Below are 72,089 nucleotides of genomic sequence, written 5' to 3'. Positions count from 1 at the left end.
ACAATCATTTTTGGTGGAAAAAGTTAAAGAAGGTCAAAAGGAAGATACATATCTTCAAATGATAGTTAAGGAAATAGCTTAAGGATTTAGACCTGAATTCCTCCAAGCCGAAGATGGTTCTATTACATTCCACAATCGACTTTGTGTTCCCGAAAGCCATCCAGTAAAGATGCAATTATTAGAGGAAGCACATAGATCAAAATTTAATATCCATCCCGGGACTACTAAGATGTATCGAGATTTACGCCAAAACTATTGGTGGCGTGGTATGAAGAGAGATATAGCAGAGTTTGTCTCTAAATGTCTGATATGTCAATAGATGAAGATAGAACATCGAGTACCTGCGAGAAAGTTGCAAAGGTTTTCAATTCCTGAATGGAAGTGGGAGCAAGTCACTATGGATTTTGTGACAGGATTATCCAAGACTGTGAAAGGATACGACGGAATTTGGGTAATAGTAGACAAACTTACTAAATCTGCTCACTTCCTTCCTATTAATAAGAAGTATTCATTGGATAAACTAGCAAGCTTATATATTAAGGAAATTATTTGATATCATGGGGTGCCAGTTAGCATTATCTCAGATAGAGATCCAAGATTCACCTCCAAATTTTGGAAAAGTCTACAAAACTCTTTGGGCACGCAGTTAAAGTTTAGTACAGCCTTTCACCCCCAAACTGATGGTCAATCTGAAAGGACAATACAAACTCTTGAAGATCTCTTCAGAGCATATGCTTTGGACTTTGGTGGGAGTTGGGATATGCACTTACATCTAATTGAGTTTTCTTATAATAATAGTTACCACTCTAGCATACAGATGGCTCCATTTGAAGCTCTTTATGGAAGAAAGTGCAGATCACCTATATATTGGGATGAGGTAGGAGAACGGAAGCTTTTGGGGCCTCAATTAATTCAAAAAGATGCTAATAATATTCGAATTATATGCCAAAGATTATTAACAGCTCAAAGTCGTCAGAAAAGTTATGCAGATCGAAGGCGAAGAGATCTAGAGTTCGAAGTTGGTGAGCACGTCTTCTTAAAGGTGTCACCAACTAAAGGAGTTATGAGGTTTGGTCGAAGGGGAAAGTTAGCCCCAAGATTTTGTTAGGATCGAGAGCACTAAGAGGGGGGGGGTGAATTAGTGCAGCGGAAATTTTACAGCGATTAAAACCGAAAGCTGAGTTCGTTCGATAGAAACTATTATGATGCAAAAGCTGATTCACAGTTTGTATCTAAGTGCAGTTTGCGTCTAAGCGCAGATTGCGTCTAAGCGCAGTTTGCATCTAACCACAGTTTGCGTCTAAACACAGTTTGCGTCTAAACACAGTTTGCGTCTAAGCGCAGTTTGCGTCTAAACACAGTTTGCGTCTAACCGCAGTTTACGTCTAAACGCAGTTTGCGTCTAAACGCAGTTTGCGTCTAAACGCAGTTTGCGTCTAAGCGCAGTTTACGTCTAAACGCAGTTTGCGTCTAAACGCAGTTTGCGTCTAAACGCATATGACAGTTTGCAGTTCTAAATGAAATCAAGACGTAAATGTAAACTGCACAGAACCTTGTTCGTAAAAGCGTAGAAGACAGTTTGCAGTTGTAAATGAAATCAAGACGTAAACGTAAACTGCACAGAACCTTGTCCGTAAAAAAAAAGCGCAGAAGACAGTTTGCAATTGTAAGTGAAATCAAGACGTAAACGTAAACTGCACAGAACTCATTCGTAAAAGCGCAGAGAGACAGTTTGCAGTTTGTAGATGGAATCAAGACGTAAACGTAAACTGCACAGAATTCGTTCGTAAAAGCGCAGAGAGCAGTTTGCAGTTTGTAAATGGAATGAAGACGTGAACATAAACTGCATAGAACTCGTTCGTAAAAGCGCAGAGAGCAGTAGCTATGTAGTAGGTTTGCAGTAATGATAAAGTGCTCAAAATAAACGCAAACCAGAGATTTAGAGTGGTTCGGTCAGTCTTGACCTACTCCACTTTTGGCTTCCTCCACCGATGAGGTTACCGACGTCAACTAGAGGCCTTCCTTCAATAGGCGAAGGCCAACTACCCTCTTACAGATTCACTCCTTTTGACGGGCTTAGGAGACAACCCTTACAGATGTTTTCTCTCCTCTCTTTACAACTCAAACTTGAAGAACAGAAGGAGGAAAACTAGCAGTTTTGAGCTCTAAGAACCACTGAAAAGATCAAGATTTCGGGTAAGTTCTTGCTGTCTCAGTGCTGAATGGGTGGGGTATTTATAGGCCCCAACCCAGTTCAAATTTGGAGCTCAAAACGATCAAATCCCGGAATTCCGGGATCAGGCGGTTGCACCTCTTGACTGGAGAGGTTGCACCGCCTGGCAGAGCTCGAAGACCGAGCTCAGGCGGTGCCACCTCTCTGTCAGGGAGGTTGCACCGCCCAGTCTTGCTCGAAGACTGAGCCCCAGGCGGTGCCACCTCCTGGCTGGGGCGGTTGCACCTCCCAGTCTCGCTGGGAGACATAGCCTGGGCGGTGCTACCTCCTGGCTGGAGCGGTGCCACCTCTTTCACTATTTCAGCTCACTTGGTTTGGCTCCAAACTTGGCCCAAACCAGTCCGAACTTGGGCCTAATTGGCCCCTACTTGGGTTATAGGATTAACACCTAATCCTAACCCTAATTAATATGCTAACTATGATTTTAAAGACATTTTCTAAGCTATTACAAAGTCCGCAAGTCAAGACTTCTTCTGGCGAGCTTTCGGCAAACTTCCGGCGGTCTTCCGATGAACTCTCGGAAACCATTCTGCGGACTCCCGGCAAGCTCCTAGACTTCACGATTTGTTCTTAGCGAGTTCCAACAAGCTTCTTCGGCAAGCTCTGATCTTTCTCGGCGAGCTCCGCGAACTCCCAACGAACCTTCCGGCGAGCTTCCGAAAAACCCTTCGGCAAGCTCCCAACTCATTCTCGGCTAGTTCCGGTAGCATTCCCGATGAACCTTCGGACTTCCGTCGAACTCTCGAACTCGCAACAAATCCTTCGCGCTTGACTCCGACACTTTGTTTCGCTTTATGTCTTCATCGTTATCATAGTTAATCCTGCACAATTAAAACAAAACTTCGATCGAGACAATTAATCCTAAGCAATTAACCAAGTTGTCCGACATGTCATTGGTCCCTCGACGCTTCGTCTGATTCTTCGGCGCATCGTCCTCTCCTGCGGCCTATTGCCCAATCGGCCAGTTGACTCTGCAACTCCGATATCCTTGGCACAATAACCGCTCTTCTTGGCCCGATGCCCGAGTCCACGGCCCGAAGCCTTCTGTCGATACGTCGACCGATCCACCGGCCCGACGTCCAATCTTCTGACATGTTCCTCCGGTACAACATGATGTTCCTGCTTTAATTGTCTCATCCTGATCAAAGCATCCTACGTCACTCAAAACGCATATTAAATCATAAACATATATCAAGTAGTTTCATCATCAAAATACGAGGTTCAACAATCTCCCCCTTTTTGATGATGACAACCACTTGATGACGGAGTTAAACTTAACTCCCGGAGTTTAAACAAACTCCCCCTATCAATATGCCATATTGATAGAACCTTGAATTCAAACTGAATTCAAGTCATTGCAATATTCATCATGAATACTTGCAACACGTCAACATGAACATATGCATAAACTTATGCATAACATATCATGTCATCAACATACTTTCATCAACATACTTCTCCCCCTTTGTCATCAACAAAAAGGAGAAGTATCACAATCAAGTGTTTGTGATATTGGTTTAACTTATTGCATGAAAAACATATTATCAAGTTTTATCATCATGCAGTTTTGAAGCCAAAAAAATTTAGCAAATGTTACATCATGCTTAGAACATTCAGGCTATCAAGTTTCAGATATGCAAGTTCTATAGTATACAAGATAGCACTTTTAGAACATGCAAGCTAGCAATTTAGAGATGTTCAAGAAAGCAACTCTTGCTTCTTGAGATATGCAAATTTGTCAAGTTTTGCTAGATGTGCAAGTTAGCATTTTTGCCTCTTGAGATAGGCAAGATAGCACATTTGCTTCTTTTGAGATAGCAACTTTTCGCTTCTCTTTAGACTACAAGCTAGCAATTTTTTACGATATACAAGTTAGCAAAAACTTCGAAAGCAAATGCAAGATAACTTTCTTGTGTAGGCTCATGATTATTGCTTCCTATTGTAATGTGCAGGTTGCAAGTCTTGCTTCTTGAGATATTCAAGATGGTGATGTTCAAGAAGACAACTTTTGCTTCTTGAAATAAGCAAGTTAGCAATCTTTGCTACTTAAGATAGGCAAGCTAGCAATCAAGTTTTTGCATCTTCTTGACTTGTGCAAGCTAGCTATCTCCCCCTTTGTCATTGTCAAAAAGAAAGGAAGAATACAGTTTTGTAGTTCTTTTTCCTTTTACAACGATTTCAAAATCATGACAAAGGATGAATAATCAAGTTATGAATGTCAAGACAATTTTTCATCATGAATATTTTATCATTGCATTATCATAAGTTGAAGTATTACATGCATAATATCATATCATCATTCATAATTACATTAATGTTTCAATATAGCAATTTCTTCTCAAAATGTGTAACTTAGCACTCATCATGATTTACATCATATGCAATACATCACATCATAATTAGAAAGCACAAGTATTGCATGCATAATTGCAAATCATAAATGTTTCATATCATGATGGTATCAATTTTGTCAAATTATATCCTACCATGCATGATCAAAACTTCTCCCCATTTTATCATTGAAAACAAGAAGAAAGTAGGGGGTAGAGCATAAAAGTGTTAAATATTTCAATCATTTCAAGGCATCATAGATCAAGTTATGATTCGTGATTCATCATAAAGCAAGTTAGTTTTCAATCATCACATAAGGCATTTAAGGAATTTTTAAAATATAGGAGAATGATTAATTTAAGCATACAATATTTCAATCCAATTCAAGTCATGAATATCAATGCTTTCATATTGTGAGTATCAATTCATGAATACCACAAGATATTATTTGTGACTTCAATTTTGCAAGATCAAGATTATGATTTAGATAAAACTTATTCAAATCAAATCATTAACTTGAAATTCATAATCAAGTCATTAAAATTAATTTCGAGATTCATAAAATATCATGAAATCATTAATCTCGATCAGATGGGAAAAGCATTTTTTAAGAGATTCTTTTTCATCTAATCATGCCTTAGTCTTTATATGCCAAATTAAGATAAGCATGAAAGTTCAAGACAAAAGGCAAAGAAATCTTGTTATTTCTATATTATGAAATATATGATATAAAGGCTCATAATTCATTTGAAAAGATATAGTACAAAGAGCAACTTGAAACATTATTATCAAGATCACATTTTAAAATATTCCAAGTTTTAAGATATTAATATGACACTTTATTGAATTCTAAGAAATCAAAAGACAAGTTGCATTTCATTTGAAGAACTCCTTTTTGATAAGCATAATGAACGATCTTGATTTATAACGAGCTTCATGTTATAATTATCAAGATCATGATTTTAATAATTATTCTCTTTAGCAATGAATCACAAAAGCACTTTATTTTTGCATAAGAAATCTCATTGTATTATGATTTATAAATTCTTTTTCTGCACATGAATCATAGGAGATATGTATGTGAAACAAATCTTTGCAAGCAAAAAAACTATCATTCATATTTCAAGATGGAATTTATAAGCAGGAATCATTTCATCAAATCTATTTTAGAAAATTATTTTTCATAAGTGTATGAGTAAATCCGATTGTTAGGATACCACTTGTTAAGTGAATCCGAAAATGAAATTAACACTTTCATATATTCAGACATGATTTTTGCTATAGATTTTGAATTTAAATCATGAAGATCAAACAAGCTCAAGATCATGAATAACTTAAAAATCTCATGCATAAAATTGTTAATCATTGTATCATAACCATTTAATATTATTATGCATTACTTTAAATCAAACGTGATTTCATTCAACAATGTTAATCAAACATGATACACATTATTACTTCTTAACCATGATTTCATATTTTCAATCAAATTTTGTTTGTTTATCATAAAATATGCAATATTATCATTTTCGAAATTACTAGCATGATCATAATTTTGTAATAATTTTTTTTTTTTACATGTAATTTTCAAGAAAATTAATTCTAAACTAAAAAAGAAAACTACATCATGAAAGCATCAAGTAATTTCAAAATAAACCAAAGGCATTACCTCAACATTGTAGGCTGTTAAGGCGTAGTTTGCCGCCTCGCTTTTGTTGATTTTTTCTTCGTCTTCGGAGGAGCTCGATTCATCCCAATTATTGTTCTTCTTCTTGCGTTTAAAGCAAGTAGTTCCATTCTTTTTGCTTTTTAATTTTCGTTTCATTTGTAGTTTAAGTTCACCATCACTTGAGCTTATGCTCGAGTGGTCTTCAAATGTTCTATGTCCCAAATCCTTCCTGTTCTTTGGAAGGTTGTTTTGTTCATCATTGTCCTCATCACTTGAGTCATCGCTCAAGTGGCATTCATTTGTCCAGAGTTCCAAATCCTTCCTATTCTTTGGAAGGTGATTGTATTTAACATGTTCATCATGTGCATTGTGCACCATTTCATATGTTATTAACGAACCAATTAGTTCTTCAAGTGGTAAGTTGTTTAGGTTTTTAGCTTCTTATATTGCAGTTACTTTTGAATCCCACTTCTTAGAAAGAGAACGCAAAATTTTGTTCACAAGTTCAGAATTAAAAAAACATTTGCCAAGAGCTCTTAAACCATTGACGACATCCGTAAAACGGGTGTACATGTCAACAATGGTTTCGCTTGGCTTCATTTGAAAAAGCTCGAAATCATGCAGTAAAATATTAACTTTCGAGTCTTTGACTCTACTAGTTCCTTCGTGCGTGATTTCAAGAGTGCGCCAAATATCGAAAGCTGTTTCGCACAAAGAAACCCGATTGAACTCATTTTTTTCCAAAGCGCAAAATAAGGCATTCATAGCCTTTGCGTTTAAAGAAAAATACTTCTTCTCCAAATCCGACCATTCGTTCATCGGTTTGGAGGGAAGTTGAAAACCGTTTTCAACAATATTCCATAAATCCAGATTCAGAGAAATCAAGAAAACTCTCATTCGAGTTTTCCAATAAGTGTAGTCCAATCCGTTAAAGAACGGTGGACGAACAACCGATAAGCCCTCTTGAAGAGCCATTTCTCTCGGGTGTAAATCCGAAATGAGAAATACCCCGCTCTGATACCAATTGTTAGGATCGAGAGCACTAAGAGGGGGGGGGGGTGAATTAGTGCAGCGGAAATTTTACAGCGATTAAAACCGAAAGCTGCGTTCGTTCGATAGAAACTATTATGATGCAAAAGCTGATTCACAGTTTGTATCTAAGTGCAGTTTGCGTCTAAGCGCAGATTGCGTCTAAGCGCAGTTTGCATCTAAACACAGTTTGCGTCTAAGCGCAGTTTGCGTCTAAACACAGTTTGCGTCTAACCGCAGTTTACGTCTAAACGCAGTTTGCGTCTAAACGCAGTTTGCGTCTAAACGCAGTTTGCGTCTAAGCGCAGTTTACGTCTAAACGCAGTTTGCGTCTAAACGCAGTTTGCATCTAAACGCAGATGACAGTTTGCTGTTCTAAATGAAATCAAGACGTAAACGTAAACTGCACAGAACCTTGTTCGTAAAAGCGCAGAAGACAGTTTGCAGTTGTAAATGAAATCAAGACGTAAACGTAAACTGCACAGAACCTTGTCCGTAAAAAAAAAGCGCAGAAGACAGTTTGCAGTTGTAAGTGAAATCAAGACGTAAACGTAAACTGCACATAACTCATTCGTAAAAGCGCAGAGAGACAGTTTGCAGTTTGTAGATGGAATCAAGACGTAAACGTAAACTGCACAGAATTCGTTCGTAAAAGCGCAGAGAGCAGTTTGCAGTTTGTAAATGGAATTAAGACGTGAACGTAAACTGCACAGAACTCGTTCGTAAAAGCGCAGAGAGCAGTAGCTATGTAGTAGGTTTGCAGTAATGATAAAGTGCTCAAAATAAACGCAAACCAGAGATTTAGAGTGGTTCGGTCAGTCTTGACCTACTCCACTTTTGGCTTCCTCCACCGATGAGGTTACCGACGTCAACTAGAGGCCTTCCTTCAATAGGCGAAGGCCAACTACCCTCTTACAGATTCACTCCTTTTGACGGGCTTAGGAGACAACCCTTACAGATGTTTTCTCTCCTCTCTTTACAACTCAAACTTGAAGAACAGAAGGAGGAAAACTAGCAGTTTTGAGCTCTAAGAACCACTGAAAAGATCAAGATTTCGGGTAAGTTCTTGCTGTCTCAGTGCTGAATGGGTGGGGTATTTATAGGCCCCAACCCAGTTCAAATTTGGAGCTCAAAACGATCAAATCCCGGAATTTCGGGATCAGGCGGTTGCACCTCTTGACTGGAGAGGTTGCACCGCCTGGCAGAGCTCGAAGATCGAGCTCAGGCGGTGCCACCTCTCTGTCAGGGAGGTTGCACCGCCCAGTCTTGCTCGAAGACTGAGCCCCAGGCGGTGCCACCTCCTGGCTGGGGCGGTTGCACCTCCCAGTCTCGCTGGGAGACATAGCCTGGGCGGTGCTACCTCCTGGCTGGGGCGGTGCCACCTCTTTCACTATTTCAGCTCACTTGGTTTGGCTCCAAACTTGGCCCAAACCAATCCGAACTTGGGCCTAATTGGCCCCTACTTGGGTTATAGGATTAACACCTAATCCTAACCCTAATTAATGTGCTAACTATGATTTTAAAGACATTTTCTAAGCTATTACAAAGTCCGCAAGTCAAGACTTCTTCTGGCGAGCTTCCGGCAAACTTCCGGCGGTCTTCCGATGAACTCTCGGAAACCATTCTGCGGACTCCCGGCAAGCTCCTAGACTTCACGATTTGTTCTTAGCGAGTTCCAACAAGCTTCTTCGGCAAGCTCCGATCTTTCTCAGCGAGCTCCGCGAACTCCCAACGAACCTTCCGGCGAGCTTCCGAAAACCCTTCGGCAAGCTCCCAACTCATTCTCGGCTAGTTCCGGTAGCATTCCCGATGAACCTTCGGACTTCCGTCGAACTCTCGAACTCGCAACAAATCCTTCGCGCTTGACTCCGACACTTTGTTTCGCTTTATGTCTTCATCGTTATCATAGTTAATCCTGCACAATTAAAACAAAACTTCGATCGAGACAATTAATCCTAAGCAATTAACCAAGTTGTCCGACATGTCATTGGTCCCTCGACGCTTCGTCTGATTCTTCGGCGCATCGTCCTCTCCTGCGGCCTATTGCCCAATCGGCCAGTTGACTCTGCAACTCCGATATCCTTGGCACAATAACCGCTCTTCTTGGCCCGATGCCCGAGTCCACGGCCCGAAGCCTTCTGTCGATACGTCGACCGATCCACCGGCCCGACGTCCAATCTTCTGACATGTTCCTCCGGTACAACATGATGTTCCTGCTTTAATTGTCTCATCCTGATCAAAGCATCCTACGTCACTCAAAACGCATATTAAATCATAAACATATATCAAGTAGTTTCATCATCAAAATACGAGGTTCAACAATCTCCCCCTTTTTGATGATGACAACCACTTGATGACGGAGTTAAACTTAACTCCCGGAGTTTAAACAAACTCCCCCTATCAATATGCCATATTGATAGAACCTTGAATTCAAACTGAATTCAAGTCATTGCAATATTCATCATGAATACTTGCAACACGTCAACATGAACATATGCATAAACTTATGCATAACATATCATGTCATCAACATACTTTCATCAACATACTTCTCCCCCTTTGTCATCAACAAAAAGGAGAAGTATCACAATCAAGTGTTTGTGATATTGGTTTAACTTATTGCATGAAAAACATATTATCAAGTTTTATCATCATGCAGTTTTGAAGCCAAAAAAATTTAGCAAATGTTACATCATGCTTAGAACATTCAGGCTATCAAGTTTCAGATATGCAAGTTCTATAGTATACAAGATAGCACTTTTAGAACATGCAAGCTAGCAATTTAGAGATGTTCAAGAAAGCAACTCTTGCTTCTTGAGATATGCAAATTTGTCAAGTTTTGCTAGATGTGCAAGTTAGCATTTTTGCCTTTTGAGATAGGCAAGATAGCACATTTGCTTCTTTTGAGATAGCAACTTTTCGCTTCTCTTTAGACTACAAGCTAGCAATTTTTTACGATATACAAGTTAGCAAAAACTTCGAAAGCAAATGCAAGATAACTTTCTTGTGTAGGCTCATGATTATTGCTTCCTATTGTAATGTGCAGGTTGCAAGTCTTGCTTCTTGAGATATTCAAGATGGTGATGTTCAAGAAGACAACTTTTGCTTCTTGAAATAAGCAAGTTAGCAATCTTTGCTACTTAAGATAGGCAAGCTAGCAATCAAGTTTTTGCATCTTCTTGACTTGTGCAAGCTAGCTATCTCCCCCTTTGTCATTGTCAAAAAGAAAGGAAGAATACAGTTTTGTAGTTCTTTTTCCTTTTACAACGATTTCAAAATCATGACAAAGGATGAATAATCAAGTTATGAATGTCAAGACAATTTTTCATCATGAATATTTTATCATTGCATTATCATAAGTTGAAGTATTACATGCATAATATCATATCATCATTCATAATTACATTAATGTTTCAATATAGCAATTTCTTCTCAAAATGTGTAACTTAGCACTCATCATGATTTACATCATATGCAATACATCACATCATAATTAGAAAGCACAAGTATTGCATGCATAATTGCAAATCATAAATGTTTCATATCATGATGGTATCAATTTTGTCAAATTATATCCTACCATGCATGATCAAAACTTCTCCCCATTTTATCATTGAAAACAAGAAGAAAGTAGGGGGTAGAGCATAAAAGTGTTAAATATTTCAATCATTTCAAGGCATCATAGATCAAGTTATGATTCGTGATTCATCATAAAGCAAGTTAGTTTTCAATCATCACATAAGGCATTTAAGGAATTTTTAAAATATAGGAGAATGATTAATTTAAGCATACAATATTTCAATCCAATTCAAGTCATGAATATCAATGCTTTCATATTGTGAGTATCAATTCATGAATACCACAGGATATTATTTATGACTTCAATTTTGCAAGATCAAGATTATGATTTAGATAAAACTTATTCAAATCAAATCATTAACTTGAAATTCATAATCAAGTCATTAAAATTAATTTCGAGATTCACAAAATATCATGAAATCATTAATCTCGATCAGATGGGAAAAGCATTTTTTAAGAGATTCTTTTTCATCTAATCATGCCTTAGTCTTTATATGCCAAATTAAGATAAGCATGAAAGTTCAAGACAAAAGGCAAAGAAATCTTGTTATTTCTATATTATGAAATATATGATATCAAGGCTCATAATTCATTTGAAAAGATATAGTACAAAGAGCAACTTGAAACATTATTATCAAGATCACATTTTAAAATATTCCAAGTTTTAAGATATTAATATGACACTTTATTGAATTCTAAGAAATCAAAAGACAAGTTGCATTTCATTTGAAGAACTCCTTTTTGATAAGCATAATGAACGATCTTGATTTATAACGAGCTTCATGTTATAATTATCAAGATCATGATTTTAATAATTATTCTCTTTAGCAATGAATCACAAAAGCACTTTATTTTTGCATAAGAAATCTCATTGTATTATGATTTATAAATTCTTTTTCAGCACATGAATCATAGGAGATATGTATGTGAAACAAATCTTTGCAAGCAAAAATACTATCATTCATATTTCAAGATGAAATTTATAAGTAGGAATCATTTCATCAAATCTATTTTAGAAAATTATTTTTCATAAGTGTATGAGTAAATCCGATTGTTAGGATACCACTTGTTAAGTGAATCCGAAAATGAAATTAACACTTTCATATATTCAGACATGATTTTTGCTATAGTGTTTGAATTTAAATCATGAAGATCAAACAAGCTCATGATCATGAATAACTTAAAAATCTCATGCATAAAATTGTTAATCATTGTATCATAACCATTTAATATTATTATGCATTACTTTAAATCAAACGTGATTTCATTCAACAATGTTAATCAAACATGATACACATTATTACTTCTTAACCATGATTTCATATTTTCAATCAAATTTTGTTTGTTTATCATAAAATATGCAATATTATCATTTTCGAAATTACTAGCATGATCATAATTTTGTAATAATTTTTTTTTTTCACATGTAATTTTCAAGAAAATTAATTCTAAACTAAAAAAGAAAACTACGTCATGAAAGCATCAAGTAATTTCAAAATAAACCAAAGGCATTACCTCAACATTGTAGGCTGTTAAGGCGTAGTTTGCCGCCTCGCTTTTGTTGATTTTTTCTTCGTCTTCGGAGGAGCTCGATTCATCCCAATTTTTGTTCTTCTTCTTGCGTTTAAAGCAAGTAGTTCCATTCTTTTTGCTTTTTAATTTTCGTTTCATTTGTAGTTTAAGTTCACCATCACTTGAGCTTATGCTCGAGTGGTCTTCAAATGTTCTATGTCCCAAATCCTTCCTGTTCTTTGGAAGGTTGTTTTGTTCATCATTGTCCTCATCACTTGAGTCATCGCTCAAGTGGCATTCATTTGTCCAGAGTTCCAAATCCTTCCTATTCTTTGGAAGGTGATTGTATTCAACATGTTCATCATGTGCATTGTGCACCATTTCATATGTTATTAACGAACCAATTAGTTCTTCAAGTGGTAAGTTGTTTAGGTTTTTAGCTTCTTGTATTGCAGTTACTTTTGAATCCCACTTCTTAGAAAGAGAATGCAAAATCTTGTTCACAAGTTCAGAATTAAAAAAATATTTGCCAAGAGCTCTTAAACCATTGACGACATCCGTAAAACGGGTGTACATGTCAACAATGGTTTCGCTTGGCTTCATTTGAAAAAGCTCGAAATCATGCAGTAAAATATTAACTTTCGAGTCTTTGACTCTACTAGTTCCTTCGTGCGTGATTTCAAGAGTGCGCCAAATATCGAAAGCTGTTTCGCACAAAGAAACCCGATTGAACTCATTTTTGTCCAAAGCGCAAAATAAGGCATTCATAGCCTTTGCGTTTAAAGAAAAATACTTCTTCTCCAAATCCGACCATTCGTTCATCGGTTTGGAGGGAAGTTGAAAACCGTTTTCAACAATATTCCATAAATCCAGATTCAGAGAAATCAAGAAAACTCTCATTCGAGTTTTCCAATAAGTGTAGTCCAATCCGTTAAAGAACGGTGGATGAACAACCGATAAGCCCTCTTGAAGAGCCATTTCTCTCGGGTGTAAATCCGAAATGAGAAATACCCCGCTCTGATACCAATTGTTAGGATCGAGAGCACTAAGAGGGGGGGGGGGGGGTGAATTAGTGCAGCGGAAATTTTACAGCGATTAAAACCGAAAGCTGCGTTCGTTCGATAGAAACTATTATGATGCAAAAGCTGATTCACAGTTTGTATCTAAGTGCAGTTTGCGTCTAAGCGCAGAATGCGTCTAAGCGCAGTTTGCATCTAAACACAGTTTGCGTCTAAGCGCAGTTTGCGTCTAAACACAGTTTGCGTCTAACCGCAGTTTACGTCTAAACGCAGTTTGCGTCTAAACGCAGTTTGCGTCTAAACGCAGTTTGCGTCTAAGCGCAGTTTACGTCTAAACGCAGTTTGCGTCTAAACGCAGTTTGCGTCTAAACGCAGATGACAGTTTGCAGTTCTAAATGAAATCAAGACGTAAACGTAAACTGCACAGAACCTTGTTCGTAAAAGCGCAGAAGACAGTTTGCAGTTGTAAATGAAATCAAGACGTAAACGTAAACTGCACAGAACCTTGTCCGTAAAAAAAAAGCGCAGAAGACAGTTTGCAGTTGTAAGTGAAATCAAGACGTAAACGTAAACTGCACATAACTCATTCGTAAAAGCGCAGAGAGACAGTTTGCAGTTTGTAGATGGAATCAAGACGTAAACGTAAACTGCACAGAATTCGTTCGTAAAAGCGCAGAGAGCAGTTTGCAGTTTGTAAATGGAATTAAGACGTGAACGTAAACTGCACAGAACTCGTTCGTAAAAGCGCAGAGAGCAGTAGCTATGTAGTAGGTTTGCAGTAATGATAAAGTGCTCAAAATAAACGCAAACCAGAGATTTAGAGTGGTTCGGTCAGTCTTGACCTACTCCACTTTTGGCTTCCTCCACCGATGAGGTTACCGACGTCAACTAGAGGCCTTCCTTCAATAGGCGAAGGCCAACTACCCTCTCACAGATTCACTCCTTTTGACGGGCTTAGGAGACAACCCTTACAGATGTTTTCTCTCCTCTCTTTACAACTCAAACTTGAAGAACAGAAGGAGGAAAACTAGCAGTTTTGAGCTCTAAGAACCACTAAAAAGATCAAGATTTCGGGTAAGTTCTTGTTGTCTCAGTGCTGAATGGGTGGGGTATTTATAGGCCCCAACCCAGTTCAAATTTGGAGCTCAAAACGATCAAATCCCGGAATTTCGGGATCAGGCGGTTGCACCTCTTGACTGGAGAGGTTGCACCGCCTGGCAGAGCTCGAAGACCGAGCTCAGGCGGTGCCACCTCTCTGTCAGGGAGGTTGCACCGCCCAGTCTTGCTCGAAGACTGAGCCCCAGGCGGTGCCACCTCCTGGCTGGGGCGGTTGCACCTCCCAGTCTCGCTGGGAGACATAGCCTGGGCGGTGCTACCTCCTGGCTGGGGCGGTGCCACCTCTTTCACTATTTCAGCTCACTTGGTTTGGCTCCAAACTTGGCCCAAACCAATCCGAACTTGGGCCTAATTGGCCCCTACTTGGGTTATAGGATTAACACCTAATCCTAACCCTAATTAATGTGCTAACTATGATTTTAAAGACATTTTCTAAGCTATTTCAAAGTCCGCAAGTCAAGACTTCTTCTGGCGAGCTTCCGGCAAACTTCCGGCGGTCTTCCGATGAACTCTCGGAAACCATTCTGCGGACTCCCGGCAAGCTCCTAGACTTCACGATTTGTTCTTAGCGAGTTCCAACAAGCTTCTTCGGCAAGCTCCGATCTTTCTCAGCGAGCTCCGCGAACTCCCAACGAACCTTCCGGCGAGCTTCCGAAAAACCCTTCGGCAAGCTCCCAACTCATTCTCGGCTAGTTCCGGTAGCATTCCCGATGATTTTGTGACAGGATTATCCAAGACTGTGAAAGGATACGACGGAATTTGGGTAATAGTAGACAAACTTACTAAATCTGCTCACTTCCTTCCTGGAAGTGGGAGCAAGTCACTATGGATTTTGTGACAGGATTATCCAAGACTGTGAAAGGATACGACGGAATTTGGGTAATAGTAGACAAACTTACTAAATCTGCTCACTTCCTTCCTATTAACAAGAAGTATTCATTGGATAAACTAGCAAGCTTATATATTAAGGAAATTATTTGATATCATGGGGTGCCAGTTAGCATTATCTCAGATAGAGATCCAAGATTCACCTCCAAATTTTGGAAAAGTCTACAAAACTCTTTGGGCACGCAGTTAAAGTTTAGTACAGCCTTTCACCCCCAAACTGATGGTCAATCTGAAAGGACAATACAAACTCTTGAAGATCTCTTCAGAGCATATGCTTTGGACTTTGGTGGGAGTTGGGATATGCACTTACATCTAATTGAGTTTTCTTATAATAATAGTTACCACTCTAGCATACAGATGGCTCCATTTGAAGCTCTTTATGGAAGAAAGTGCAGATCACCTATATATTGGGATGAGGTAGGAGAACGGAAGCTTTTGGGGCCTCAATTAATTCAAAAAGATGCTAATAATATTCGAATTATATGCCAAAGATTATTAACAGCTCAAAGTCGTCAGAAAAGTTATGCAGATCGAAGGCGAAGAGATCTAGAGTTCGAAGTTGGTGAGCACGTCTTCTTAAAGGTGTCACCAACTAAAGGAGTTATGAGGTTTGGTCGAAGGGGAAAGTTAGCCCCAAGATTTTGTTAGGATCGAGAGCACTAAGAGGGGGGGGGTGAATTAGTGCAGCGGAAATTTTACAGCGATTAAAACCGAAAGCTGAGTTCGTTCGATAGAAACTATTATGATGCAAAAGCTGATTCACAGTTTGTATCTAAGTGCAGTTTGCGTCTAAGCGCAGATTGCGTCTAAGCGCAGTTTGCATCTAACCACAGTTTGCGTCTAAACACAGTTTGCGTCTAAACACAGTTTGCGTCTAAGCGCAGTTTGCGTCTAAACACAGTTTGCGTCTAACCGCAGTTTACGTCTAAACGCAGTTTGCGTCTAAACGCAGTTTGCGTCTAAACGCAGTTTGCGTCTAAGCGCAGTTTACGTCTAAACGCAGTTTGCGTCTAAACGCAGTTTGCGTCTAAACGCATATGACAGTTTGCAGTTCTAAATGAAATCAAGACGTAAATGTAAACTGCACAGAACCTTGTTCGTAAAAGCGTAGAAGACAGTTTGCAGTTGTAAATGAAATCAAGACGTAAACGTAAACTGCACAGAACCTTGTCCGTAAAAAAAAAGCGCAGAAGACAGTTTGCAATTGTAAGTGAAATCAAGACGTAAACGTAAACTGCACAGAACTCATTCGTAAAAGCGCAGAGAGACAGTTTGCAGTTTGTAGATGGAATCAAGACGTAAACGTAAACTGCACAGAATTCGTTCGTAAAAGCGCAGAGAGCAGTTTGCAGTTTGTAAATGGAATGAAGACGTGAACATAAACTGCATAGAACTCGTTCGTAAAAGCGTAGAGAGCAGTAGCTATGTAGTAGGTTTGCAGTAATGATAAAGTGCTCAAAATAAACGCAAACCAGAGATTTAGAGTGGTTCGGTCAGTCTTGACCTACTCCACTTTTGGCTTCCTCCACCGATGAGGTTACCGACGTCAACTAGAGGCCTTCCTTCAATAGGCGAAGGCCAACTACCCTCTTACAGATTCACTCCTTTTGACGGGCTTAGGAGACAACCCTTACAGATGTTTTCTCTCCTCTCTTTACAACTCAAACTTGAAGAACAGAAGGAGGAAAACTAGCAGTTTTGAGCTCTAAGAACCACTGAAAAGATCAAGATTTCGGGTAAGTTCTTGCTGTCTCAGTGCTGAATGGGTGGGGTATTTATAGGCCCCAACCCAGTTCAAATTTGGAGCTCAAAACGATCAAATCCCGGAATTCCGGGATCAGGCGGTTGCACCTCTTGACTGGAGAGGTTGCACCGCCTGGCAGAGCTCGAAGACCGAGCTCAGGCGGTGCCACCTCTCTGTCAGGGAGGTTGCACCGCCCAGTCTTGCTCGAAGACTGAGCCCCAGGCGGTGCCACCTCCTGGCTGGGGCGGTTGCACCTCCCAGTCTCGCTGGGAGACATAGCCTGGGCGGTGCTACCTCCTGGCTGGGGCGGTGCCACCTCTTTCACTATTTCAGCTCACTTGGTTTGGCTCCAAACTTGGCCCAAACCAGTCCGAACTTGGGCCTAATTGGCCCCTACTTGGGTTATAGGATTAACACCTAATCCTAACCCTAATTAATGTGCTAACTATGATTTTAAAGACATTTTCTAAGCTATTACAAAGTCCGCAAGTCAAGACTTCTTCTGGCGAGCTTCCGGCAAACTTCCGGCGGTCTTCCGATGAACTCTCGGAAACCATTCTGCGGACTCCCGGCAAGCTCCTAGACTTCACGATTTGTTCTTAGCGAGTTCCAACAAGCTTCTTCGGCAAGCTCTGATCTTTCTCGGCGAGCTCCGCGAACTCCCAACGAACCTTCCGGCGAGCTTCCGAAAAACCCTTCGGCAAGCTCCCAACTCATTCTCGGCTAGTTCCGGTAGCATTCCCGATGAACCTTCGGACTTCCGTCGAACTCTCGAACTCGCAACAAATCCTTCGCGCTTGACTCCGACACTTTGTTTCGCTTTATGTCTTCATCGTTATCATAGTTAATCCTGCACAATTAAAACAAAACTTCGATCGAGACAATTAATCCTAAGCAATTAACCAAGTTGTCCGACATGTCATTGGTCCCTCGACGCTTCGTCTGATTCTTCGGCGCATCGTCCTCTCCTGCGGCCTATTGCCCAATCGGCCAGTTGACTCTGCAACTCCGATATCCTTGGCACAATAACCGCTCTTCTTGGCCCGATGCCCGAGTCCACGGCCCGAAGCCTTCTGTCGATACGTCGACCGATCCACCGGCCCGACGTCCAATCTTCTGACATGTTCCTCTGGTACAACATGATGTTCCTGCTTTAATTGTCTCATCCTGATCAAAGCATCCTACGTCACTCAAAACGCATATTAAATCATAAACATATATCAAGTAGTTTCATCATCAAAATACGAGGTTCAACAATCTCCCCCTTTTTGATGATGACAACCACTTGATGACGGAGTTAAACTTAACTCCCGGAGTTTAAACAAACTCCCCCTATCAATATGCCATATTGATAGAACCTTGAATTCAAACTGAATTCAAGTCATTGCAATATTCATCATGAATACTTGCAACACGTCAACATGAACATATGCATAAACTTATGCATAACATATCATGTCATCAACATACTTTCATCAACATACTTCTCCCCCTTTGTCATCAACAAAAAGGAGAAGTATCACAATCAAGTGTTTGTGATATTGGTTTAACTTATTGCATGAAAAACATATTATCAAGTTTTATCATCATGCAGTTTTGAAGCCAAAAAAATTTAGCAAATGTTACATCATGCTTAGAACATTCAGGCTATCAAGTTTCAGATATGCAAGTTCTATAGTATACAAGATAGCACTTTTAGAACATGCAAGCTAGCAATTTAGAGATGTTCAAGAAAGCAACTCTTGCTTCTTGAGATATGCAAATTTGTCAAGTTTTGCTAGATGTGCAAGTTAGCATTTTTGCCTCTTGAGATAGGCAAGATAGCACATTTGCTTCTTTTGAGATAGCAACTTTTCGCTTCTCTTTAGACTACAAGCTAGCAATTTTTTACGATATACAAGTTAGCAAAAACTTCGAAAGCAAATGCAAGATAACTTTCTTGTGTAGGCTCATGATTATTGCTTCCTATTGTAATGTGCAGGTTGCAAGTCTTGCTTCTTGAGATATTCAAGATGGTGATGTTCAAGAAGACAACTTTTGCTTCTTGAAATAAGCAAGTTAGCAATCTTTGCTACTTAAGATAGGCAAGCTAGCAATCAAGTTTTTGCATCTTCTTGACTTGTGCAAGCTAGCTATCTCCCCCTTTGTCATTGTCAAAAAGAAAGGAAGAATACAGTTTTGTAGTTCTTTTTCCTTTTACAACGATTTCAAAATCATGACAAAGGATGAATAATCAAGTTATGAATGTCAAGACAATTTTTCATCATGAATATTTTATCATTGCATTATCATAAGTTGAAGTATTACATGCATAATATCATATCATCATTCATAATTACATTAATGTTTCAATATAGCAATTTCTTCTCAAAATGTGTAACTTAGCACTCATCATGATTTACATCATATGCAATACATCACATCATAATTAGAAAGCACAAGTATTGCATGCATAATTGCAAATCATAAATGTTTCATATCATGATGGTATCAATTTTGTCAAATTATATCCTACCATGCATGATCAAAACTTCTCCCCATTTTATCATTGAAAACAAGAAGAAAGTAGGGGGTAGAGCATAAAAGTGTTAAATATTTCAATCATTTCAAGGCATCATAGATCAAGTTATGATTCGTGATTCATCATAAAGCAAGTTAGTTTTCAGTCATCACATAAGGCATTTAAGGAATTTTTGAAACATAGGAGAATGATTAATTTAAGCATACAATGTTTCAATCCAATTCAAGTCATGAATATCAATGCTTTCATATTGTGAGTATCAATTCATGAATACCACAGGATATTATTTGTGACTTCAATTTTGCAAGATCAAGATTATGATTTAGATAAAACTTATTCAAATCAAATCATTAACTTGAAATTCATAATCAAGTCATTAAAATTAATTTCGAGATTCACAAAATATCATGAAATCATTAATCTCGATCAGATGGGAAAAGCATTTTTTAAGAGATTCTTTTTCATCTAATCATGCCTTAGTCTTTATATGCCAAATTAAGATAAGCATGAAAGTTCAAGACAAAAGGCAAAGAAATCTTGTTATTTCTATATTATGAAATATATGATATCAAGGCTCATAATTCATTTGAAAAGATATAGTACAAAGAGCAACTTGAAACATTATTATCAAGATCACATTTTAAAATATTCCAAGTTTTAAGATATTAATATGACACTTTATTGAATTCTAAGAAATCAAAAGACAAGTTGCATTTCATTTGAAGAACTCCTTTTTGATAAGCATAATGAACGATCTTGATTTATAACGAGCTTCATGTTATAATTATCAAGATCATGATTTTAATAATTATTCTCTTTAGCAATGAATCACAAAAGCACTTTATTTTTGCATAAGAAATCTCATTGTATTATGATTTATAAATTCTTTTTCTGCACATGAATCATAGGAGATATGTATGTGAAACAAATCTTTGCAAGCAAAAATACTATCATAGGAGATATGAAAATTATTTTTCATAAGTGTATGAGTAAATCCGATTGTTAGGATACCACTTGTTAAGTGAATCCGAAAATGAAATTAACACTTTCATATATTCAGACATGATTTTTGCTATAGATTTTGAATTTAAATCATGAAGATCAAACAAGCTCATGATCATGAATAACTTAAAAATCTCATGCATAAAATTGTTAATCATTGTATCATAACCATTTAATATTATTATGCATTACTTTAAATCAAACGTGATTTCATTCAACAATGTTAATCAAACATGATACACATTATTACTTCTTAACCATGATTTCATATTTTCAATCAAATTTTGTTTGTTTATCATAAAATATGCAATATTATCATTTTCGAAATTACTAGCATGATCATAATTTTGTAATAATTTTTTTTTTTTACATGTAATTTTCAAGAAAATTAATTCTAAACTAAAAAAGAAAACTACATCATGAAAGCATCAAGTAATTTCAAAATAAACCAAAGGCATTACCTCAACATTGTAGGCTGTTAAGGCGTAGTTTGCCGCCTCGCTTTTGTTGATTTTTTCTTCGTCTTCGGAGGAGCTCGATTCATCCCAATTTTTGTTCTTCTTCTTGCGTTTAAAGCAAGTAGTTCCATTCTTTTTGCTTTTTAATTTTCGTTTCATTTGTAGTTTAAGTTCACCATCACTTGAGCTTATGCTCGAGTGGTCTTCAAATGTTCTATGTCCCAAATCTTTCCTGTTCTTTGGAAGGTTGTTTTGTTCATCATTGTCCTCATCACTTGAGTCATCGCTCAAGTGGCATTCATTTGTCCAGAGTTCCAAATCCTTCCTATTCTTTGGAAGGTGATTGTATTCAACATGTTCATCATGTGCATTGTGCACCATTTCATATGTTATTAACGAACCAATTAGTTCTTCAAGTGGTAAGTTGTTTAGGTTTTTAGCTTCTTGTATTGCAGTTACTTTTGAATCCCACTTCTTAGAAAGAGAATGCAAAATCTTGTTCACAAGTTCAGAATTAAAAAAACATTTGCCAAGAGCTCTTAAACCATTGACGACATCCGTAAAACGGGTGTACATGTCAACAATGGTTTCGCTTGGCTTCATTTGAAAAAGCTCGAAATCATGCAGTAAAATATTAACTTTCGAGTCTTTGACTCTACTAGTTCCTTCGTGCGTGATTTCAAGAGTGCGCCAAATATCGAAAGCTGTTTCGCACAAAGAAACCCGATTGAACTCATTTTTGTCCAAAGCGCAAAATAAGGCATTCATAGCCTTTGCGTTTAAAGAAAAATACTTCTTCTCCAAATCCGACCATTCGTTCATCGGTTTGGAGGGAAGTTGAAAACCGTTTTCAACAATATTCCATAAATCCAGATTCAGAGAAATCAAGAAAACTCTCATTCGAGTTTTCCAATAAGTGTAGTCCAATCCGTTAAAGAACGGTGGATGAACAACCGATAAGCCCTCTTGAAGAGCCATTTCTCTCGGGTGTAAATCCGAAATGAGAAATACCCCGCTCTGATACCAATTGTTAGGATCGAGAGCACTAAGAGGGGGGGGGGGGGTGAATTAGTGCAGCGAAAATTTTACAGCGATTAAAACCGAAAGCTGCGTTCGTTCGATAGAAACTATTATGATGCAAAAGCTGATTCACAGTTTGTATCTAAGTGCAGTTTGCGTCTAAGCGCAGATTGCGTCTAAGCGCAGTTTGCATCTAAACACAGTTTGCGTCTAAGCGCAGTTTGCGTCTAAACACAGTTTGCGTCTAACCGCAGTTTACGTCTAAACGCAGTTTGCGTCTAAACGCAGTTTGCGTCGAAACGCAGTTTCCGTCTAAGCGCAGTTTACGTCTAAACGCAGTTTGCGTCTAAACGCAGTTTGCGTCTAAACGCAGATGACAGTTTGCAGTTCTAAATGAAATCAAGACGTAAACGTAAACTGCACAGAACCTTGTTCGTAAAAGCGCAGAAGACAGTTTGCAGTTGTAAATGAAATCAAGACGTAAACGTAAACTGCACAGAACCTTGTCCGTAAAAAAAAAGCGCAGAAGACAGTTTGCAGTTGTAAGTGAAATCAAGACGTAAACGTAAACTGCACATAACTCATTCGTAAAAGCGCAGAGAGACAGTTTGCAGTTTATAGATGGAATCAAGACGTAAACGTAAACTGCACAGAATTCGTTCGTAAAAGCGCAGAGAGCAGTTTGCAGTTTGTAAATGGAATTAAGACGTGAACGTAAACTGCACAGAACTCGTTCGTAAAAGCGCAGAGAGCAGTAGCTATGTAGTAGGTTTGCAGTAATGATAAAGTGCTCAAAATAAACGCAAACCAGAGATTTAGAGTGGTTCGGTCAGTCTTGACCTACTCCACTTTTGGCTTCCTCCACCGATGAGGTTACCGACGTCAACTAGAGGCCTTCCTTCAATAGGCGAAGGCCAACTACCCTCTTACAGATTCACTCCTTTTGACGGGCTTAGGAGACAACCCTTACAGATGTTTTCTCTCCTCTCTTTACAACTCAAACTTGAAGAACAGAAGGAGGAAAACTAGCAGTTTTGAGCTCTAAGAACCACTGAAAAGATCAAGATTTCGGGTAAGTTCTTGCTGTCTCAATGCTGAATGGGTGGGGTATTTATAGGCCCCAACCCAGTTCAAATTTGGAGCTCAAAACGATCAAATCCCGGAATTCCGGGATCAGGCGGTTGCACCTCTTGACTGGAGAGGTTGCACCGCCTGGCAGAGCTCAAAGACCGAGCTCAGGCGGTGCCACCTCTCTGTCAGGGAGGTTGCATCGCCCAGTCTTGCTCGAAGACTGAGCCCCAGGCGGTGCCACCTCCTGGCTGGGGCGGTTGCACCTCCCAGTCTCGCTGGGAGACATAGCCTGGGCGGTGCTACCTCCTGGCTGGGGCGGTGCCACCTCTTTCACTATTTCAGCTCACTTGGTTTGGCTCCAAACTTGGCCCAAACCAATCCGAACTTGGGCCTAATTGGCCCCTACTTGGGTTATAGGATTAACACCTAATCCTAACCCTAATTAATGTGCTAACTATGATTTTAAAGACATTTTCTAAGCTATTACAAAGTCCGCAAGTCAAGACTTCTTCTGGCGAGCTTCCGGCAAACTTCCGGCGGTCTTCCGATGAACTCTCGGAAACCATTCTGCGGACTCCCGGCAAGCTCCTAGACTTCACGATTTGTTCTTAGCGAGTTCCAACAAGCTTCTTCGGCAAGCTCCGATCTTTCTCAGCGAGCTCCGCGAACTCCCAACGAACCTTCCGGCGAGCTTCCGAAAAACCCTTCGGCAAGCTCCCAACTCATTCTCGGCTAGTTCCGATAGCATTCCCGATGAACCTTCGGACTTCTGTCGAACTCTCGAACTCGCAACAAATCCTTCGCGCTGGACTCCGACACTTTGTTTCGCTTTATGTCTTCATCGTTATCATAGTTAATCCTGCACAATTAAAACAAAACTTCGATCGAGACAATTAATCCTAAGCAATTAACCAAGTTGTCCGACATGTCATTGGTCCCTCGACGCTTCGTCTGATTCTTCGGCGCATCGTCCTCTCCTGCGGCCTATTGCCCAATCGGCCAGTTGACTCCGCAACTCCGATATCCTTGGCACAATAACCGCTCTTCTTGGCCCGATGCCCGAGTCCACGGCCCGAAGCCTTCTATCGATACGTCGACCGATCCACCGGCCCGACGTCCAATCTTCTGACATGTTCCTCCGGTACAACATGATGTTCCTGCTTTAATTGTCTCATCCTGATCAAAGCATCCTGCGTCACTCAAAACGCATATTAAATCATAAACATATATCAAGTAGTTTCATCATCAAAATACGAGGTTCAACAGATTTATTGGCCCATTTGAGATCTTACAAAAGGTTGGGCCTGTAGCATACAAATTGGCATTGCCCCCGGCTTTGGCTAGCATCCATGATGTATTCCACGTGTCAATGCTTCGAAGATATATCAGGGATCCATCATATGTCATATCTTACCAACCTCTACAACTATGAGATGATGCCACTTTTAGAGAACAACCAACCCAGATCTTGGAAAGGAAAGAACATGTTCTAAGGAACAAAATTATACCTTTGGTAAAGATTTGTTGGCAACACCATTCAGACTAAGAGGCAACGTGGGAAAGAGAAGAAGATATGCGAGAGCAGTATCCTCATCTATTCTATTAAGGTAAGCTAAATTTGGGGACCAAATTTTTTATAGGAGGGGAGAAATGTAATCAAATCAAATATTTAAGTTAGGAATTGATTTTATTTCCTTACTTGTTATTATAATTTAAGGAAATCTTAATCTACTTCCTTGTTTGTTGATATGAATTAAGGAAACAACTATTAAAATAATTTATATTAAATAAATATGAAAATTAAAATGAATTTCCCTTAATAGAGGCTCACCTCCTCCTATTTAAAGGGGAGGGATTTCTCTCCTTCGTTCCTCACCTAGTCGAGCCTAGCAGCGGGAGGAACGAGGAGTTACACCCTGTTGACAAAGAACGAGGAGTTACACCCTGTTGACAAGAGGTAGGTTTCCCTACCTTTCTTAAATTTAAAAGTTTTAGCTTTTATTTTGATTCTTTAAATGTTGAAAGTTTTATAGTTTAAAAAATGTGTATCAATTCTTTAAATGTCAATTTTTTGTATTAAAGTAATTGGTTAAAGTTGTGATAATATTCTTTGACCCATGATTAAGGTTTTTATTATAGAATTAAATATGTTTAAAATGTATATGTTTTATATGATATATTTTCTATATTACAGTTTATCTTTAATCTTATCTGGATTAAAATCTAGACTAGAATATGTTATCTAAAATCTTTTTTTGATATTCTTTGATCTGAAATTTAAAATATATTATTCTGAATGATTTAAAATATGACTAGAATATGTTGAAATTTTATGTGTTGAAAACATGATTTTTATTTGAATTTAGAAGCCTATTTCCTTATATTAAAACATATCTCCTAGTCCCTCTTTTAATGTCTTATGATTTCTAGTCAAATTGAGAATGTTATTTCCTTGTATTAAAGCTTTTCTCCTCATCAATCTTTTAATGCATTATTATGTTTTTATTTATGTTGTTAATGGGTATATGCTATGATATGAAATTGAATATTAATTGGAATGAAATTGCTTACAGGCTAGGCCCAACCCACGAGTCAGGCCTTGGCTCGTAGGCTACCCTAACCCAACCATTATGGGTGGTCACATGTGACGCACATGACTAGTCCATGGGCTAGGGCTGGGCCAGTTTTATGTAATGCATGTTCAATCTTGTATAATGCACATGACCAGTAGATGGACTGACTCAATCTAGCCTAATATTATTGTTGAACTTGAGCCCAAATATTGATTGAACTAAACTAGACTTGATTAGTCTAGATCAATTTAGGGTGATTCCGAATTGATTGACTCATTCAAGTTAGTTTAACCTAAATTGAACTTAATCTAGTCTAAATTATACTAGTCTAGGGTGGTTCCAGACCAGTTAAATAAGGATTAGAGATCAGTTCAGTTAGGCTCTAGTAAATCGAGTTTAATTGAATCGATTAAACTAGAGTTGAAGTCAATTGAGGGCTAATTTATATTATTTGATATTGATGATATTTGAAAGAGATGTTTTAAATATGTTATTTCATCCCGAAATGGACATGACCAGTGTGATATTATATTATTTTCTTGCCGAGAGCAAGTAGGGTGATTCCCTTCGGGGATTAGCGGGCCGTCAGACGTGGCGACTGGACGGTTCCTCCATTCGCTGTTGGGAGGAACGTGTCCCCACTTTGGCGGGTGTGGGACACCACTCCATCCGCTGTTGGGAGTGCGATATGAGTTTGCCTCCATCCGCTGTTGGGAGAACACAAACTCATCCCGTAGGATAAAGCCTCTCCATCTGCTGCTGGGGGAGTGCTCTTTCGGGTATTTGATATACGTCAATAGGATGATTGATTGAAATTTGATCATGTATACATTTTGAGTTGACTTTTGGGGTTCCTACTCAACGTTGCTGAATTTTCTTTATTTTTGATTTTCAGAGCAACCTCCCTCTAATACTAAATCGGATTCCAGTGGAGAGCGGAGCTTCCTCTACCGCTAGGTAGAGCCACTTGGATGATTCTTGAAGTTAACATCACTATGCTTATCTTTCTATTTATGATTCGATGAATAAATGGATTCTAATAAATGAATTGTAATAAACGTTTATGAATGATGAATAAAGTGATATTTATCTATTTGGCCTAAATATGTGGGCAGATATAAAAAAAAAAAATCCGGGATGTGACATCTTTTTATGGTATCAGAGAACTCATCACGGCGTGGAGCCACCACTGAGTTAATCCTCACATGCACTATGCTAGGGTTCGATCTGGGATATGTTGGACCTTGACGAGGACGTCAAGCTAATTGAGTTGGGGATATTGTAACATCTCATTAGTCCCACATCGGAAGTGGGCAATGTGTATGATTAGCTTATAAGGGCCTGATGAGTGTACTATGTTAACTTCCGCTTAAGTATTTTGGTCCGTGGTTGAAGGACCAAAATGAAGTTATTGGCCAGTTGGCTCATCAGACTCGGGTCGTAACAGAGCCGACATAGCATTTGGGCAAGCATGGAGTTAATCCTCACATGCACTATGCTAAGCCCCTATATCTTACCTCCGCGAGAAGAGCAAACAATGTGCAGCACTTCCGTGAGAGACAGCCGCCGAGATCACATAACACTTCGCTCGTAGTAATTTTGCTTATTTCTCGATTCAGTTTCTAGAATCACAATTGAATGTTGATGCTGTAAAAGAGGAAATAAGTCAAAAAATGACGATCTAGAGGGAAATCAGTTGATGAAAAATAGCAAATTAATTCTCATTCATAATTCTGAAGGTGTATGCGATTATCGATCCGTACCCTAAAATCGAAAATATTTTATTTTCTAGAAAGTATAAAAAACTAATCATAAATCTTACTCTAATAATCGACAATAAATCAAAAGGAAAACACAAGAAAATATAGATCACAGAAATAAAGAATCTGAAATGAAGCTCCTAGTGTTAGCATCGAACTAAAAACTCCCTAAAAACTGACTGATCCGGATAGAACTGATGCAGAAGAGAACGAGACCAATCATAAGAATAACAGAAAAGAGAGAGCGAGAAAGAATCATCGATCAAAAATTAAGCGTCGCAAGTTGCGATTACACCGGACGAAGGGACTCGAGAGCGAGAGAGGAAGAAATCAACGAAGCCGACTTCTAATTATTCTTTTTAAATTTCGAAAAGGAAGTGGAAATAGGACGGAAGCCGCCAGAAAGCACGCATCCACTGCCATTCATCCGAGGCGGCTTTCCTGTCCGCCAATCTATACCGTTCAATGATAAACGAAGGGCGTATGACGCGGCATGGGTCCCAGCGAACCGCGGTCAAGTTTCCCTCAAACCTCGAAATAACATGACGTTTTAACGGCATTCGATAACGGCGTCAAATTCTAACGCCTAACGCCACTCGCACTGCATAGAACGGGTGGCCAACAGCGAAACGGAACATCATATGGCGAGGACCTCCTCGTTGAACGGAGGACGTGACCAAGAGAGCTGCTCTGGCCGCCATTCATCGCAGAATCAAGGAACGGGAGCGGCTCGCAGTGAATGCGATGATCCCGTTTTGGTGAACGGGAAACGGAGGCCGAAAGAGTGTACAAAGGCCATTGATGAAAGTGGAGCTACAGGGAGAGAGGCATTTCGTTGATCAAGACTCGCAGGTCGATCGCACTCTCTTTGTTCTTCTCGAATAGTAGAAGACGACGATCCGAGAAGGAAAGATTCTGGATACAGAGAATTCTGTTGCTATTCTTCCAAGTATAGAGTTTTCTTCTTTTTCTTTTGGTTGCAGTGAATTCTCCTGTTAAATCTCATTGCATCCCGTTACGATTAGAGTTTGATCCAAGGATTTAAAAGGCTTTTGAGCGATTGGGTGGTTTGCATTTCGTCAATGATTGGATTTGTTTGAAACTGCCGGATGAATTCTTCTGATTCATTATTTGTTGTTGACTTCAAGATTTGCGGGGGACAATTGAGGAGCTTTCAGGACTTGATCTGTCGGACTGTTTGATATTGGAGTTCAGCAACGAAGTTGTTCTAGCCCTTCTTGAAGGTGAGTTCCGTTGTGCTGATTCAGACTTTTCTCTTTATTACTATTTTGTTCGTTGTAATCTACCAAGGAAAAATTTGATCTCTTCAACGTTTTAAACAGATGCATTTTCCTCCTAGTATCGATCCGTGAATTCCTTTGTTGAATCGTACACGAAGAAGCGGCGATCTCTGGATTACTTACGCGAAATCTGGTGAAATCCCCACGAAAACAGGCGAAATCAGGACATTACTCAAGGGTCATCATTTTAAACCTTTTGATGCTCTTGCAACAGGCTTGCAAGAAGAATTCTAGGTCTTTCCTTGGCCTTACACTATGTTGTCAATATGTTGTTCATCTCCACAGACCTAAAACTCGAAGAATCCTCAACGAAGGCAACCAAGATCTTGGGTGTCGGAGCTACTCAAATCAGGGACCTCCAGTTCACTACCGCTGTGATCTCCTTTCTATTCCTCTTTGGAAATTGATTTCCTGCCCTTGGAAGACAAAGAAACTACACCTTCTCCGCAGGCAAGGTACAAGATCACAAAAAGGTAGAATTTTCTTTTTCGTACTACTACTGGTCAATCATTCGAGGCTATTGAAATCTCCATGCCTTTTTGTTAGATGTTTTCTTCTCCTCACTGTCCTCTCTGATCACAGTGATTCATTAGTCTCTTTGTAGTTCTCCAGCCGCCCTTTCGCTTCTGTAATTTTCTGTATCAAAACAGGGAGCGAGGAGCGATTTTCGCCTATTCATTGCATGTCGAACGAAAGCTCTCGAATTCTTCTCACTTGAGACCTGGGGAAGCATTACGCCAACTCCGGGGCTTCGTGCCCAAATTCTTCTTCTCCGCTTTCTTTTCGTCACGGATCCATCGGTATCTCTCTCGTTTGTCTAATTCTGGCTCTTCTTTCATTATACTTTTCCTTACAAGTTTCCTCCTTTCTCCTCTTCCATCTTTCCCACTGCAGTCGCTCATTCTTTCAAATCCCATTTAGTTATCCAATTCAAAACTCTTGCCTTCTTCATTGCCCCTCTTCTCTTTCTTCTGGTCTCTTCCAGTTCCGTCTTCATGGCAATGAGAACAAAATTGCCTCTCCTGTCGATGATTCATCGCGTACTTGGTTGACACTGCAGGAGATGGAAAGGGAGGCGTCGAGGTATCGCTGTCGCGTGCGACGTAAGGGAGGAGGAGGTGGTGGTGGAGCAGTCGAACCGTCGCCTACGAACGATACCGACAGGAAGGGGGCATTGTCGCCGGAGTTGCTGTTGCAGTGGGGGAACCGGAAGCGACTACGGTGCGTCAAGTTCCAGCGCAGGGACGATGACGCCGCAACCGGCCTCCACTCCACCACCGCTGACATTGCCACTGCCCCCGCCGCCGCTGCGGCCGCTCGCGTCGACCGCGCCCTCCGGGGAGCCACCTCCGCCGCATACAAGCGGGTCCTCAGGTACGGCTCTTCCCAGCCCCTTTTTTAGCATGTGTTGTGTTCTCCCCATGGGTAGCTAATTACCATCTGCCACTGTGTCCGGGTATAGGGAACCGGTGAGGTCACTGGGGCACGTCTTCCATTTCTGTTTTTTTTTTTTTTAATCCCAAAATCCAACCGCGAATGCGGGAGACGAGGGAGAGGTCGATCACCTGCCGTCGGTGTCAGAGCAGGTGAGTGGAGAGAGAAGCATACTCGTTTCATCTCAGTCCACGTCATCCTTTTCGCACATTCCCAAGATTGGTTACTTGGGGAGGGGGACGAGCACGTGAGTGGGAAGACCGGGTCTTACGTGTTTTTTCTGGGTCCATTTTCTCCGTAATTTGGTTTTTTTTTTTCAGCTTTTTAAATACTTTATTTAATTATGCAAGCCTAAATAATAAATGATTGCTTAAAATTATCTCCTTTTAGTATACCATTGTATATAAATTTGTAGGTCTTGCGTTAACATTACTTTTTTAATTTGTTTCGTTGAGATAAAAGATGCCACGATCCGCTAAGCATGTTTCTTTGTTTGTTTATTCTTGCAGGAACAATTCAGAAGCGACGGGAGTTGCTACAAGAGCTAAACGTGAGGTGAGGGACAGGGTCGGCGGGGGGTCGGCTTACACTGAGGGGACGCATGAGAATAAAAGCGGTGGCGGCGGCGGAGGTGGAAGAAGAGGAGGATCGCCGTCGTCTGGGAGCGACGGGGCTGCAACAATATGGTCCAAGTTTTCTCTGGCATTGACGAACAAGGAGAAAGAAGAGGACTTCTTGGCATTTAAGGGGTCCAAACTTCCCCCGCGCCCCAAGAAGCGAGCTAAGCTCCTCCAGCGGACAATCAACGTGAGCTCGCTAGCTCCTCTTCTTCGTCTTCTGTCCATTATACTTATTATTTTGAGCGTTCAATGATTCGGTGATTGTTTTTTTTGGATAAATCATTTATAACTTTGTTAAGAGCATTGCTTCTCTTGGAGAAAGGAAATGGGGCCACTTTGTGACCCATGTGTGTTTCACTGCTTGTTCTAAATAGTAGCACTAAGACAGGATGGTATTTGCGTTTTTGTTTTTGTTCTTTTGTGGTGTTTGTTGACCGTGAAACAGTGGGTGATCGGGTGGAAATTCGGTGGTGGTGGTGGTTTGTCTTCATTTCGTCGGACCAGAATTTTCCATGAATCTATTTATACTTTGTTTTAACGATTGGGTACATGAGGTCATCTCTTTGTTTTGTGTGGTTGTCGTCGATATGATTAGAAGAAAGCGGTTGTATTGTATTCCGCAGAAAAGATGTGGTGGGTGGATGGTTCTTTGTTTTGTAAGAAAGCACGAAGCGCTAGACTTGGTGCTTTACACAATTGAAATATGGACTGTGTGTTCTATGAAGGTTGTGATGCTTGGGTCAGACGATTTTGCCAAATAGCCGCTTCCATCCTCTAGATTAACAGGGACCAACTGTTTAGGCTTTGCGTCAAAGATAAGATTTTGCTACTGCGGTAGAAGACCTGTGTGCTGCCTGGAATGATTAGGATTTATGAACATGTTAGAGTCACAAGCCCTGGGCTCACAAAAGGCAGCTGCCCATTTAATAGTCGATTTGTAATTTGTCTACTTCTTGTTTATTTCCTGGTTAGATTGCAAGTACACTTAGTTTGCCTCTCTGCAAAGAAAGATCTTCTTTTCCAACAGCATGTAAGATTGTCTTTCTTTTTGTCTTAGTAAATAAGGTGGCATATCTTGATTATATCCAGACCTCATATTGTTGAGGGCAATATTTGGCGTTTAGGAATACCAGACCCGTACTAGTCCCTGTAGGATTTGTACATGGTGTATCAACGTACGGTATGTTGGTATGTATCGTGGAACTTTTTATAATATCAAAGTATACATGGTAATGGAAGGCATGTGCTGCAGTCCATGCCGCTGACCCAAGAGATCACATATTTGGGTGGGTAACATGTAGAACCATGGTTGAGAAACTTTTAAACTGTACCATCATTTTTTAGGTGTGTAACTTAGTTTCGTGCAATATTCCTAGCTGTTCATGGTCTCATATTTCAGTTTTCTGAAGATATATACATGTATGTTATATACAAATCTACATGACGTGTTGTGTCCTACATCAATGGAAAGCATCACATATTTGCTAAAGGATATCTGAATTCTTTTACAAGTTATAGTTTTGGTCGATGGCCTTTTTCTCTTTTGGCCTTGACTTGCATAGAAGATTAGGTCATTTAGATTTTGTTAATTGTGATAAGTAATTTATCTGTCTATGCATTTACCTTGCCCTTGGAAAAGTTGCAATTTTCAAGATAACAATACTCATTATATATCTTGCTGAATGAATATCCAAAATGAAGTAAATCATGGACTAGCATTCTCTACGCTATGCATAGAATATTGCACATATGGTTGTCAGTCATAAATCTTGTTCTCACATTTTTCTCCTTTATTTCAAAATTTAATAAGATACCATTTAACAAAATTTTTCATTCTTTGCTTGTAATTTTTATCAGAGCCATTTTTGTTTAAGCATTCATCGTGAGGTTTTTAGAGTGTTCTAACTGTACTAGTAACATTATCTTAACTGAAATTGGTAATGAACATTCTGTTATCTTAAAGATTTGTGGATTTCTCCATATTACACAAATACTACATGTGGAAAACACAAAAATGTTGGCCTAGATGTAACTTATAGGAATTTAAGAATGTCATTACAAGCTTTGGACATACATCCAATTCTTTAAGCAGAAGATGAGACAACTTTATGTATGAAATGGGCAAGGAATGCTTCATTCTCCCTAAACAGAAAGGAATTAGAAAAGAATGGAAAGTGACTTCAGAAATTTTATTCTTTTTTATGATGGTGTGGAAATTCTACAAAATCTACTTTTCATCATCATAGATTCATGTAATTTACAGCTGTCAAGTGTCTAAAGTGGTTGATGTGGAATGTGCATTATATGTTGCAACATGTCACAATGGAGCATCTTGTAAAATGTTGTACCTTGATAAATGTTAGTTTGTGCTTGCTTGTGCCAATCCATTAGGTATTTTGTAGCAGAATAATGGCTGCATTAGTGCATGACTACACAGTGATGGAAAAGTCTTCTTCCAGAGCATGAACCTGCATAGCATGGTACAATAGCGAACCATGCTATGCCATATGGTGCCTACCCATCACCAGATTCTTGAATGTTTGTCTTTAGCATAGTCTAATTTTGTGTATGTTTATTTGGAACTGGATATTTTGATCCTCTAACATTGCTCATAAGTTATTGCATACAAGAAAATAACAAGAAAAATAATTTTGGAGTTTCTCTTTGAAGACTTCCCAAGTGACTTCACTGACAATTTCTGTAGCCAAGCTATTTATTCTGCCATAACAGCATCAGGCACTTATCGCTAAGCATCATTGCAACTCATGAAAACTCAGCTATATATGGAAGAAGATGGGCTTAATATTGTTGAAACTTATATTAATTAACACCGCATATATCTTATATTGGCTTGTTCTTTTTATCATTGACATGTCTATATGTATCTGGGTTCCACTGCTGTGCCAGAATACAGTGGGCCTCGAATGACTCATGGCCTGTATCTTGGCGTAAGATTGTCTCACTCTAGTACAACACTAGTCATTATTTTGTGATAAGATGAGGACCACCAACCTAGCTCTTTTGTCCAAATCTATTATAGTCCTCGTAAAGTTCTCAGTCAATTGAAATCTTTTTCCTCAGTTTGTGGATTTTCTGTATACCATATATGGCCAGTACCAAACAGGGAAGGACAAGCATGAAAAACAACTTTCGTTGATAGTGTTGAGATTTATTGTTCAGAACTTAGAGCTCTTCTTTTAAGGAAATATCAGAGCCTTTTATGAGTTAAACAATGATGTGTTGCTCTATAATTATGAATCTACTTATTTGTATCCGTTGAGAATCAAAATCTTGTACTTTGATTTAATTTACCATGGTATACTCTGAACGCTTCTTATGATTAATCGCATTTAAAGTAAAGCTTCTACCTGCAGTGGCTACCAAACTGATGTAGTCCAAATATACATCATAAGTTGCAGGATGCATGGCTTTATGTTATTTAATTTTTTCTTATTGTTTTCATGATTGTTTAACTTTATTTTGCCCTTTTTTGAAAAGTTGGTGAGCCCAGGTGCATGGCTTTGTGATCTGACATTAGATCGGTATGAAGTCCAGGAGAAGAAGATATCAAAGAAGGTTTGTAGTTTCTTTCCGCATACAATTAGAATTAAAAACTTCAGAATTTGTCAGAACAGAAATGATTAAATTGACAACCGCAACACCTTTGGTTTTTTGTTCTTATCTGTTCTTTTACAGAGACCAAGGGGGTTAAAGGCAATGGGAAACATGGAAAGTGACTCAGAATAGCATAAAAGGAGAATAAAAAAAAAATTGAAAGAGCAGTCAAAAGATTGAAGTCGTGTGCTAAAGTGGTTATATGCATGGGATGTTCAGAACTTAGGGTACCTTTGTTTTGTTCAGTTTAAAGATAAGATGAGGATGGGAAAGAAAGTAGGAGCAACTAGTGAAATTGTCAGAATTTTACCATTATGCAAATAGAAGTACCAGAAGCAATCTCATGTAGTAACACTAGAAGATGCAGATATCGAGCTTGTAATTATTTCTATTTGTCTTCCCTTGTGGTCTCTTTATGGTTAATGAAACTATTCAGGATGAAGGAATGCCATCTGTCTTGTTGTTGAGTAAGTCTGATGTATTTGGTTACAGTCAAGCTAGCTTTAGCTGTGCTGTTCGTTTTTCCTTTTTCCCAGCTTATCATCTACTAATCTGCATCTTTTGGTCAGCTTCTGTTAGCGTGAGATTGAGCAGGGTAAAGTCAGCATAGGATTGGGAGAAAATCAAATACAGGGATTACAACATTTTGGCCCCATCCCAGGTTTAGGCTACTGTTGATGGTGTAGAATTAGATTGTCTGGGATTCAACTGCTAGGTGAACCATTACAAGGTCTGTCTTGGTTGCCAAGTCAAACATGCTCAGGTTCATGATGTCCATTTGCAAAGGCATAAAGCCACCATTGTACTTTCAATTATATGTGTACCTCTTGTTGTGTTTTGAGGCTGCAGGCCACAGAAGCTTTCGTAGCTGGATTCTGGATCACAGGATGCCAGCTGAGACAGTAAGTTGGCCGGGTTGATGAATTCTTAGACACGAACTGCGTACATTCTCCATTTATGCACCTCTGATATTTTGCAGATCACATCTTCATGAGGTGCAGGTTGTGGCACTGCATGGGTACTTCAAAAAAAAAGTAGCGTTTCCAGGTACTTCATTAATTGAGGCCATCTAGTTAAGATGTCTCCCTTCTAAATGATGGAACTTTGATGAGATGCCATTTGGATCGCCTGTAGCTTCCGGCACTTCGATTGTGAATTTGAGTAACATAGTTTCTCCTTGAAACGATAATATTTATGTCGCATTTATTTAGAAATAGTTGCCACTTGAGACAATAATATGCTTGCATAATTTTTTTTGTCGTTCTGCATGTAATTAATTGCCCATTATTTTGATCCACAAAATTCACAAGTTGGACTCCGTATTATTTCATTTCATCCGAGTTGGTCATCATTGAAGGAGCTGTAAACATCTAACTACTAATTATTTACTCAAACATTATTATCACCCATATTGATTACTTTGTTCTTATGTTCTTGCTTCTCATCCAAAATTTATTTTTTCTAATTTTTTTTTTTTCTGTCATGTTCAGTGTCATCACATCCCCCTCTATCGCTCGTTATCATCGAGGTCTTGTATCTCAGCTTCTGTCGTGATATTGATTTTAATTACTATATTTTAATTGTCCTTGTCTCTCTTAATAAATGAGTCTGGTATACCAACTCTTAATAAATGAATGAACACGGGATATTGTTTTTAATTACTATATTTTAATTCTCCTTGTCCTCTCACAATAATTATATTCTTCTTTTAACAATAAACAAGTAGTGGTTATAAAATGGCAATTGAGTAATAGGGTGTCAAATAAGGACAAGTCATCCATCCGGATTTTGTCTTGTGTATTGCTAGAATTTGATGTCTAATAACTTTTTTTATTAAAAAAAAAATTGGATAAACTTTTGAATTTTTCAATTTGTTTTTTTTATAAATGAGTTTGATATATTTTAAGTGAGTCTAAGCCACCACCACCACTAACACCCTTTTGTTCCTATTTTGATTGTTGAAGTAGACGATTGAACACTCACCTTTATTAAAATAAAATCTGAGGTTCCATTTGATTTGGATCAAAGTAGTCAATTTAAGTTATTTTAATCTTGTTACTTTCGTTTCTATTTGACTGCTAAAGATTGAATCGATGGATTTGGGTCAATAAAATTAATAGAAAAATATCAATTGGACTAGCAGAAAGAATTAAAAAATTATTTTCATCCAACGAACAAATGTTTTCTGGACGGGTTTATATTATTTTTTAATGTAAATAATTGTTTTTTACAGGATAAATCAATAAATTTTTTATATTATTTTTTTAATGTAAATAATTGTTTAGAATATTTGACAGGATAAATCAATAAATAAATACTAACCTCACGCATCGATCAATGTGCCATCACATTTGTTGTTATCTGATACACGACGGTGGCTTGGCGTGTCTTCCTGCTCATTTATGGCCCACGTGCAAAAATTGTTCGAGAAGAATAAAAAAGGGAAGAAAATTTTGTCGGCACAAAATAAATGATTGATATTTTATCCATATTTTATAAAAAAAATGACATGATAAATAAATAAATTTGATTTATTTAGTATAATGTTTGTACTCATTTATTTGATGTAATGAAATTTTTTTTATAAAAAAAAAATATGATAAATAAATAAAACCCATTCATCGCTGCTATCGTAGCACTGCTCCTTGTGAACATTCATCCGTCCCCTCAATTCTTATTTAGATAGGGATACGTGTCCTGTTCTTGGAGGAGCAAGTTGGACCCGTTTTGGAGATTTCCTCCATTCACAAAATAGGTACGGAATTGGGTAACCCAATCGGCAATCCAAATCCCGCGTCTACAAATTCCATTAAATTATGCCCACAACTCCTGCGTCTCATCTCCCTCGAGGGGGAAACGATTAGGAGAGCCTTTGGTCGAGAAGCGAAAAGGGCAAAGAGAATTAAGAGAGACTCGTGATGGGTTTCTCCAAATCGATCGCTTTTATTGTGCTTTTTGATCTGTTGTGCTCGGCACGCATCGCCAGATCGGATCTCGATGGTGTCGTGGGGTTCCTGGAGAGGGCCAAGGAGCCGGAGTTCTTTGATTGGATGGTGGGCGTGCGGAGGAGGATCCACGAGAACCCCGAACTCGGCTACGAGGAATTCTCGACCAGCGAGCTTATCAGGAAGGAGCTTGACGCCTTGGGAATCCCTTACCTGCATCCCGTCGCCGTCACCGGGGTTGTGGGCTACGTCGGAACCGGGAAGCCTCCGTTTGTCGCCCTCAGAGCCGACATGGATGCCCTTGCGATGCAGGTCTTTCTTTAAAATAGTTTTTTTTTTTTTTTTTTTTTTGTGGTATAGGGATTGGGCAGGAATTTGATCGAAGAGATCCGTTTGACTTGTCTTGGAGTCAGTCTTTACGTGCTCAAGTATAAAAAGGGGAATTTGCTGTTTTATTAATTTTCAAGTTTTTTTGTCTTTCATTGACATAGATGGAATATATACAATTTTTTCGGAGATCAAGTGATTAGGATCTCTATTTCGGTAGTGCCGCCGGTTTTTAGTGTATGGTGTCTTTGCTTGAATGGGTTGAATCTGTCTGTTGTCACGCTAAAGTTTACATCTTTGGCAGTCTCTCCTTTATTTCATGTCGTTGATGTTGCTATGAGCAGGAGGAAGTGGAGTGGGAGCACAAGAGCAAGGTGCCTGGCAAGATGCATGCATGTGGCCATGACGCACATGTTGCTATTCTGCTTGGTTCTGCTAAGATCCTTCAAGAGCATCGTGATGATCTACAGGTTTGTCATTCCTTATTAAATCAATGTGTTTCTGTGATGTAATCTTAACAAATGTTGGGCTGTTTCTTTTGGGAACAAAAGTCTACAGAACACAAAATGTGTGGTCTTAGTTTTATTCATTTAATCAACACAATATTTTTTTTGAATTTGTGGTACATGGCTTGCCAACTTCCATTTTCTCAACTATATTATTGAGGCAATTCTTTGCAACTGAGATAAGAATAAGTTCCCTAACCAATTCAGTCTTAATTACTTTTTATTCCTTGATGTTGCCTATAATGTAGCCTTTAGAATAGATAGTATCAAACAGTTGACATGTGCAGGAGAGTTTACGTTTGTCTATATCACAGTCCAGAATACAGGAAACAACTTCTGTATATTTAGAGGTAAAACTGCTCCAGACGCCGCATTGGTGGGGAGCCTTGTGCATTGGGTACACACATTTTTAGAGTCTAATGTGATTCTTTTGGCCTCTACAATGATTTGCTCAGTGTGTTTGCTGAAACCTTGAAATTTGATTTGTTTACTAAGAAGATGCTTCTTGTTTTCCTTTAGTTAACACATTTTCTGATGATGTAAAGTCTAGACTGATTTTCCGATTCTATATATTTTAACTGGTAAGAACAAATCTTTTATGATGTGAAATTCTTCTGATTCTGTTTATATGTTTTAACAGTTGACTGATAATAAAATCCTTTTTGTACCTACTCATTCTCCCTGGAGGCTTCATCAAGTCAATTTTATTCTCTATAGGTTGCAAATAAATATTTTTATCCATATTGTATTTTCCATGTTAAAAAATTGCCTAACTTACCAAATATTTTGCCCAATCTCATTTTTGACATGATTATGATCATCAAGGAGGACTCTTCAACAAGACTTGATCAATTATGTAGTCATTTTTGCTTGAACTTCTCATTAGTACTGTTTCCATTTTCAAAGGCAAACCCATTGTGTATGTGAAGTACTTCTGTTTTACTAAAAGCTCAGTTGTCTTGAAATCTTTTTCCAGTCATACTTGAGAATATAGAGGATTTTTTTTTTCATAACCATCTAATGTCTTGATGTTAAGTTTTTAAAACAATTAATTTTAAGTTCATTAACAACGCATGAGGCATGAAGTACTCTAGATCATCTGGGCATGCTTAGTACAATGGCTCTAGGGGATACTATGCCAGGCAGTAATATGCTAGAAATTGCAAACTGTCATTATTGCATTGGGACTTAAGTAATGCTTAGAGGTTTTTTACTGGAGTGATACATTAAAAGAAATTATTTGTTTCTTGATAGATATTGTTAAGCTGTGCTGTTGTTTTATTACTTGGAAATATCTGGACATGTCAGTTGATCTTCTCCCAGCTGTAAATTCTATAATATTCCATACAATAACATCAACCTTTCTCTGATATAGTTCACTATTTAAACCAAGGTCTGTAATTTCGTACCGTACCGGAGTTTCGACGTTCGCTCGGTACGGTACGAAACTGTATACCGAGCGGTATACCATTCGATATACCGCTTGATATATATATATATGTATGTATATATATATATATATGTATGTATATATATATATGTATGTATATATATATATATATATGTATGTATATATATATATATATATTATAATATATATATATATGTATATATATATATATATATATATATATATATAATATAACTCGGCGACGCGACGTCGCCTCGTTTATATATATATATATTTTAATTTAAAAGGCGACGTCGCCTTTTCCTTCCCCACGCGGGGCGACGTCGCCTCATATATATATATATATATATATATATATATATATATATATATATATATATAATTTTATTATTATTTTTCGTTCCGCTCGGTAGTCGACGGTCCGCGTACCGGTATGCTATCGGACCGGTATGTACTGCCCGTACCGGACGGTATCATTCGGTATTGCCTACCTTGATTTAAACTTTATAGTATGAATTTTGCTTATAAAATACGAATGGTGTACAAAATTGGACAAGGTTTCCCTTTAAAGGCCTGTTTGTCACTCAGTTAGATTTTGCCTTTCTACCTTACTAATTTATGTATACCATCCTATACTGCACATGCTCAGCATCCTTCTATATTCTTTTGGAACACGTCCCTAGATGTCTCAGACAGCAAGTTATATTTATCTGATAACAATACAGAACTCCTTCCTCCATAAAAGTTTACCCGCATTATTATGAGTTTTGATTGACAGTAACATTGATCCATTTAATTTTCTGCTATTGCAATTAACTGAAGTTCTTTCTCCCAATGAAATTTCCTTACTCCTTGTCCTTTTGGATGACTAGCTGTCTGACACCTTTAATCACTAGTGTAGAGCTAACCTCTGAAATTATGGTGATATCACAACTTCATAATCATGGCCTCTCAAAGACTGCATTAGGGTACCTTCTATTTCTTCTATGAGTCCACACTACACCCTTTGCTATAATTCCAGTCTGAAAGTTCTGTAGTTACAGTCCATCAAATCTAATCTTGATTATTTTTTATCTACTTTTTTTTATTGTTCTAACCATGGTCGTTCTTTCAATAGGGAACTGTTGTCCTCATTTTCCAACCTGCTGAGGAAGGAGGTGGTGGGGCCAAGAAAATGATAGAAGCTGGAATTGTTGAAAATGTTGATGCTATTTTTGGATTTCATGTGGCAGTTGATATACCTGTTGGCACTGTCGCGTCCAGGCCTGGCCCTATAATGGCTGGGAGTGGTTTTTTTGAGGCAGTTATAAGTGGCAAGGGAGGTCATGCTGCCATTCCTCAGCACACAATAGATCCAATTTTGGCTGCATCAAACATCATTGTGAGCTTGCAGCATCTTGTTTCTCGTGAAGCCGACCCTTTGGATTCACAGGTATTTTTCCCCCATATACCATGTAAACTGCTCAAAAGAATCTTGCTCCATGTGTATTATTTGGTTCAGCATAGCATAGCTGGTATTTCTCCTTTTGGCCTTTTTGGTCCCTGTGGGTGCACAACCCACACTGGTTTAGTACAGAATCAATCTCATCATGAAGCAAAGCAATTTTTATGGAGCTACTAGGCTCATACTAGTGATCCATCTGGCAAGTGACTAGTTGACTGGTTGAGAACGAGAATGATGACTACTTGTACTGAATAACTTATCTATTGAGCACTTGCGAGCAATACTGTTGTTTTTTCCTTATTTCGTATTGGATGCTGGCCACAACAACAACAACAAAACCGTATATCCCAACTATTTGGGTTGGCTATATGAATCTTTTGCTGTCATTGAGAGTTGTCTATGCTAAAATCAGTTATGATCCATGTTCATTGATATCTAAAGTTAGTTGTTAGTGACCTAACACAACCCTCCACCTTTATCATCTGGGCTTGGGACTGTCATTGGTGGTGCTGTACTGAATGCTAACTACAATAGTAAATTCCCACAAACCATTCTCTCTCTCTCTCTCTCTCACTCTCCAAAGAAGGCTGAAGAGAGTCTCAAAAACAAACAGAGCTTTAAGAGATGCCAAGGTAGTTTTACCCTTGGCCTGGCTGACCTTAGCCTCTCATTAGGAAGGGCCGGCTGATTCCTTTTCTAGTCAGGAGAGTGTTAACTTGCCTTGGGAGGAGGGTGGCAGCCCCTCTCCTTCTCGTAGTTGCTATAGGAGAGATGGTGGCAGCCTACTTTTCTTCTTCCATAAGTGAACTATATCTGTCCAGATGAGTTTTCTCTCTCTCCTTTTCTGTCTTTCTCTTCTTCCTGTTCCATTTTTCTTCTTCTTGTTAGGTCAGCATTGGGTCATGATGAGGCTTAGATGTCTGGAAAATTGACAAAAAAAAGGGCTGTCCCAACATGAGTCTTTCATTAATGTAGGGTTTGGGAGAGTCGATGTCATACTTTTCTCTTGTTCTAAAGAGGAAAAAAAATCAAATTTGTTTGGTGACAAGAAATAAGCCAGATGATTCTCTTTTTTTATTTATTTAACCCTCTAAAGTTAAACATATAAATTAAATATGATTTACTTTGTAGGTGTGGTTGGTAGCATACTCTTTGAGACGTCAAACTCTTGTAAATGGATTGATAAAGAATATCAGTTATTTCATTTGAGAAGTGAGTGCTTGTGCACTATTCTGAATCTTTAATTTTTAAATATTGTGAGTGTTCAAGATACATGCTACTGAGTATATAACAAAATGCCAAGCCAAGCCCTCTTCATGTCCCTGGCTCTGCCCCTGGCATTAGTCTCAATTTGTTTTACAGTACACACGATTTTAATTGCAGGTAGTAACGGTGGCAAAGTTTCAAGGAGGTGGTGCATTCAATGTAATTCCAGACTCGGTGACCATCGGTGGCACCTTCCGAGCTTTTACCAAAGAAAGCTTCTATCAACTCAAGCAGCGAATTGAAGAGGTCTGACATCTTCTTTTTTAATTTAAAAAGCAAGCTTCTTGTAATCTTTGAGGCACTTGGTTTAAACTGTATATTAATTTGCTTGATTCCTTTCTTCTCTTGGTTTCTCAAACAGGTCATCGTTGCACAAGCATCGGTGCAGAGGTGCAGTGCGAGTGTTGACTTTCTCAACAAAGATCGTCCCTTCTTCCCTGTTACAGTCAATAGCAAGGATCTTCATGGGCATTTCCAGAAGGTGGCGGCGAAGATGCTTGGGGTCAGCAACGTAGTAGATAGGAAGCCTGTAATGGGAGCTGAAGACTTTGCATTATTCGGTGAGGTCATCCCTGCTGCTTATTATTACTTTGTTGGGATGGTGAATGAGACGCAAGGGCCGATGTACCCCGCACACTCACCATACTTCACCATCAATGAGGCTGCACTCCCTTATGGTGCAGCCCTTCATGCCTCTCTGGCAATGAGCTATCTGTCTGAAAAGCACACTCCTTTGTCATCCACGGAGAAAGTTCATGATGAACTCTGAATTAACTTTTCACGGCTCTTCATGAGCTATGTTTAGGTGGATTATGTTGTATATCTAGTTCGACCGGATACGTTCTGATGTGTTTACTGCATATTATTATTATCTTTAAGTTAGACGAGTCATTTTTATCTCAGCTGCAGTCACCTTGTTAGAACGAACAGATAAATCATTGCTGGATCGTTTGTTGCTCAATTTTTGATGATTAATGGGATATGATTTGGGATCAATCTTCAACTGCCTGATGGAACAGTATCACGAGTCACTTTATTGTGACATCCCAAACAAGATGATTTCAAAGAGTGAAAATCTGATGTAAATCTTATTTCAGATACGGTCGGACCATCTTGTTCAGGCACTGAAACCCTTGGGGAGAAGGCTCCAGGTGTTGGAGGGAACGTTGGGACAAGCTTCGGCAGCCACCTTGGTCATGGCTTCCACCCTCACACCCGCATTGCAGATGTTGGCTAGCGATCGCAGGTGTTTCATCCCATATCGAGATAGAGAGCCGCAATATGTTTCAAAAGCTCGTACCTGCAGGCAGCAGAGAGGTCAGAAGTGAGGTGAGGTGCTAAGATGAGCCAGGATCTAATGTTACAGAATGACTATTCGATCATCAAAATGGTTTTGGCATCTGAATATTCGACGTGGTCCATCATCAAAAACGAATTGGGGATTTGTGGTTTTAGCGAAAGCATAAGACGCGGACCAAAGGAATGAATGGGCGAAAAGATCCACCATCGATTTTAGGCATGACCAATCATCCACCAAGGGCTGTCCTGCTGCTCCAACACTCTCCAGTACTCGTGGCCCATTCTCAGAACCGAAAAGAAGATTCCCAATAAGTCGTACGCTCTTATCTACGTGCGATCGATGCTCCAATACTTGGAGCAATTGCTTTTGAGCATCCAACTTCTGAGGGGAACCTTCGGATGCCTTGTGCAACTTGGAAGAGAAACAAAGCCTATTTATTAGTTGCCAGCGATGTTTGGAATCCCATAACATCAAAGAATTTGGTACGAAGAAACCCAACCTTGAGCCAGAAATGAATTAGTTCCGCATCACGTTGGTTTACCACCACCGTCTGTGTTGACGATGGCAAAGGATTAGCAACAGGAGTGACACCATCACCGGAAGGATCGAAACCCACGTATAAAGAAAGTTTCTGTGTGTTTAGACGCAGATCCGCATATTGCATGACATGTGAGCCAAAGTAGTATATGTTATGAACTGCGGTTCTATTTTTGACCTGCAAACACCAAAAGCACAAGTATATTAGATCCACAGGTGATAGAGGAGGAGGAAACTCCAGCACTAAGCGCTTACTAGCTGATACTGTTGCGCTAGGGTTTCGGTCCGCCAATCATGTACGTAGCTGATCATGCAAGAAAATGACCCTGTGAGATAACTATAGAACTAGAACCGGAAAACAATATCCGTGACATTGAAGATTGGGAATTTCTCAAGAGGTATGTATGTATGTATGTATGTGTGCAAAGAAATACTTCATTTCAGGAAAGCACATACGTCAGGTGGAGGTAGAACAGAGAGAATGAGACGTTGCAATAAATTTGTGCATCATCAATACATGTCATGATAGAATAAAAAAAGTGTATGTGTGTGTGTGTATGTGTGCGCGTACGCGATGTATGTGTGTGTGTGATAGATAGCAGGAGGGACAGTTGGTTTAGTAGTAATACGCACCTGTCTTCCATCCAGGAAACACTATACAAGTCCCCCAAACAGGTGGTGAATTGTGGAGGAGGGCTGGGGAACATCCCCGGGCAGTAGGTTGCGTAACTGCTTTCCATGGCGTTGGCGGCTGTTGTGGCATATATATTAATATTGTTCGGCAGAAGGCCCTCGAAGATACTCCCAGATTCACAAGCTTCCAAGTAAAACACCTGAAATATTATCGTATATAAAAGAGTATATGCACGTATGTCCACATGATAGATACTGTATAAATGTGGATGTTACCATGCTTTTATAGGATCCTGTTGCATGCTTGTGCTTCAACACAGCAATCAGGTCATCGGCATAAAGGTCAGGATAAGTGGGCATCCCTGGCAAATTTTTAGGTCGATGTATTAGTTTCCTCTCCGATATCACTCGACAACCATGGAACGAAAGCGTTAAACCAGTTGAGAACATTTAAAGCGTCCTACTAACCAAGAACTCCAGGCCCACCGTGATCGGTGTAGTAGACGAATATGTAATCATCCGGACCGCTATCAATGACCTTTCCGCTTCCTCCGGTCAGAGCAGTCCTATTTCCAAGGAGAACGGCGAAGAAGTTGTTCACATTAACATCATCTCCAACGTAGTCCTGCTTGCATGCATGCAAGTCATACTCAGATATCATATAAACTAAATGGTCGATGATACTGATGGACGATAACCCCATTCATAAACAAAGCAAATGCAAACCTTTGGTACTCCCGCATACACATTCTCGCCCTGGGGATCATTGATTATGACTCCGGGTATAGGATTTTCCTCATTGTTTGCAATATCATCGTACATGAAAACAATGATGTTCTCATCTTTTAGCCCGCCCCTCCTCAAGATTTGATATGCATGACAGACATCAGCCTGCAGAATGGTTTCAAAGAAAAGAAGATTGTGGACTTCAAGGCAAAATCCAACCGAATATTGAATCAAGATATGTATTCAATTGAATATATATACATACTACTTTATACTATCACAAACATGCATGCATGCATGCATCTCCAACTCTATAACCATACGCTAGTAACCTACGATTGATAAATGAGAATAAATGCATGCAGCTCTAACTCTATAGCAATATAAAATAACCCACGATTGATATATGAGAATGGTAAGAAGGAAGACATCAGATTGCATCAAAAAAGTAGAGATACAGTAATGTTGGCGTCGTGACGTTACGTGGAAGGAACAAGGATGGCCGGGGAACGATGCACCCACCTGATGACGATAGTTATAATAGCCATTGGATCCCGCTATGAGCACCGCCCATCTCGTCCCCACGATCTCGTCATCGCCGTTGATCGTGTTCGTCGCCTGATCGGACGACACCCCAATATGGTCGAGGCGGGAGTCGACGAGGAAGAGTGGCAGGAGGAGGAGGAGGAGGCGAAGTGCGCCGACAGCGAAACGGGCCATCGTATCGGTTTCGGACCACCCAAGGCGAATGTATCCGATCAACATCGCCTACTTCGTAACAGGTACACAAGGAGGGGGAGCGAGTGAGAGTGAGAGAGAGCACGAGGGAAAGGTTGTCGGGAGTGACGCGTTTATATAGGGTGTTCTTCCCCCGTAATACGGATATCTCCGCCGTTGGATCTGCTCTAGAGCCGACGTGGACGACCGTCATCCGTTGCTCTTGGTTGACGAATCACGACCGTACACGCTCGAGCTCGTTGGAGGTGTGGGATCGGGTGAAAGAATCTCAGGGCCAGAAAAAGAATGCATTCGCTTGCGGAGTCCGATAGCTACCCGCCTTCCCACTGGGGACAGAGGTGATGCTCACAAGGGCCCACCTGCGTCTCCATATCCGCAAATGAGCTGCTCGGAGGTGAACGATACGAGACGTGTCCCAGATTACCTCGACATACCCTATGGGCCAAGTGGTCCTCTACGCACAAGCTTCGTAAGATTCCTCTGTATGTGTATCAAAACTAAACGACTAATAATATTAGCCTGCAGATGTCGATTTAAATTTAAAAATTGTAAAAATAATATATCTAGGGTATTTTATGATAATCAAATAATATTAAGTTAATAGAGATTAACTTCAACTATATATATATATATATACATATACATATATATATATATATATATACATATACATATTTATATATATACATATACATATATACATATACATACATATATATATATATATATATATATACATATATAAACAAACTTATTTGGAGGAATAAATTCGAAAACCATCGAATCCAACTTTCACGGAAGAGAAGGATTTGACTTTGTTCAATATCGAGGCAGAAAGTAAATTTGCCATGGATATGGTCGTTCCTTTGCAAGTCATCGATGGGGAACACCTTTAAACCTCCAAGCTTAAGCCACAAGGGAAGGTGGGCAAGTTATGGAAGGGGATGGAGTGGGAGCTGGTGCGGAGGTTCCTGGATTGCATGTCGTCAACAGGTTGTGTGTCTCCGAAGAGGGAAATATGCTCCCATCTGTGGAAAGCATCTTGACATCTTTATTCTTTTCAACCCCTTCCATCTTTCCGTCTATTGAAAAGTGCTTTGTTATTTAAGAAGTCACTTTCCAGAAATTGAAATAAAACCAAAAATAAACAGAACGTGGCTTCTGTTTGGTATATGGAATCATGGACTCTGTCATCACACATAAAAGCATAGATAAGACAAATCAAAAACAGACAAACTTAAGATGTAAGCCGCGGTGCACGAGAAGAATGAGACTTACGTTTGGTCTAAGAATCACCAACTGTGTCATCACACATCAGTTTGGATTCCTAATAAAGCATAGATAGGACAAATTAAAACCAGACAAACTGGTCTACTGGACAAACAGCCTTCGTCGTCGTTCGTGTATCTCTTCGTCCCTATAAACCATTATCATAACACATAGCATCAATACTATGGATGGATGTTGATTAGTGGCTTCGTATGCAGAAGAAGCACGGAACAAAATGCGTGCAAACTTTGAAATGAAATCCCAGGCATGTCTCGCTGGAGTAAATATGATGCCAGTGATCAAAGCTATTAGTGGGAAACAAATGTGAAATTGCCAATAAGAAGGTCGATCGATTAATTATGTAGGTGGGTTGCAATTGAAGCCAAGTAACAGTACCTGGTATTGATGCTTGCGTATGAGATTGGCACATCATTCCTTTCACATCCAAAGATGCTGCAGTGGCATATAGGAAAGAAAGTAATCCTGTGAAGTATCAGCACCTTACACAAAAAAAAAAAAAAAAGCTACAGTAGTAGGATACGACGGTCGGACATCGAAGCATGCAACTACTTCTCCACGATGTGCGTTTAATGACGAAAGCTAAAATATTTGGATGGTTGAAATATCCAGTAGAAGAATTTTTATTTTTATTTTTCCCAGCTAATAATACACTGAAATGGTCGCAATGGTATGTATGGCCCGTTTGTAACCAACCGAGAAGACCGTTTGTACCGCTCCCTCCCCAATGCAAGCGAATTCATCCTAAAAGTTTGCTTCTCAGACTTTGGTTATCAGAAAGACATGCGGTTCATCAGAAGAATCATGTCTCGAGTAAACACGTCAGAAGAGGAAATTCCTGAACGCAGAAATCACTCTACGCGACAGCAACAGCACGAATGCAAAGATGGATCCAAAAAACAGGTCGATCACAGGTTCTGTCTCGGTCTCACATTGACTGGGCGCGCTCCTTGTACTTGATCTAGAAGCACAAGGGAGGGCTTCGATCACAGCATCCGCTAGATCTGAGATGAAGGATGAGGTGCAGCCCAGAGCTGGCACCCTGCCCCAATTCTCAATGCCTGATTGCAGAGCCAAGTGCTTGTACTCCATATCAATCTCTTCTAGAGTTTCAATATGCTCACTCCCTGCTGATTGGTAAAAGAAATGACAGCACAGAAATATCAGAATCGTAATCACTGTGAAAACACAAAAAGTCCAAGTAGATTCCATTTTATGATTCCTTCCCAATGCGAATCACTGATGATTGGATCCTGCACTACAATTTAGTGCACAAGGATGAGATTCCCTCTTGGCATCCTAAATATAAGTAGGTCAGGATTCACTGGATTTCAAAAATTGGCAATGGAGAGCTAGTCAAGCAAAGGCATAAACAAAGCCCCAACCAAGCAAATCTTTCGTCAAGGCAGAGGTTTATGGTGACCTAAAATTACTATTTTAAAAAGATGAATCTAAGTGGCTATGCCATAAATGTAAACAGTAAATCAGGAGATGGTCCTCAATTACTCAAGCAAGCTAACCAATTCATGAATTGTTATAACATATGAATGTGATCCAACAAATCTCCTAAGCGAAAAATCTGGCATATAAATAAATGTATGTGCACTAGGGGAAGGATATAAAGCTGCAATTCGCTACCAAAATATGATGCATTAAACAATTATATGGGCGTAATCATGGAAAATCAAGCGGCACAATATGCCCTACTATCAAAACAACCATCCAGCAAAAAAGAGCCAAGTATGATCAATCAAAAGACCTTGGTGATCAGAAAGATAACATTCTACATTAATGGGAAACAACAAGGATTCTATTACATCTATTGATAAAACAATCTGTCAAATAGGGGTCAAGAAGACAATAATTGATACAATTGTGCAATGCAGCATTGATAGACTATATTATTAAATATCCATGCATCGATAGACTATATTATTAAATAACCATTGAGAATATGATATGTTGTCAAAATCATAGTCAAATTTAGCTCAATCTCATAATTATTTGCAATCGTGAAGTTTGACATAATGAAAAGTTACCTGACAGGAACAGCCAGAAGGCTCCTTATACCTCTCCGGCCAAGCTCAACAATTACTTCGTCAGTATAAGGCTTCAACCATTGAACAGGCCCAACTCGGCTCTGCAAGAATTAAGAAAAATGATGAGGAAACTACAGGATCAAGTGATGAGATTAATTCTGAAGTCTGTCTGAGAAACCATAGAGATCTCGATATGAGGCATGTACAAAGCTTTGAGCGCCTACTATATAAACTCACACTACCTGATAAGCCAGAATGTGGTGATTGTGAATTCCTCTAGATTTCAACTCATCCATGATCAAAGCGATACACTCTTCCATCTGATCTCTGTATGGATCTCCTGCATCCTCGACATAACTAAGTGGAACTCCATGTGCGCTAAAGAATACCATGACCTACCCTCACAAGCCAAATAGAAACATGCCAACATAAGTATCCAGAAACAATGCCGAGCTACTCGGGGCATCATATCACGAATATGGGGCAAGGATAAATTCATTAGCAAATGCATGAATCTCTATCCGGAGCAGCAACAAAACCTTTTGATATCCATTTAGCTGACTTTTTTCACCAACTAATCCCTAAATGAATATGCTGCAGAAAAACACTTTATGCTTTAACAGCAGTATCACAAACCATAAATGTAAGAACAGCAGTGTCCCAAATTAGATATGAAAACATCTTCATGCCTGATTTTAGATGCCGCAATTTGTGTTTCTTTCGCATCATCCAGTTAATTTCATCAATCCAAATCCAAAGACAATACGAAAAGCATGTTTGGGAAAACAATTTTTGCTCTCAATATGAAACGAGCAGAAAACAGAGGTGAAAAGGCAAAAAAAAAGAGAACTAAAAGCAAAATCAGAGCACCACACCATCACTTTTCAATGTTGTTCATTGGCTGTCGTTCACACAAAAGGTTGCTGGTTTAACAAAGCAACTTCCATGGCTCTCCTTGCATAGTTTATGAAGCTTAGCACAATATGTTGATATAAATTCTATACAATTTGGAATTAAAAATGTTGTGGTAGATATAATACATGTGAGGCTACAGGAAAAACCACCATATGACATCATGGCATAACTGACAAAGTAGAAGAAAGCTGATTAACGTAAATCACACATTCACAAGATCAGTATGAATTACCTCCTCTGGCTTAGAGAAAATTAATAGCTCATTTTCTATCAAGTCAACCATTGAGTTAATATACCCTTCACGTTGATACCATGATTCGATGATAGAAATTGGCAATCTTGTAAAATAAACATCTTCCCTGCAATGTGATTATGTAAAGTGTAAGACAAGTCAACAAAGTAGAGAGACAAATAAGAAACTGTTATCCACCTGATGATGCTCTGGAGAACACGGATGCTAGAACCACTAGTAGATATAGAGAATTGAGGATAAAGTGGAAGCACAACGAGCTTTGTTATTTTGTCCTTCTTTATCTGTGATCGCATAGGTAAATAGTCATAATTAACTAAACAATTAGCCAGAGAGCTTAGAGTAAAGCAAGGACATTCCATGCATCATATTACCAAAAAGCATTACTGTTCTTCTGAGTAAACTATATATATATTGCATGAATACTGTCACCACATGAAGAAACAAGATAATTTTGGTTTGCCTATGATATGACGTATAGTTTTAGGATTGAAGAGCCAATTGGCATCAGACGAAACAATTATAAGATAATGAGAAATGCAGCAGATGACTACAGCAAGGAGGGATGTCATATTGAACATTGAGCAACTTGTTTCCCATGAGCATGCCAAGTGCAATGACAAACCTGATGAAGAGCATCCTCTGTGAAAGGGTGCCAATATCGCATACCAACATATACATCAGCTTGCAGATCCTTGTCTTCAAGGGCCAGTTTCAATGCTCACGCCTGCAGATTCTCCAGTGATAAGCTCGTCATTAGCAAATTTTGGCTTTGAAAAATAAGACTTCTAAATTCTAATGACAAAACATTCCACCAAATCACCAGGCCTTTGTGATGTGAAGATGTATCTCCAGGAAAAATAAGGAAATGTTACCAAAATCAAATTGCAAACCTGATCATCAGTAATTCTCCGTAATGGTGATCCACCACCAATGGCAGCATAACCCTCCTTACTTTTTGGAGCTCTGAAAACTGGCATTAGTTGGGCCAGTGGTCGCTGGAGAAACCAGAATAACCTAGGAAGTTGTATAATATCCTAGTAGAGCAGTAGAAAAGAACTCTTAAGTCAAAACAATTGAAAATGAAATAAAATCATTCCAAAAAAAATATTATGTGCAGCATTAATGACAAAAATTTTCACAGGCATTCGTGAAATTGGAAACAAAAAACAATTGGTTTTTATCACATGCATGTTTCGATAGTTACACTATTTGCAATAATATTTGTGATGGTACACCAATTATGACCATTGCACCATTCCCTGATATTAAAATTGTATTAGCAATGTGCCAACCAAGAGAAAACGCATGCACACCCACTCTATGATTTGTTTTCAGCCTTCTGCTTCTTTCCCTATCTGTCAATGTTATACCTATTTTTCCCTCATGGAAGGCATATCCTTATTGTCCCTTTTTATTTTCCTAAAGAATGACTTTCCTTACATAATAAAACCTTTTATTAGGAATGCATTGTCCAAATATGGCGAAGGATCCCTAGAAAACATGTGGCTGTCCTATAAAAATTTCTCCTTTGGGGCTGCTTTCCATACATGAATAAGCTTTGGGTTAGTATCCTCCTATTTATTCTCTTTTACACGATGGCTTGCATTCTGAGGGTATTGAACAGACAGTAACTTTACCCCATAGAAAATGTAAAGTTTTGTCTATTTCTTCTATAACTGACTCCACCTTTTGCAGTGCTAGTAAAACAGAAATTTCTAGGTGGGATTACTCAACAACCTTGTTTATAGTATATTTCCTTCACCAGGTTTCTGTGAGTATTTAACTCTTCACTTCTTTTTTTTTTGTCTCAATACCAAGAACTCTAAGCCATCACATGACGAACAGAAATGATCAATTTACTTTATTTCAACCATCAATGATCAACAAAAGGTTACGACTGGTATGTATGTAGATCCAAGTTTAAAATCTGAACTGTTGAGTTTCCAATTTTAATTAAGAATCCAGAGCCATTAGTTTCAAACACTAGCTCAAGGAGGAAATTTCCTTGGAAACCCGAAAAAACCAATAAAATCCAAATTATCTGTGTCGCATCAAGCAGGAATACCTATTTATCATCAGTTCATCTTATATAAAGCTATCCTATCCCAGCTGTAGCATGCATTAGCATCTCTAAAAGGATCAACATCTATTGTAGGCTGGTAAAGATTGAGGAACATTTGCTGCCTTATTCACACAGAAATTTTCTATTTATTAATCATGTAAAAGACTTATAACAATTAAAAAATTCTAGCCAGCATAATTTATTTTCTCAAATTCTCATTTGCTCAAAAGGTTGACTATTGCAAGTAGAATAGTTACTAATGAAGTCAGCAGAATGAACCAAAATTCCAAATACAAAACAAGTAAGCACACATAAGATAGATATAAAGTCTTTTTTTTTTTTTCAATAGTTGATGAATTGACTTACTGGATCAGCAAATAAATTGAAAAGGAATGGTTGAACATCGTTAAGGGTCTCTGGACCTCCAAGATTCAACAGCAGCACCCCAACCCTTTCTTGTGCAGCACTTGAAGCATTACTGAGAACTTTACCATCCTATGTACATGCTTCAGCAGAATAATTTGTTCTCCTGGATTGGTTATACTTCTTGACCAGCAAATGTGTTTGTTTAGCAAATTTCATTTTGCCAACATCAGACGAAAGACAGGAAAATGATGGTAACTCCAGAGACTTATCAGTTTCCTGAAGACCATTATCTGATGAATGGAAGGTAAATTTTATACAGCAGACATATGTACATCGCCTGCGCATTGACCTGAAATTGAATTGGCAATAAGCTCTCTGTTTATCTTTTTATATAGGAAAGACGAACGGTTTACTGAGATATAAACCCACAAGTCGATCTCAATATTAGGTTCATTTATCAAAAGCAACCAAGAAAATGGGGAGCATCCCTTACAAACCGAGAGAGCCATTATTGTTTCGACCCCTTAAATGAAGGAGCTTGGTCTGCGCAACCGCAGAATTCACTGCTTCCATGCTTTCAGAGCGTGGCAATTGAGCTCCAACTCTGAAGTAGCAAAAGTGAGAAAAGGATTAGATTCACCAACATATATAGTCCTTCAGATCATATAGAAATCAGAAGAGAAAAAATAATGGTAACAATGAAGCCAACGGAAATTGGTACATTAAAAGGCAAAGAACAGCTAGACAATTACAACATCATACACAATCTCATAAAAAATACCCTCGAAATATGACATTCATGATAACCAGATCACAATCTCATCCAATTTATCATCTGCCAAACAGACTCGCGCATTTTTTTGTTCTCCCATCAAGCTATCGCTCGCCAGATTGCACCCCGTACTCGCTAATGTGGCATATAATTCGTACATGGCAATGATTATGACTAAAGATCGAAAGAGATAAATGATTCGTCATTTTGACCGGTCCATGCATCATAAATCCAACGGCTTCTGATCGCAAACACTAAAGGAACGGGTCCAAGGACACCGAGCTCGAGGCAGACGAAATCAGAAGGCAATACCGCTCGAGAAGGAACGGAGAAACGGGATGGAGGAGGACGCACCTTGCAGTTAGAGAAGGATCGAAAAAAGAGGACGAGAACTCCAACAATCACGGTATAGCACGATGGATCGACCGTCTCTTCTTATGACGGCGGGCCAAGGTTACTAGCCAGTGGTCGGACAAAAAGGAGTAAGGGAAGGAGGCAGCAACAGGTTGGTTGCTTCTTTGCGTCAAATGAAGGGAAGGGAGTCGCGCCGAGCTCTATCCTCCGCCCCCCAACCCGACCTACCAAACTATTGAGAGACTGAGCAGTCCTTATACGCGTTGTGATTGGCGAAACATATAGGGCCCCGTAAAATCGTCGCGCACGAACAAAACTGGGGCCGCGTCTGGTGCGTTTTTTTGGCGGAACCAAATCAACAAATCTGACCATCTCCTTTCCTATTTTGTTTGCGCCAGAACAGCGAATAGCGAAATCCACGACGCAATGGCAGCCACGCCATCAACGCCGTGGGGACGCAAGGATTGAGATGGAACCCACGGTGGCCACGTCTGATACACATTGTGAGCGGGAGAATTGCAGCGTCGACGTGGCGCTGGGTAGTACAGTTTACCTGGACGCCACCTTCCTCGTGATTGGCCATACTAACGAGGTCATCTCGGACCTACGTTTCGATGTCGGTTTGACCCAATAGATAGGTCGGTAGGTGAGTGTTAGGACTCTAGTTAGAAGAATCCTAATCGAGAGGGACATTCATGTAAAACATACTTAAGCCGAACCCTATTAAAGAGGTGAAGAGGCCGGCTAGGGTTATGAGGTTGTTTCTTAGAGAAATTAGGAGTTGTAAAGGAATAGGAGTCCTATTAGGAGTTGGTTAGAAGTAGGAGCCATATTAGGAGTTAAGGTTTACAAGCCCTATAAATAGCCATGTATTCTTTCTTTTTTCATAAGCAATAAATGAATCTTTTCTGCAGTCTTTGAGTAGCAACTTAGAAGGAGGAACCCTTATAGAGTTCTAAGGAGGCCGATCCCATAAAGAAATCAACCCCAAGTTTAGAATCTGCAAGGGTTCTATCACCTGGTATCATAGCAGCGTTCTTGGTATCTCGATGCCCTTCCATAGTCATCCATCAACCCTCCATAGCCACCCAAAGCAATTCCTACAATTGCTTAAAAGATCATTGCCAAATTCCATCATCATCTTCACCACCACGGATCATCCTTTGATCTCCCCATGAATTGCAATAGGTTTTGGTTTCATACCTTACTGCCACTACAATTTAGTTATCCTTATTTGAAAATAAAAAAAAATTATTCCAAAATTACTGCATAAACTTTTCATCGCAAAGTTTTCATCTCTACGATGAAAGATACATTACAAAATTCCAATCGCGTAGCCCAAATTTTTTGATCTTGCTACTACGTTTTTTCAATCCAAATCACTACAAAATTTTTATAACAGCTTTGACACTTCCTAACAGTAGATTTTCCTTTGGTTTTATCAAAAAATTCTTAATATAAACCATTGATATTTTGCATCTAATCTACTATACTTGAAAATCTGCACTGAAAAATTTTAACCGCATAGCACTATTTGTTTGATCTTGATACTATCTTTTTTTTTTGTCCAAATCTATACGAAATTTTATGATAGCTTTGACACTTCATAATAGTGGATTTTCCTTTGGTTTTATCGAAAAATTCTTAATATAAACCACTGATCTCTTACGTCCAATCTGCTACACTTGAAAATCTATGTTGCAAAAAATTTCATCCGCATATTATTGCCTTAACTCATCTATTTACAATCTTTTTTGAATGATATTTCTTATATACTTCATAGATTATCTTGGCTTCCATCTAAGATTGATCTATTGAGGAATTCATCTCTAAAAATGATTGTGTTACTATAAATTTTCATCGTAAACCGCTGAAATTTTTCAACGAGAATTCTGCTATTGTAACTTGCACCAATTTTCTTGCTGTTACCATCGAAATTTTCTTGATTAAATTAGACATCTGTGCTGTCATATAAACTGAGATATTGTTGTCAATTCCCTTCTCAAATCTCTTAAGTTTTTGGTGGAAATTTCATCGAGAAACCGTTGTTTCTTCGATGACAATTATGCTCTTACAAGATAGCACATATTTGTAGCAACTTCCATTAATTTCTATCAAACTTTTGCAGTCATCTACCACAGATCCAAAACTTTCATCCATAGCCCTAAAACTCTACTAAACCACACCCTCAAACTGCACCCAAAACAGCCACAAAACAAGCCTAAACGGTAGCCTACATCTACCGATTTACCAACCCTTTTGACCATCACTTCTCTCAACCTATACATGACTTTAACCCGACAACAAAAGAGAGATCTTAACATCACATATTTGGAGGCATATACTATGGCATCTGATGAGATAATCAATGCTAAATTCGAAGTCTTCGAGGTGTGAATGGAGGATAAGATTCGGACGCTCTTTACCGAACTCAGATTGGGCCGACCACTAAGCCCGAAGAAATCATATCAAGGAGAGAGCTTTGCCCAATCGCACCAAGCTCGAAGAGATGACTTCCAAGGGAAGAGAGGCTCTATGACCGATCCCAATTATCCACGCATGAGGGTGGCCTTCCCTAGATGGGAAGAAGGAGACCCGATTGGTTGGATCTCATGCGTAGAGCGATATTTTCGGTACCACAAAATCGCGGATGCATCTATGGTGAAAATTACGGCTATAAATCTTGAAGGGGATGTCATACAATAGTTTGAATAGTTTGAACACACTCATGGAATCCTCTCATGGTGACAATTCAAAGAAGGACTGCTGATCCGCTTCAGACCAACCGATTACGAGAACATTGACGGACAACTAGCAAAGATCCGACAAACCTCCACCATTCAGGAGTACCAAACCAGGTTTAAAAAGTTATCTAATCAAACTCGTGATTGGTCTTAAAAACAGCTATTGGGGACCTTCATTGAGGGCTTGAAGCTGGAGATCTGGGGAGAAGTTAAAGCACAACAACCGTACACGCTTATGGCAGCCATCTCTTTTGCACGATTTCAAGAGGAGTGATTGAACCATGAAACCCGGAGGAATAGGGTTGCTCCCCAACCAGCAATATAGAAGCCCTTACTCCTACTATCAACTGAGTCCCTGCACTAAAAAGTTTGACAAGAGAAGAACTTAGGGAGCGATCTACGAAGGGGTTATGTTGGCATTGTGACGAGCCATGGAGCCATGCGCATCGCTATAGTAAAGGGAGTCTTTTTATGATTGAACCAGTAGAAGAAGAGGTCATTGAACATCTAGAAGAGAGCCTTGAACATAAAGGAAGAGATATAGAAGAAGAGCCACAACCGACCGAAATTACGGTACATACACTAGCCGACCACTCAAACCCGCAAACGATGAAAGTTGAAGGCCTTCTCAAACAACAACCGATTACTGTTCTTATCGACACGGGCAGTACTAATAACTTCTTAAACAATAAGGTTGCTATCTAGATGGACTTACTATTCGAGAATTGTAGCAGGTTTGACGTTAAGGTCACCGACGGATGGATTAAAGTATGATCATATACGCCCGCGAGTGAAACTATTGCTGCAAGACCAAGAGATAATTGCATATTTCTTCCTCCTCCCTCTTGATGATCATGAGGCCATGCTCAGAATTAAATGGTTGATGATATTAGGTGATATTTCTTGAAATTTTACGTAACTAATTATGAAATTTTACAGTGAAATAGGTGATATTGCACGGGAAACGTGGGAGCGACGTAATGATGATTTGCACACAACAAATGGAGAAGGTTTTGCATAAAGCATACAGTGGCTTTTTAGTACAACTTGAGTAGAAAACTACGGGAGAGCCAATAGAATTTGAAAATCCAAGCCTACTTCCTTTGCTTGCTGAATTTTCATATATATTTGATGAACTGCACAACCTATCTCTTACCCGTCGGCATGATCATTATATAATGATTCTTCCAGGAAAACCTCCAGCAAATACTCGGCCATATTAATATCTACATCTCCAGAAGGATGAAATAGAAAGGATTGTAAAAGAGATGCTTAAAATAGGAGTTATTCGGCCAAGTTACATCCTCTACTCTTCACCGATGCTACTTGTACGCAAAAAGGACGGAACATAGCGAATATGTATTGATTACCGAGCTCTCAATGGCATAACCATCAAGGATAAATACCCTATTCCAGTAGTAGATGAATTGTTAGATGAAAGGGAGCATAAATCTTCATAAAGGTGGACCTTCGATCCGGGTATCATCAAATACGAGTGTGTAAAAAAGACATATCGAAAACCGCCTTTCGAACACACAACGACCATTATGAATTTTTGCTTTCTTCAATAAAATGTGGAATATCTTGGGCATATCATATCAGAGGAAGGTGTGATGGTAGACCCCTCCAAAATAGAAGCAATGCAGAATTGGCCGACCCCGAGGAACATAAAATTGCTATATGACTTTTTAGATTTAACAGGCTACTACCGCAAGTTCATGAAAAACTATGGAAAGATCAATACACTATTGAATCTCATATTTTGATGTTGAAACCACTTGATATGTGTTTATGTTTTAATCTGTGTTTTGAGTGACGTAGGATGCTCCGATCAGGATGAGACAATTAAAGCAGGAAAATCATGTTGTGTCGGAGGAACATGTCAGAAGATTGGACGTCGGGCCGGTGGATCGGTCGACGTATCGACAGAAGGCTTCGGGTCATGGACTCGGGCATCGGGCCAAGAAGAGTGGGTATTGTACTAAGGATATCGGAGTTACGGAGTCAACTGCCCGATTGGGCAATAGGCCGCAGGAGAGGACGATGTGCCGAAGAATCGGACGAAGCGTCGAGGGACCAATGACATGCCGGACAACTTAGTTAATTACTTAGGATTAATTGTCTCGATCGAAGTTTTGTTTTACATGTGTAAGATTAACTACGATGAAAGTAAAACATGCAGCAGGAGTTGTGCCGAAGTCAAGACTATGATCACGTTGGGAGTTCGAGAGTTCGACGGAAGTCCGGACGGTCGTCAGAGGTTCTGCGAGAACAAATCCGAGAAGTCCAGGAGCTTGCCAAAAAAAGCTCGTTGGAACTCGCCAAGTGGATCGTCGCAAGTCTAGGAGTTTGCTGGAAGTCCGCCGGAGCATCGACGAAGGTTCGTCGGATGTTCGTCGGAAGTTCGCTTGAAGCTCGTCGGAAGAAGCGATTGACGCACCGGAGCAAGTTGCAGTAAATGCCTTAAGAAATTCGTAGTTAGCACGATGATTAAGTTAGAAATGGGAGGTGATCCCATTAACTTAATCTTGGGGCAATTGGGCCCTTGAAAGACCCAAATTGGGCTGAATGGATCAGCCCATTCGGACCCAGATTACTTGGCCAGAGGTGGCACCGCTTGGGTCGGCGGTGGCACCGCCCAGGGCTCAATCTCCGAGCTCTAGTTGGGCGGTGCAACCGCCTCTGACAGAGGTGCAACCACCTGAGCTCGGTCTCCGAGCTCTAGCTGGGTGGTGCAACCGCCCTAGTCAAGCGGTGGCACCTCCTGAGCTCGGTCTCCGAGCTCTGGCAAGAGGTGCAATCGCCCCTGACAGGAGGTGGCACCGCCCAGAGGCTTAGTCTTCGAGCTCTACCAGGCGGTGCAACCGCCCCAGTCAGGCAGTGCAACCGCCAGACCCCGAAATTCTGGGAGATAACAGTTTTGAGCTCGAAATTCAAATTGGCTTGGGGCCTATAAATATCCCACCCTTTCAGCAATGAAAGGGGAACCAAAAGGCACCGAAAGCTTGATCTTACTCTGTGATTTTAGAGCTCAAAAGTGTTGTAAAGTCTAGAAGTTCTCCTCCCTGTTTTCTTCCAAGTTTTGATCTTTCAAGAGAGGAGAGAAAAGTTTGTAAGGGTTGTCTCCTAAGCCCGTCAAAAGGAGTGAAACTGTAAAAGGGTAATTGGCTTTCGCCTATTGAAGGAAGGCCTCTAGTAGACGTCGGTGACCTCGTCGGTGGAGGAAGCCAAAAGTGGATGTAGGTTAAGATTGACCGAACTACTCTAAAATTACGGTGCTCTCTGGTTTGCATTTACTTTGAGCATATTATCTTTACTGCAAACCTCCTCAATAGCTTACTACCTTTTGCGCATTTACGATCGTGTTTCAAAGTTCAGTATTTTCCGAATCGGTGTTTAGACGTAAATCAGTTTTATCGTACGAACATTATATTTCAGTTTGTGCTTACATTTTGATTTCCATCATAACTGCAAACTGCCTTTATAGATTCTCTTTAACTACCTCTCGCTTGATCACAAGTTAAAGTGATTTACGAATCGGGTTTTCTATTGAAATCGCTTTTATCGTACGAACATAGTTTTAATCATCGAAAGTTTTCCGCTGCACTAATTCACCCCCCCCTCTTAGTGCTCCTAATCCTAACAATTGGTATCAGAGCCCGGTATTTCTCATTTCGGATTTACACCCGAGAGAAATGGCTCTTCATGGCTTTAAAGAGGGTTTTTCGGTTATTCATCCACCATTGTTTAACGGATTGGACTACACTTATTGGAAAACTCGAATGAGAGTTTTCTTGATTTCTATGAATTTGGATTTATGGAATATTGTTGAAAACGATTTTCAACTTCCCTCTAAACCGATGAACGAATGGTCGGATTTGGAGAAGAAGTTTTTTTCTTTAAACGCAAAGGCTATGAATGTCTTATTTTGCGCTTTGGACAAAAATGAGTTCAATCGGATTTCTATGTGCGAAACGACTTTTGATATTTGGCGAACACTTGAAATCATGCACGAGGGAACTAGTAGAGTCAAAAACTCGAAAGTTAACATTTTATTGTATGATTTTGAGCTTTTTCGAATGCAACCAAGCGAGACTATAGGCAACATGTACACCTGTTTCACGGATGTCGTCAATAATCTAAGAGTTCTTGGTAAATCTTTTTCGAATTTTGATCTCGTAAGCAAGATCTTAAGATCCCTTTCAAAAAGGTGGGATCCTAAAATAATGGCAATACAAGAAACAAAAGATTAAAATATTTTTCCACTTGAAGAACTTTTCGGTTCATTTATGACATATGAAATGGTACACAATGCACATGATGAACAAAACAACCTTCCAAAGAATAGGAAGGATTTTGTACATAGAACATTTGAAGACCACTCGAGCATAAGCTCAAGTGATGGTGAACAAGAACTTCTCAAAAAGAAATTTAAAAAATTAAAGAAACAGAAATTTAAGAAGAACATAACTACTTTCTTTGAACGCAAGAAGAAGAACACAAAGTGGGATGAATCGAGCTCCTCCGAAGACGAGGAGAAAATCAAGAAAGGCGAGGTGGCAAACTATGCCTTAACCGCTTTCAATGATGAGGTAATCGAAATCCCCCTAATTTATTTTGAAATTACTTGATGCTTTCATGATGTATTTTATTTTTTAGAATTAATTTTCTTGAAAATTACATGTTTAAAAATAAAAATACAAAAATTATGATCATGCTAGTAATTTTGAAAATAATAATATTACATATTTTATGATAAACAAACAAAATGATTTTGATTGAAAATATGAAGTCATGCTATATGTGGTTAAGAAGTAATAATGTGTATTATGTTGATTTCCTTTGTTATTTCTCGATTTTGATTAAATAAAATCATGCTTGAAGAAATGCATAATGATGTAATATTAAATATTTTGATACCATGATTGACAATTTTATACATGAGATTTTAAGTTATACATGATGATAAGCATATGTTATTTTCATGAGTGTATTTGAAAAACATATGGCAAAACCATGTCCGAATGCATGAAAGTGTTAAATTTTATTTTCGGATTTTTTTTTATCCTAACAATTCATTTTTGAGAATCTATTGATCTTGATGGTTTTATGACGAAATTTATTTTTCGATCCTAAACGTTGATGCATGTTTTTATTTGGCATAAAAGAAAAGAACATGCATGTATGAAATAAATTACTTGAATTAAAACAACAAAAAGGTGGAAAGGTTTCTTCTTGAAAAATTTATTTTTTCGACTTTATTGATTTTTCAAAAAGGGAATTAATGAATCTATTTGTATTACTTTTGTGAGTCTCTTGAAAATGATCTTGATTTGATGATTTAAATGAGCTTTATCTTGATATTTTAAAATTTATAAATTGAGATTTCTTATGCTTAAATCAATATTTTATATGCATGAATTAATATCTTATTCTCTTACAAGATTGAATGGATTCTATCTTTTTCATGATCTCCTAAGAATTCTTTATGTTATTTATTTAAGAGGAGATTTGTTAAAATGAATCACGATTTCTCTTAATTTTTCAAAATTATAACTTGAGTATTCATTTTATAAATCAAGATTGTTTATATGTTCTTTCATGACATCTTTTAAAGCTTATGACTTGAATTTTGTTATGTAGAATTCTTTGAATGTATGAAATATATCTCATCACCTAATAATTCTTCTTGATATTCCTTATGTGATAATATGAATACATGAAATATTCATTAATTTTTTTTGATGTATACAAATAAGAAGTTTTGATCATGCATGATAGGATGTAATTTGACAAATTTGGTACCATCATGATGTAAAATAAATGATGATTAAGAAACATGCATTAATGATGATTGTATATTTTATGATTTGGTATGATGCATGCAATGATGAAATATTCATGAATTTTAAATGATGCATGCAATACTTATGACAATGATGTACATGATGTATTGCATATGATATATATCATGAATGCTTTAAATGATGAATGTTTGGTATCATGATCAACATGTTGATAAATGCTTAAAAATTTTAATGTTTAAGTATCATGTATGATATGCCCATTAATGATGATTGATTTATTTTTCGGTATCGTGCATGAAAAATAAGGTTTTTGAAATTGTGTATGTTTTAATTTGAATATATAATGATGCACAAATAAGATTGATACTTACCTTTGCCATAATATGAAAATTGATAAAAGGGTCTTCCCTTCTTTTTGACAATGACAAAGGGGGAGCAAGAATTTCTAGTGTGGACATCAAGAAAAGAGGCAAACTAGCTAGCTTACACAATTCAAGATGAAAGCAAAAATTACATTTCTCAAAAGAGAAGATGCAAATGTAACACTTGCCAAATTGTTTGCTTGCCTCATGTAAAACATTATCTCTTGCTAGTTTGGCATTTTGCTAGCTTGCACTTTGCAAAGAAAGCAAAGATGACACTTCTCAAAAGAGAAGAAAGAGCTTGTTATCTTGAACATCACAAGCTTGCCAAACAAAAATTGCAAAAGTGCTATCTTGCCTATCTCAAGAAGCAAAACTTGCAACTTGCACATTGCAATAGGAAGTAAGAATCATAAGCTTACACAAGAAAGCTATCTTGCGTTTGCTTTCGAAATTTTTGCTAGCTTGTATATATTAAAACTTGCATATCGTAAAAATTGCTAGCTTGTAGTCTAAAGAGAAGTAAATAGTTGCTATGTCAAGAAAAGTAAACATGCTAAACTTACACTTTGCAATGGAAGCAAAATTGCGAGCTCAAACATTGCAAAGGAAGCAAAAATTTGCTAGCTTGCAATTTGCATATTTCAAGAAGCAAGAGTTTCCTTCTTGAACATCTCTAAATTGCTAGCTTGCAAGTTCTAAAATGTTGTAAAACATTGCTAGCTTGCATGATGTAGAACTTACTATCTTGAACATTACCAAAAGTGCTATCTTGTATGCTGTAAAACTTGTATATCTAAAACTTGATAGCTTGAATGTTCTAAGCATGATGTAACACTTGTTAAATTTTCTAGCTTCAAAACTGCATGATGATAAAACTTGATATTATGTTTTTCATGCAATGAGTTAAACTTATATTCCAAACACAAGAATATTTGGACTTCTCATTTTTGTTGATGACAAAGGGGGAGAAGTATGATGTTATGCATAAGTTCATGATGACGTGTTGCAAGTATTCATGATGAATATTGCAATGACTTGAATTCAGTTTGAATTCAAAGTTCTATCAATATGGCATATTGATAGGGGGAGTTTGTTTAAACTCCGGGAGTTAAGGATAACTCCGTCATCAAGTAGTTGTCATCATAAAAAAGGGGGAGATTGTTGAATCTCGTATTTTGATGATGAAACCACTTGATATGTGTTTATATTTTAATCTGTGTTTTGAGTGACGTAGGATGCTCCAATCAGGATGAGACAATTAAAGCAGGAAAATCATGTTGTGCCGGAGGAACATGTCAGAAGATTGGACGTCGGGCCGGTGGATCGGTCGATGTATCGACAGAAGGCTTCGGGCCAAGGAGAGCGGGTATTGTGCCAAGGATATCGGAGTTGCAGAGTCAACTGGCCGATTGGGCAATAGGCTGCAGGAGAGGACGATGCGTCGAAGAATCAGACGAAGCGTCGAGGGACCAATGACATGCCGGACAACTTGGTTAATTGCTTAGGATTAATTGTCTCAATCAAAGTTTTATTTTACATATGCAGGATTAACTACGATGAAAGTAAAACATGCAGCAGGAGTTGTGCCGGAGTCAAGACTATGATCACGTTGGGAGTTCGAGAGTTCGACGGAAGTCCGGATGGTCGTCGGAGGTTCTGCGAGAACAAATCTGAGAAGTCCAGGAGCTTGCCAAAAAAAGCTCGTTGGAACTTGCCAAGTGGATCGTCGCAAGTCCAGGAGTTTGCCGGAAGTCCGCCGGAGCATCGCCGAAGGTTCATCGGATGTTCGCTGGAAGTTCACCGGAAGCTCGCCAGAAGAAGCGATTGACGCACCGGAGCAAGTTGCAGTAAATGCCTTAAGAAATTCATAGTTAGCACGATGATTAAGTTAGAAATGGGAGGTGATCCCATTAACTTAATCTTGGGGCAATTGGGCCCTTGAAAGACCCAAATTGGACCGAATGGATCAGCCTATTCAGACCCAGATTACTTGGCCAAAGGTGGCACCGCCTGGGTCGGCGGTGGCACCGCCCAGGGCTCAGTCTCCGAGCTCTGGCTGGGTGGTGCAACTGCCTCTGACAGAGGTGCAACCGCTTGAGCTCGGTCTCCGAGCTTTGGTTGGGCGGTGCAACCGGCCCAGTCAGGCGGTGGCACCTCCTGAGCTCGGTCTCCGAGCTCTGGCAGGAGGTGCAACCATCCCTGATAGGAGGTGGCACCGCCCAGAGGCTCAGTCTTCGAGCTCTGCTAAGCGGTGCAACCGCCCTAGTCAGGCTGTGTAACCGCCAGACCTTGAAATTCCGGGAGATGACAAGTTTGAGCTCGAAATTCAAATTGGGTTGGGGCCTATAAATACCTCACCCTTTCAGCAATGAAAGGGGAACTAAAAGGCACCGAAAGCTTGATCTTACTATGTGATTTTAGAGCTCAAAAGTGTTGTAAAGTCTAGAAGTTCTCCTCCCTATTTTCTTCCAAGTTTTGATCTTTCAAGAGAGGAGAGAAAAGTTTGAAAGTGTTGTCTCCTAAGCCCACCAAAAGGAGTGAAACTATAAAAGGGTGGTTGGCCTTCGCCTATTGAAAGAAGGCCTCTAGTGGACGTCGGTGACCTCGTCGGTGGAGGAAGCCAGAAGTGGATATAGGTCAAGATTGACCGAACCACTCTAAAATTACGATGCTCTCTGGTTTACATTTACTTTGAGCATATTATCTTTACTGCAAACCTCCTCAATAGCTTACTGCCTTCTGCGCATTTACGATCGTGTTTCAAAGTTCAGTATTTTCCGAATCGGTGTTTAGACGTAAATAAGTTTTATCGTACGAACATCATATTTCAATTTGTGCTTACATTCTGATTTTCATCATAACTGCAAACTGCCTTTATAGATTCGCTTTAACTGCATCTCGCTTGATCACAAGTTAAAGTGATTTACGAATCGGGTTTTCTATCGAAATCACTTTTATCGTACGAACGTAGTTTTAATCATCGAAAGTTTTCCGCTGCACTAATTCACCCCCCCCTCTTAGTGCTCCTGATCCTAACATACACCACTTACTTCCTTACTGAAAAAAGATGTCTTCTAATGATCAGACAAAGCCTCCACTGCCTTCGATAAACTTAAGGCAGCCATGATGATGACGTCGGTGCTAGCACTACCAGATTTCAACCGACCCTTCATTATTGAGGTTGACGCATCTGGAGTCGGAATTGGAGCCATTCTGACCACTAGCATACACTAGCAAGTCATTGTCTCCCTCCCATCAAAATATGTCAACATATGATAAGGAGATACTCGCCATTGTGCATGCAGCAACGAGGTAGAGACCATACTTGATCGGTCGATGATTTTAAATTAAAACCGATCATAAAAGCCTCAAGTACTTTTTGGAGCAAAAGATATCATCCCCTGAGCAGCAAAAATCGGTAACAAAACTTCTTGGATTTGATTATGAAATAACTTACAAAAAGGGGAAAGAGAATATTGTTGCAGATACGCTTTCGTAGTTACTTGAGCAAGCTGAATTTTCGGCCATTTCACTTCCGACCAGTGACTTCCTTGAAGATATTAAGATAGAATGGCAGGAAGATTCGAAGACCAGTAAAATCATAAAAAAATTGGATGAAGCACCAAGCTCTATGACTCATTACAATTGGAACTCAAAAGAATTACACTATAAGGGACGCATTGTACTTGTGACAAATTCTACTTGCATCTTCACGAGCAGATTTTGGATAAAGTTATTTCATATGCAGGGTACTAAATTGAAAAGGAGTACAACATATCACCCATAAACCAACGGCCAAACGAAAATTGTAAATAGGTGCTTGGAGACAGCCCAAAGCCACGTAGCAAATATGACTACCCAAGGAGAACTCCTGACCCAACCAAGTGCCATTATTGATCGACGGATCATGACTCGACGATGACGACCCACTACTAAAGTGCTAATATGGTGGGCGAACCTACCAATAAAAGATGCCACTTGGGAGAATTATGACGACTTGAAGATCAAATTCCCAGAATTCATGAATCATCAACCTCGAGGACAAGGCTGATTTGAAGAGGACGGGTCTGTTAGGACTCTAGTTAGGAGAGTCCTAATTGAGAGGGATATTCATGTAAAACCTACCTAAGCCGCCCCCTATTAAAGAGGTGAAGAGGCCGACTAGGGTTAGGAGGTTGTTTCTTAGAGAAGAATTAGGAGTTGTAGAGGAATATGAGTCTTAAGTAGGAGTCTTTTAGGAGTTGATTAGAAGCATGAGTCTTTAGTATGAGTCATATTAGGAGTTAAGGTTTAGAAGTCCTATAAATAGTCATATATTCCTCCTCTTTTCATAAGTAATAGATAAATATTTTTTATAGTCTTTAAACAGTAACTTGGAGGGAGAAATCCCTATAAAGTTCAAGGAGATCGATCCTCTAAAATAATCAATCCCTAAGTTTAGAATATGTAAAGACGGCTAAAGACGGACGCAATTCTCAGTCGCCGCTGCTTTCTTCCTAGCCAAGTCAGAACCCCACAATCTGAACGCGTGGCGTTTTGGGACGTGGCATTTCACAAGTCTCTGCACGATGTGAGCGTGTGGGGACAGAAGCTGTCTGTACACAAGCCGGGCACATACACCGATAGCCGGGACCGACTCAATTAGCGACATGAAACATTCCTCCTAATTCCGGCATAGTTTTCACGACTTCGATCCCGAGAGTAAAAGATGAGGCGCATCCCGAAAGATTTGTTCCCCTGGTAATAGAGTGGTGTCACATCCTCAGATGTGGGCTAAGTCGCGAGTTAATTCGGGAGGTGAAGTAGAAGCCAATGCATAGTTGAAGCAAGCAGACGACAGTGAAACAATCAGACCGAATAATTTTGAACACTTTTCTGCAAACAGGGAAGAAGAAAGAGCCGCTGGAAGTCCCCACCATGACTCATCGAATCTGCCAGACTCTTGCACCAATGTGGTGGCTTGCTCTGACAGTATGTATCTTTCCCAGCACCCTTCCCCGGCGAAAGGCAAGACTGAAGTTACTGGAAATCCTTGTCCCCTCAAAAGTCCTCATCCACCTGCTATGGGAAACCTATGTTGCCCTTGACTCTTTATGGGGCCCCAAGCTTCACTGCTTTGATGGTTTTGACGACTATACGAACAGAAGAACTATGAGGTTGTGAGCTTCAGCTTTTCCACCAGAAATTCACAGTAGTATCCTTGGCCGAGAAGTTCGTCTCCGCCAATGTGGTGTCCGCCAGTGTTGAAGCGGGAGATCCGAGAGCCGGCATGGTTATGCACCGGTCGAAGCATGTCTCGTGAGCAATCTCTCTCCTTGATCCTTCTCCTTTACTTCTCCATCTATGGAAGTTGAGGACGTCGATCACCTGCATGGCTTATTCCGGCTTCTCTGTCGTCCACTGTCGTTTATAATCATGAGCAAGTGATTCATCTGTCGCATTAGCCATCGTTACTGTCATTCATCGCCAGAGATCGTCGCTGTGGTGTCAACAACGTTGTGTATCTGTGGATTTCTGGCACTTGAAACATTGATACCATATAATGCAATAAAGAGATTGAATATGATCGAACCAAAATTAGACAAACCATGAGAAATAAGGTGAAGAAAGCACTGAGATTAAACATAAAACATAATACAAATATCACGCAGCAACCATTCAGTGTGCAATTATGATTAGTAGTGCGCTTGGTATGTTTGTATATACAATAATTTATAATAGACTATATAATCATCCTAATGGTAATTATTATAATTGATATTTGCAATTGATATATGGATAAAGTTATGACTGATACTTGAGTATCAATTTCTCAATAGCACATAATTATTATAATTACTATTTGCAATTGATATAAGGATAAAGTAATAAGTATCGAATTCTCAGTACCACTTGGCTATAACATTACAGTGCCACACAATCAGATTCTGAGTACCACATAAGTGACATCTTAATTCCTCATGATTTATACATGGCCAACACATGATCAGCACATGGTTAACAACTAGACATGATATAATCACAATATGATATGATCACAATTGAGCCTGAGAGAATTATGTAATTGCTTCTCATAATCAATAATCAATATTGATCACAGGAGTAATATTCTAAGAGCCCATTATAAAAAAAACTCCTTAGATATATTCTCATGATACTTGTTCAATGTTATTTAAAACATCGATTGAATCCTCCCAATATAATATTAACTTAAGCAGGTAAGAGATATTATTCAAAATGCTCTTGATATAATTTTATAAGGTTTGCCATTTATAGAGTCGGATGAATATCCTATGGATCGAGATTGAACTGAGACAAACATTAAAAAAAATAAAAATCTTGATAGACTCCAAATCAGTATATAGTGTGATCACCCCATCTCTGAGTTAAGGGAGCAATTTTAATGTTTGATTTTGACTGTAATCACTACTTGAAGTACATACTTTGGAGCCCCGGTGAGTTGACCTCCGGCCAAGGGGAGACAAAAAAAAAAAAAAAAAAACAATCCACCCCACACTGACTTATTCGTCGGAGGGGCCACGGTCGGGGATCACCCGACGGGGATCATTTTTTTCAAGTAGACGATCACCTAAGAGCGACAAGCATCTCAGCCCGGGAATCGCCATCTAGTGTATACGAGGACGAGCTAGTTAGGATCAAAAGCACTAAGAGAGGAGGGGGGGGGGGGGGGGGGTTGGGTGATGAATTAGTGCAGCGGTAAAATAACGTAGGTTTAAAAACGTTTCGTCTCGATAAAACCGTTTATGACGTAAAAGCCAATTCCGAAAATATGCTTAGATTGAAAGTGTACGAAAAAGTATTGAAGCCAGTAAGCTATTGAAGAGGTTTGCAATAACGTAATAACAAGAATAAATGCAAACCAGAGAAGACGACTGTTTATAGTGGTTCGGTCAATCGTGACCTACATCCACTCCTCCGATTCCTCTTCCGTCGAGGCCATCGGCATCCATTAGAGGCCTTCCTTCAATAAGCGAAGGCCAACTACCCTTTTACAACTCAATTCTCCTTTTACCGGGTTTAGGAGATAACCCTTACACCCCACTCACTCCTCTCTCAAACTATTCTAACACTTAGAACTACGAGAGGAGCTCACACAAGATTGCAACAGCGTTTCTATACTTTTTTACTCTCAATACTTGTGTGCTTTAACCAGGGATGAGAGAGATATTTATAGGCTTTAAGTTGATTCAAACTTGGAGCCTAAAAACATCTCATCTTGGGTTCCCCGAGCACGGGCGGTACCACCGCCCAATGTCAATCTGGCTGACACTGCCCTAGGTGGTACCATCGCCCAGGTTTGGCGGTACCACCGCCTAGGAGGCTGTGCTGGGTGGTACCACCGCCTGGCACCTTGCCAGGGGTGGTACAACTGCCCAGATTGGCGGTAGTACCGCTTGATATAGTCTCAAAGATTGTGCCACGACGGTGAGTCTTCTTGGGGTATTGTTTGGGCTTCTTATTGGGCCCAACATAGTGATTACATGGGCCTAGCTGGCCTGTAATTGGGTTGGCCCAATCCAAGCCCAATTACGTGCTAACTACGATTCCTAAGACATATTCTAAGCTAAACTAAGTCTGTAAGTCTATTCTTTCGGCGATCTTCCAGTGAACCTTCGACGAGCTCTCGACAATATTCCGGCAGACTCCCGGTAAGCTCCTGGACTTCACAACGATCTTCTTTGGCAAGTTCCGATGAGCTTCTCTGGCAAGCTCCGCGACTTCTCAACTGGTTCCCGCAGAACTTCCGACGAACGTCCAGACTTCTGACAAACTCTCGAACTCCCCATGTGATCTCGATCTTGACTTCGGGACTTCATTTTGCTTCATGTCTTGCTATCATAGTTAATCCTACACATGTAAAACAAACTTCGATCTAGACAATTAATACTAATCATTAATCAAGTTGTCTGGTATGTCATTAGTCCCTCGACGCTTCGTCCGATTCTTCAGCGCATCATCCTCTCTTGCGGCCTATTGCCCAATCAGCCAGTTGACTCCGCAACTCTGATATCCTTGGCGCAATACCCGCTCTTCTTGGCCTGATGCCCGAATCCATGACTCGAAGCCTTCTATCGATACGTCGACCGATCTACCGGCCTAACGTCCAATCTTCTGACAAGTTCCTCCGGTCCAATATGATTTTTCTTGCTTTAATTATCTCATCTTGATCGAAGCATCCTGCGTCACTCAAAACGTAGATTAAAACATAAACACATATCAATTGGTTTCATCATCAAAATCTGAGATTCAATAGAGTTGTCAACCACCCCGGAGACGGAAAGACGCGACTCATCATAAACGGTGCCCGGATCCCGACCGACGTCTACAAGGCGAGCTGTCAACTGGCCCGGATCCCGACCAACGCCAACTAGCACCCCGTTGCGAGGGCCTGATCGACCGCGGCGTCTAGCTCAGCCAACAGAAGGTTCCCGACATCGACCCGTGAACCAAGCCGTGTTGACTCACCAGCCACGACATATATGTTCATTAATATCTTAGCGCTAGAAGAAGGGCCATGTTGCAGGAGCATCTCGCAGGAGCTCTCCTCGAAGGAGAACCATCGACCGATCACCCCTCCACAAGGCCCGGAGATCGTCCCCTCCCCGCCCCCAAAGAGGGGAGGGTCCCGACCTCAATGCCAGATCGCTACTGGTGCTTGTTCAATGACCCGAGGCTGTCACCCCCTGGACTTACTATGGGACCCTCGGTCGTGACACCCGCGGCATTCCTCAGCCTGACCAAGCAAGTGCAAACCATGGCGGGCATGATGCAGATG

The 72,089-nt window shown here is 39.4% G+C and overlaps 3 protein-coding genes and 1 pseudogene across 12 annotated transcripts; 2 read left to right on the top strand and 2 right to left on the bottom strand.

Moving 5' to 3' along the window:
- Positions 1-28,162: 28,162 nt before the first annotated feature.
- On the top strand, positions 28,163-35,804 carry LOC135586889 (uncharacterized). 9 transcript variants are annotated; one of them, XM_065104054.1, is made up of 10 exons: positions 28,164-28,474; positions 28,674-28,769; positions 28,869-29,004; positions 29,112-29,299; positions 29,477-29,626; positions 29,887-30,200; positions 30,770-31,067; positions 34,379-34,456; positions 34,577-35,397; positions 35,475-35,804. In XM_065104054.1, the coding sequence occupies exons 6-9, from the start codon at positions 29,890-29,892 to the stop codon at positions 34,625-34,627; spliced, it is 738 nt and encodes a 245-aa protein (XP_064960126.1). In that variant the 5' UTR covers positions 28,164-28,474; positions 28,674-28,769; positions 28,869-29,004; positions 29,112-29,299; positions 29,477-29,626; positions 29,887-29,889; the 3' UTR covers positions 34,628-35,397; positions 35,475-35,804. The 9 variants fall into 9 exon arrangements, with proteins under 9 accessions (XP_064960119.1, XP_064960120.1, XP_064960126.1 ...); XM_065104047.1 differs by having other exon boundaries at positions 28,163-28,474; positions 34,379-35,397; XM_065104053.1 differs by lacking the exon at positions 29,477-29,626.
- A 1,516-nt stretch (positions 35,805-37,320) lies between these two features.
- On the top strand, positions 37,321-43,296 carry LOC103981749 (IAA-amino acid hydrolase ILR1-like 1). Its single transcript, XM_009398485.3, has 5 exons — positions 37,321-37,752; positions 38,112-38,237; positions 40,802-41,116; positions 42,512-42,640; positions 42,756-43,296. The coding sequence occupies exons 1-5, from the start codon at positions 37,414-37,416 to the stop codon at positions 43,161-43,163; spliced, it is 1,317 nt and encodes a 438-aa protein (XP_009396760.1). The 5' UTR covers positions 37,321-37,413; the 3' UTR covers positions 43,164-43,296.
- A 204-nt stretch (positions 43,297-43,500) lies between these two features.
- Positions 43,501-46,015, bottom strand: LOC103981750 (vacuolar-processing enzyme-like). 2 transcript variants are annotated; one of them, XM_009398486.3, is made up of 9 exons: positions 45,988-46,015; positions 45,591-45,790; positions 45,333-45,489; positions 45,141-45,226; positions 44,865-45,064; positions 44,487-44,535; positions 44,194-44,409; positions 43,899-44,105; positions 43,501-43,694 (listed from the first exon to the last, which is right to left on the bottom strand). In XM_009398486.3, the coding sequence occupies exons 2-9, from the start codon at positions 45,684-45,686 to the stop codon at positions 43,512-43,514; spliced, it is 1,194 nt and encodes a 397-aa protein (XP_009396761.2). In that variant the 5' UTR covers positions 45,687-45,790; positions 45,988-46,015; the 3' UTR covers positions 43,501-43,511. The 2 variants fall into 2 exon arrangements, with proteins under 2 accessions (XP_009396761.2, XP_064960117.1); XM_065104045.1 differs by lacking the exon at positions 45,988-46,015 and having other exon boundaries at positions 43,512-43,694; positions 45,591-45,769.
- A 2,586-nt stretch (positions 46,016-48,601) lies between these two features.
- LOC135610068 (ferrochelatase-2, chloroplastic-like) lies at positions 48,602-54,608 on the bottom strand (annotated as a pseudogene).
- Between the last annotated feature and the right edge of the window lie 17,481 nt (positions 54,609-72,089).

This window comes from Musa acuminata, chromosome BXJ2-4, assembly GCF_036884655.1.
Source record: "Musa acuminata AAA Group cultivar baxijiao chromosome BXJ2-4, Cavendish_Baxijiao_AAA, whole genome shotgun sequence".
NCBI lineage: Eukaryota > Viridiplantae > Streptophyta > Magnoliopsida > Zingiberales > Musaceae > Musa > Musa acuminata.
The sequence above is the reverse complement of the archived record's forward strand: the minus strand, read 5'-3'. Positions and strand labels throughout refer to the sequence as shown.

Coding starts and splice junctions, on each gene's coding strand:
- LOC103981749 (XM_009398485.3), top strand. CDS start 37,414: ATGGGTTTCTCCAAATCGATCGCTTTTATTGTGCTTTTTGATCTGTTG. Junction 37,753..38,111: donor TGGATGCCCTTGCGATGCAG/GTCTTTCTTTAA, acceptor TGCTATGAGCAG/GAGGAAGTGGAGTGGGAGCA. Junction 42,641..42,755: donor TCAAGCAGCGAATTGAAGAG/GTCTGACATCTT, acceptor TTTCTCAAACAG/GTCATCGTTGCACAAGCATC.
- LOC103981750 (XM_009398486.3), bottom strand. CDS start 45,686: ATGTACGATGATATTGCAAACAATGAGGAAAATCCTATACCCGGAGTC. Junction 45,065..45,140: donor CAGGATCCTATAAAAGCATG/GTAACATCCACA, acceptor ATAATATTTCAG/GTGTTTTACTTGGAAGCTTG. Junction 44,106..44,193: donor TAATTCATTTCTGGCTCAAG/GTTGGGTTTCTT, acceptor TTCTCTTCCAAG/TTGCACAAGGCATCCGAAGG.
- LOC135586889 (XM_065104048.1), top strand. CDS start 29,890: ATGGAAAGGGAGGCGTCGAGGTATCGCTGTCGCGTGCGACGTAAGGGA. Junction 30,201..30,769: donor GCATACAAGCGGGTCCTCAG/GTACGGCTCTTC, acceptor TTATTCTTGCAG/GAACAATTCAGAAGCGACGG. Junction 31,068..34,378: donor TCCTCCAGCGGACAATCAAC/GTGAGCTCGCTA, acceptor TTTTTTGAAAAG/TTGGTGAGCCCAGGTGCATG.